This window comes from Sus scrofa, chromosome 2 (genome assembly GCF_000003025.6).
Source record: "Sus scrofa isolate TJ Tabasco breed Duroc chromosome 2, Sscrofa11.1, whole genome shotgun sequence".
NCBI classification, from domain to species: Eukaryota; Metazoa; Chordata; class Mammalia; order Artiodactyla; family Suidae; genus Sus; species Sus scrofa.
Window position 1 is genome coordinate 10,470,132 of NC_010444.4, and position 70,682 is coordinate 10,540,813.

At 47.3% G+C, this 70,682-nt stretch overlaps 4 protein-coding genes and 1 pseudogene across 4 annotated transcripts in view; 1 reads left to right on the plus strand and 4 right to left on the minus strand.

The window, feature by feature from the left end:
- On the minus strand, positions 4,735–12,812 carry PPAG3 (pregnancy-associated glycoprotein 3). The gene is given in 9 exon segments (NM_213809.1): positions 4,735–4,890; positions 6,119–6,217; positions 6,305–6,446; positions 7,942–8,058; positions 8,936–9,135; positions 10,305–10,423; positions 10,512–10,629; positions 11,431–11,596; positions 12,760–12,812. Coding segments are annotated over 9 exon segments (1,170 nt in total).
- On the plus strand, positions 17,463–17,822 carry LOC110259709 (annotated as a pseudogene).
- Positions 22,780–31,474, minus strand: LOC100523770 (pregnancy-associated glycoprotein 2). The gene is given in 10 exon segments (XM_003122656.2): positions 22,780–22,935; positions 24,152–24,250; positions 24,337–24,478; positions 25,964–26,080; positions 27,317–27,389; positions 27,392–27,515; positions 28,756–28,874; positions 28,965–29,082; positions 29,899–30,064; positions 31,422–31,474. Coding segments are annotated over 10 exon segments (1,167 nt in total).
- On the minus strand, positions 43,927–52,785 carry LOC100523945 (pregnancy-associated glycoprotein 2). The gene is made up of 9 exons (XM_005660830.3): positions 52,545–52,785; positions 51,087–51,252; positions 49,860–49,977; positions 49,649–49,767; positions 48,395–48,594; positions 47,353–47,469; positions 45,688–45,829; positions 45,502–45,600; positions 43,927–44,236 (listed from the first exon to the last, which is right to left on the minus strand). The coding sequence occupies exons 1-9, from the start codon at positions 52,643–52,645 to the stop codon at positions 44,084–44,086; spliced, it is 1,215 nt and encodes a 404-aa protein (XP_005660887.2). The 5' UTR covers positions 52,646–52,785; the 3' UTR covers positions 43,927–44,083.
- LOC100524130 (pregnancy-associated glycoprotein 2-like) overlaps positions 67,171–70,682 on the minus strand; it is a 9,964-nt gene continuing 6,452 nt past the window's right edge. Inside the window, exons 7-9 of the mRNA XM_005660829.3 lie at positions 69,590–69,731; positions 69,405–69,503; positions 67,171–68,171 (exon numbers count right to left, since the gene is read on the minus strand). Of these exons, the coding sequence (XP_005660886.2) occupies positions 68,019–68,171; positions 69,405–69,503; positions 69,590–69,731 (394 nt within the window). The 3' untranslated portion in view covers positions 67,171–68,018. The remainder of the gene's footprint in view (positions 68,172–69,404; positions 69,504–69,589; positions 69,732–70,682) is intronic.

A 70,682-nucleotide genomic window follows, 5' to 3' on the forward strand; every position in this document is an offset into this window, starting at 1 on the left:
GAACTCCCAGAAGAGAACATAGGCTAAACATTCTCTGACGTCAACCACACAAATGTTTTCTTAGGTCAGTCCCCTAAGGCAAGAGAAATAGGAACGAAAAGAAGCCAAAGGGACCCACTAAAACGGACAAGCTTTTGCACAGCAAAAGAAACCATAAAAACCACAAAAAGACAACCTATAGAACGGGAGAAAATAGTTAGAAACCATGCAACCAAGAAGGGTTTACTCTCAAAGTATACAAACACCTCCTGCAACTCAACAGCAAAAGCACAAAGAATGCAATTGAAAAGTGGGCAGAAGACCTAAAGAGACATTTCCCTAGGAAGACATATGGATGGCCAGCAGACACCTGAAAAAATGCTCAACATCACTAGTCATTAAAGAGATGCAAATCAAAACTACAATGAGGTACCCCCTCACACTTGTCAGAAAGACCATCATCAATACGTCCATAGATGAGATATGCTGGAGAGGCTGTGGAGACAAGGGAACCCTCCTACACTCTTGGTGGCAATGTACATTGGTACAACCCCTTTGGAAGACAGTTTGGAGGTACCTCAGAAAACTACGTATGGAACTGACATATGATCAAGCAATCCGACTCTGGGCATATATCCAGACCAAACTTTCATTCCAAAAGCTACATGCACCCCTATGATAAAAACTGCAGCACTCTCTGCAATAGCCCAGGCATGGAAACAACCTAAATATCCATTGACAGATGACTGGATTAAGAAGATGTAGTGCATAGACACCATGGAATATTACTCAGCCATAACAAAAGTCAAAAGAATGCCGTTTGTGTTAACATGGATGTGACTAGAGATTCTCATACTAAATGAGGTAATTCAGAAAGAGAGGAAAATATCATGTGATATCTCATACATGGAATCTGCATTGTGGCAAACGAACCTATCTCCAGAAGAGAAAGAAACTGAGGGACTTAGAGAACAGACTTGTGGCTGCCAAGTTGGAGGGGGAGGGAGTGGGATGGACTAAAAGTATCGGGTTATTAGATACAAACTATTACATTTAGAATGGATGAGCAAGGAGATCCTGCTGTATAGCACAGAGAATAATATCAATCACTTATGATAGAACATGATGTAGTATAAATGAGAAAGGGAATGTTTATTAATATATAGTTTTATGTATAACTTGGTTATTTTCCTATGCAGTAGAAATTGACAGAACAGTCTAAGTCATGTGTAATACATTTTTTAAATGGCAGAATTTCCTTCTTTTTTTAAAAATGTGAATAATATTTCATTGCATGTATCTACCATATTTTCATTATCCATTCAAATGTTGATGGATCTAAGTTTTTGCTACATCTTGGCTATTGTGAATAATGTTGCAATGAACAGGACAGTACAAATATCCCTTTGAGATCCTGCTTTTAATTTGGGGGGAATAACTACCCAGAAGTGGGATTCCAGAAGTGGGATTGCTGGATTAAATAGCAATTCTCTTTTCAAGTGTTGGAGGAACCTCCCTTCTGTTTTCCAGCAGCTGCATCCTTGTCCACTCACACCAACACAGGGTTCCACGTCCTCCTCAACACTTCTCATCTTTTTATTTTGTAATGACCACCCTAGTAGGTGTGAGGTGATATCTCATTGTCACTTAATGTGCATTTTCTTGAGGATTCGTGTGAGAGGAACTATCCTCATTCCAAAGTTACAGAAGAGAAAACTTCTGACCAGAGATGAACTTATCAAGGTCACATGACTTGTAGGTGTCAGAGGTGGGATGTGCACCCAGGCAGGAGAGCTCCAGGATGTACTTGCTTGGCCAGGATGCTGCAGTGTCTTCCATGTGCTTAGCAACCTGGGAATCATGCTGTTTTATATTCTATTCTTTTCTCTCAGAGTCATATTGGAAAAATATCTCCTAACACTGAATGCCCTCCCAAAACACAATTTTAAGTTGCTCAATGGCTGATCTGTGCTGTGTATACTTGAATGAGCCTTGGGATGTCCTAGATTTTCCCTTTTGTAAGAGGCCCTGAGGATTGCATCTTGCTTATTAATGTTTGTGGGCACTTCTGATCATTGTTTTAGCATAAATCTTAGAAGCAAGATTTCTGGGCAAGTGGCTATACTTATTTTAAGGACAAATCATCTCCAAATAGACTGCACTAATTTATACACTCACAGGAAATGTCAAAGATGTATCTTTTAAATTTTTTTTTTTTTTTGCTTTTTTAGGGCTGCACCTGGGACTCTTGGCTTGATGTTGAATCAGAGCCGCAGCTGCTGGCCTATGCCACAGCCACAGCAATTAGGGATCCAAGCCGTGTCTTCAATAGACCCCTCAGCTCATGGCAATGCTGGATCCTTAACCCACTGAGTGAGGCCATTTATCGAACCTGCATCCTCATGTGTACTAGTTGGGCTCTTTTCCACTGAGCCACCATGGGAACTCCAGATCTATCTTTTTCCTGTTTTTCCTACTTTTTCCCTCACTGAAGGCTACAAATCTCTCTGGTCTGCAACTAGTATAGGATAAGGATGGAGAGAACGACAAGATGTTTGCTTTGAAAATCAGAATTTATCCTCATGTTGGTGGCACATGCTGCCAACATAGAGACTGGAGAATAGCAGGCTTATTAACAGACACCTGCTTCAGCCCCTCCCTTAGGCTCATCTAGGGAGCCAAGCCTGATCTTTTCAGGTTGCTATTATGGAAATAAGCCATGCTGACAGCATGCATGGTCCCCGACATGGGTGCAGCAGTGTGTTCTAGTGAAAGCACTTACTGATCCATCCATTCATTTATTTAACATGGAGTAATTGAGGACCTACTGTGTGCCTATCACTGGTATGGAACCAGAAGATGGGAGGAGACTTCCCTCATCTGTACCATGGGGATCATGCCCTCAGGGCTCATGAGGAAACAGGGAGACTGCACGTGTCATCAACTGGGGCTGATTATTATGACTGCTATTGGTGGTTTCTCACCAGGAGAGGCATTACTTAATGTTCCATGAAGACCATGTGGAAAATTAATCTTTCAAACTCTTTGTTTGAGATTCCATGAAGCCAAAAACCCATTCTGATCTCAACACCTCTGTTATTTTCTCCATCTGGCCCTTGCCACTGGGGGTTGTCTGTTTATCTGTCTCCACGCCTGGGTGGTGGGTTCCTAACCCAGCCCTCTGTCTCTGGGATCCACCACAGTACCTGGCACATAGTTCAAGTGCTTGGTAAATTTGTATTGAATGAAAAGATGAAGGGAGGAAAACAGTCCTGTAGCTGACATTTTCTTGCCTGAGTGAAGTAGAGTCCAGATACTTTGGGTGAGATGGGTGTGTTTTCCATCTTATTTATTCCTCCCCGTTCCTTCTTCTATCAGGGGCTCCCTTTGCCTCTAGCCCCTGCTGTCCAGCCTGTGCATCTTCCTGTGTCTGCAAATGTGCCCAACCATGGCAGCTGGAGCCAGATGGTTTGTATCTCCACCCTCAGGAGGAAGCTCCAAAAGGCTGAAGTCTTTGTACACCCGGTGCCCCCCCCCCTTTACAGGACACACAGCCCTGTCAACAGCATGAGAGGCCAAGGTGCAGGCCAGGCTGGGCCCCCCAAATGGTGGGGATGGCTTGGGCATCCAAGTGGGTGTGTCACCCCAGAAGTGGGACTGGGAAGGATACTATAGAAGTGGGTGGCAGAGAGCTGATGACTGGGGTGGGGGGGATAAGGGGAACATTGTAGTTTTCAGGTCTTCAACCAAAGCCATTCTGGAGCAGAGGGCCACTGTCAAAGGTCCTCTGAGAGGGTAAGAATAGAATTTTTTTTTTTTGCCAGTCTTGTAGCACATCCAGGGGCCAGGGATTGTACCTGAGCCACAGCAGTGACACCAGCCACAAGGTGGTTCCTTAACCACTCAAGGATAAGGCACTGCCTAGCATCTATTTTTATTAACCTTTACCATCCCTCTGAGAATGTGGCACAGTTTGTGGGATAGTCACACAGAGTTCCTTAATCTGAACATCCCTCTGGCACTTATTTGGGGCCACTTCTCTCCAGCTCCAATAGGGGTTCTGGAAGACCTGTCAATCCTGGTCTCTGCAGGGAAGCACCACGTGACCAAGTAAAGCCAATCATATACCCCATGACCCTTTCCATGATGGTTGGTCCAGGGTTGGACACATGACCTCAGGTGGACCAATCAGAGTCCTTTTTATTACTCTGATATTTCCCACCCTTGATTACCTAGGGGTTCAATGCCATAGGGATAGAAAGACCTGGGGCAGCTATCTGCGGAGTTCTTCATTATGTTTAGAAGGCTGAGCCATGAAAGCTGTGAGGCCAGAGAATGAAAGACAAGAAGAGGGAAAGACCAGGCATGAAAAGCATGAGCTGATGGCTTCTGATGACTTGGGTCAAATCACTGAGCTCTTTGGATCTGCTCTGGTGTCTGCATCCCCGATCCCCGGTATCCTTCCAAGAGGTCTGCCCTTCTGTTGGAAATCTCGTGGAGATGTGCTCCTCTCACTTCTGGTTCAGACTAGGTTATCGAGTCCTTCGTGATTATGAGGCACCGCCCAGACTCAAGAGAAGTGCCCATTGGTATTAGCACCACTGACAAGGCAATCCTTTAATCTTTACCCAGAACTGGGCTTTGCAGAGCACGGAACCCCAGTCAAGCCACCCTCCCTGGGTGAGAACGCCCTAGGTGTGAGTGAATGTGTGATTGGGGAGTGGGCCTGGTTGCTTCTTGAAGCAGCTCCAGCATTTACACCGCGATAGCCAGGCCAATCCTGTTCTGTCCTCGATCAAAAACAGTGAAGTACAGCCTTAAGAAGACCTCACCCAGGATCCACGTCTCCTCCTTGCCCAAGCTTTCTGTGCCTCCACTAAAGTTGCTGTAGCAGCGGCGAGGAGTAGAACCCTGGGGAAGTGGGAAAGACATGGCCATGAGCATGGGCCCTCACCTGCCACTGCCCTCCCTCCATATCAAGAGCAGGCAGCTTCTGGGTTTCATCTCCCGCCTTAGGTGAGACCCACTTGGTTCTCTCTGAGCAGCTGCAGAAGCGGGGTGTCCATCCAAGAACCAGGTGGGCTGTAGCCCCCCTCCACCCCTCCCTGCTGTTTCGTTCCTTCTGCCCCAGGCTGGCTGTTCTCTCTGCACAGAAGGCCTTTTCTTGCCCCTTTCCCCACAACCTGTTCTTTAAGACTGTGCTCAGCGCCTCACCCCACCCCCACTCGGGTGGCCTTCCTGGACCCCGCTCATCCTCCTTGGCCACTCCAGGCTGGGTTGGGTGACTTGGCCCGGTGCTCCCCTATCTCTAGCCCTCGTTAGGCTGGATCTGCCCCTGGCATCCCTTGGCACAGCCCCCAGGGGTACCGTGGGCATGGAGCCCAGTGTCCATTTGCCTCCACCCCAGAGGATGGGGGTTTAGAATCATTGAAATTCCCTCTCTTCTTCACAGCCTTCTTTGAGCTCCTTCAGCCTCCTTTCAATTCCCATTGGGAGCTGATGTGTAATAAAGCTGAAGTCTGAGCCAGGGCTGTGCAGTCACTGTGTCCCCTTCATGCAGGAGGGCCTCCAAGCCCTGCACAGGGCTGGTCTGGTGTCCCAGCTCCCAGAGGGGGAACTGGGCCTTACGAAGGGCAGGTGCAGCCTAGGACTCGGGAAACCCTCTAATCATCATCCAAACCAGGGCACTTTGGAGATGGGCAGGGAGACTGTGAACCACTCTGGTGGGACAACACACTGGCAGTGTCCTCAGCCAACCCCCTTGTCCCTCAGCCTGATGATCACAGGGATTCTGTGTCATCCATCTGTGGGCCCTGGTTGACCAGAAGCTCCTTGAGGACAGAAGCCCTTAGTGGTCCCCTCTCCTTGTGGCTGTACTACACCTGCCTGGGGTGGAGTCTCCATCTTTATTTCAGGATGGTGGTTGTCCTAGTCTTCCCTTTGCCTTCAAGAGGCTGGTTTTGTGGGAAGCTCTGACCCCAGACACAGGAGGTGGGGTGGTTGAAGTGGTGGGTGGGGCTCAGCAGCATCTTCAGTGGTGCAGCTTGGCCTTTATGGTCCCCTCCTCTCAGCATCAAGCAGCCCTATGGTTCCTCCAAGTCCCTGATTTGAGCACCAGCCCCCAGGGTTGGCCCCTCACCTTTCGGATGTAGGCACGAGCTGGCACTGGGTATTGGACGTTGTTAATGGTGAAGATGAAGTCAGCCAGGGTCGTCCTGGCACAACATCGGACCTGGTACTATTAGAAAACGAGGGAGAGAGGTTGGCCCAGCTGATCCTTCCTGTGTATAGAGCCCCAGAGAGACCCTGTGGCATGATCTTTCACCTCGTTCTCAATGAACCTGGCCTGGATAATCTTCTGGATGCTGGAGATCTGTCTACTTGGGCCAAGCAGGAATGCGCTCCCACTATCCAAGATGGCCTGGCAGCCACGGGTACAACCAACAACCACCCCTCTCCAGGTGATCCTAAGAGACAGTGGACAAAGTGGTCACCAGGATCCCTCTGAAGTCTCTTCCCATTGCTGCCCACTCCTCCCCGCCTCCCCCAGAGCCTGTCTCCAGAACAGTCTCCAGATCATGCCCCCATTCTGTTTTCCTTTGCTCCAGTCATTTCATCTTCCATGACTTCCTTTCAGTTCTTGAATGCACCAGGCTCTTTCGGATCTCAGGGCCTTGGCATGTGCTGGTCACCCTGTCTAGAAGGCCTCCATCGCCTTTGGTTAATTTCTCCTCCTTATCCAGGCTGCAGCTTAATTGTCACATTTCAGGGAAGTCTCCCCACCCCTCCAGACTAGACCAAGCTTCACTCCTGGCCATTCTCTGTGTATACTTCCTCATGTCTAGCATGGTATGAAGTGGCTATTCATTCTTTTTCTGACTCCTTTGCTGTATGTCTCCCTCACTGTATACTAGGTCTGTAAGAACAAGTCCTATTGTCAAATGCCCAGGACACAGTGGATCCACACCTTGGGTTTGTGGAATGAATGAATGAAGACATGAATGGGGGACACCAGAGCCCTGTTTCTGGAGTCTGAGAAATAATGGGTCCACACCCAGAGAGACGGTGGAGGTTCTCTGGGGCAGCAGATGCTCAGAGTGGTGGGGAGGGGGACACTGGTGCCCTGGGAGAGCTTGTCCCCAGCCCTGCCCCCTGGGCTGGCTCAGACACTGAGGCCCCCGGGCAGCCAATGAGCGACATTGCCCAGGGGCCTCCAAGGGACATGGAAGCTCTTGTGTGAGGGGCTCAACTCCTGCCTCTTGTTCTGAGGCCACTCTTGGATCCCAGCTCCCTGGTGGTCTCTTGATAGTCCCTGTCCGCCTGTGTGCCTGGGATGGGGCTGGGTGGGTCAGGGTCAGGAGGTATCTCTCTGTCTGATGTGCTTTCCAGTCTCAAGAATGCAGCCAGCCTCTGTACACTGCTGGGTAGCTTCTCCCTAAGGAGACCCGTTTTCCCAGTTTGTCCAGGACGTGTCTTGTTTTCCCACTGGCGGTCCTGTGCACGAATCACCTGCTTGGGCCTGGGTAGCCGAGGACGGTTGGTCATCGTAGCACCAGCCTGCTCAGGCTCGTGGAAGTCTCCCTGATCCTCCTTTCAGGACCCTTTAGGGTCCTCAAACCACATTCCTCTCCCACCTCCCATAGAGGAAGCTGCAGCATCTGGGTTGCAGAAGAATCTCTGGGCCCTGGTCAGGACCCTGGTCAGGAGGCTTGGGTGATTATTGACCCATGGGTGGTGTGTGTTTCTGTGTACCTCTGTGTGTCTTGCTGTGTCTGTGTGACTATATGTGTCTGCCTGTGTGTTTCTTTGTGTGTCTTTCTATGTGGGTCTTTTTCTGTGGAGTGTGTGTGTATCTGTTTGTGTATGACCATGTTTCTGTGTGTGAATGTGTGTGTGCTTTCCTGTGTCTGTGTGCCCCTGTGTGGGCATCCCTCAGCGTGGTCCTCAGAGGGAGGGGCTTACCTGTCCAAGGTGATCTGCCAGTAGTTTCGCGCTGACAGGGGCACCCACTTGAGGTTTCCTGTGAAGAAGTTGTTGTCCACGCCGCCAATCATCAGCACGCTGCCCTTCTTTGTATTGCTGAGGAGCAGAGGGGGAGGGAGGGCTGAGTGTAGGAGAATAATGGGTGGCTTTTCTCAACATGGCCACACCAGGCACTGTTGTGGGGTGTGCTTATCCACCCATCACAGGCACTGCAATGATCCCATTTTACAGATGCAGAAATTGAAGCATGGAGGGCTGAGTACCTGACTGGCTAGTGAGTGGCCCAGAAGAGGTTTGAACCTGGGCATCCTGGCCAGGCTCTGACCACCCACCCTTCCTAGAGGGACTGGTCCCCTCCCGCAATCAGCCTGCTGAGAGAATCCCTCTGGGGACCCCAGCCTGGAGGGCTGTGGCTGCCACTGGGCCAGCCTGTCAATTTTCAGGAAAGCTGGGACCTTAGGGTGCCAAGGGCATGGATCAGGCTCACCCAAGGCCAGGTTCCTGGCCCCGTGCCGCTGCCATCTCTGTCTTGAAACTCAACGTTTTCCACAAAGGGGTCCCTCATGTTCCTTTTGCACTGGCCCCTGCCAGTGCTCCAGCTGCTCCTGGGCTCCTGGTCAAATGTGAGTGAGGAAGAAACAGTCCCCCCATCCCTGTCCTTTCCTTATCGAATCCGTCAGCGAATCCCATTCTCTTCTCTTCCCACCTGTATCCTGACCCCTCCACTGCTCCTCCTCCCCCCCCCACCTCCCTGGACCAAGCGCTGCCCTTTAACCCAAGCGGATGAATGTGTTACAATAAAACTTTATTTCCAAAAACCTGTGGCAGGGCCATATATGGCTCTGGAGCCTCAGTTAGTTGACCCTGGTCTAGACTACCATGGATCTTCTGGATCAGGTTGTCTAGACATTTTCATGCAATTGTCGCATGTTGCCGCATAAATATAGAGAGGGCTTGTCCCACTCAGACTTACGTGCTCAAGTAGAGGGCAAAGACAGGCTCCGGAATTTGCCCTTGCTTCCTTAAGTTGTCAAAGACGGGGGTGGTCCCTTGGATGGCGAGGCTGGGATAGCCCAGGCCCAGGACGCCATCAAAGAATGCATTTTCAAGTTCCTTTACAGGCTCTGACTGGCTCAAGCCAAATGCCTGGTTCTCGCTCTTGAATCTGCCAATCTGTGGGGGAAAGGATTGTTCCCTATGAAGGTTTGGGAAGCAGGGCTGGCACTGGGCTGGGGTGGAGATGGGCAGGGAGATGACATTAGCTTGCACTGAACAAACACCCTGATGGGCCCTGGGTTGACCACTGACCAAGCTGGGATGGGGATCTGGTTCCCCTTTGTGTGGGGCTGTGGATAACAACCCACAGCCACTCTTTTGGGGAACGCTGTCTGCAGTTAGTAGATTGGCCTTATGCCCTCATCCTCGTGCGGAAAGTGAGACCAGGACAGAACCAAATGATTCCCACCTGAGGAGAACATGAGGAGAGAGCAGGGTAACCTTCTCTTTGGCGTCCCTGGGATCTGATGGTAGAAAGGGATGAGTTCGTTGCAATGCATTGTGGATTCTGCATCCACACAGTAAGAAAGATGCCCATTATACAGTGAAGCTGCAAGGTCCTTAGGGAAATTTGTGTGTGTGTGTGTGTGTGTGTGTGTGTGTGTGTGTGTGTGTGTGTGTGTGGTGTGCATGAGAGAGAGAGAAAGGGGAAGAAAAAGAGAGTACTCCTTTCAGGGAGTCTGGCCTTAATTTTAATGAGATTCTCCAAGAGCCCCTAGAGTAGAATGCATTTAGCAGGTAGCTCCCAGATCTTTGGCCCCCTGCCTCCCCCACCTGTGTGCCTGAAGCCCTTGGCTGTCTCCCAGGGGCCCCAGATAAGTTTTATTCTCTCCCCCCAAAACCCCACACCTGCATGAGTCTTGACTGGCCATCTCAGTTTCACCGCTTACCAGATAGGTGACCTTGGCCAAGGCCCTTGCTCTCTGCATCTCAGTCTCCTAATCTGTATAAAGCAGATAATAATAGTATCTGCCAGGGGTGGGTGTGTGGGATGGGGGCTGCAGGATTAAACAATGATCACAATGGAAGTGCCAGGCCCAGTTGGGGAATAGAAAGGTGTGTGTTTTTCTCTCCCCTCTCCCTGCTGCTAGCAAATCCACCCCTCAAACTTCTCTCTGGGTTGGCTGATCTGAGAGTCTGCATGTCAGCAGGTGCACTTGCTCCACAGGGACAGAGTCCTGCAGGGCAGGTAGGAGGCGAGCCACTCAGGACTGTGGGAAAGCCAGGCCCTCCTAAGGGATCCCGTCCTTGGCCAGCCCTGCCTCAGCTCATGGTTTTCACATTACCTGAACGGTGTCATATCCCAGTAATCCAGACACTAGCCCAGAATGAGGGGCCAGTTTGACGGTCCGATTTGAACTCTGGAAGGTACTGGAAAGAGTTGGATTGAATGACCTGTGTGTAACTGCAGACAGAGGAGATGAGTGTCTGTGAGCTTGCCGTGGACTGAGAAGGGGGTGGGGGGAGCACAAGAGGGATGGGGGGGCACTCACCACAGGCTCTGCTGTGGCATTGGTTGGAGGGCACCCACAAGTCAGATGAGGCGGTGTCAAATATGACACTGAACAGCTGCGGGGGTGTGCCAATGGTGATGTTGCCCACGTAGACCATCTATAGGGGCCAGGAAGGGGTGGTCAGGGCAGGCCTGGCTGCCCTGGTCACCCTGGTTTCCCAATGTGCCACCAACCTCGAGCTGCCCCATGGCACCTAAAATCCCTTTCCCACCTCACAGCCTCTGCTCAGACCAGTGCCTCATTGGAGCAGCTCTCCAGTGTCCCCCTCAAGGCCCAGCTTGAGCATGTCCTTCTCCTTCCTTCGCCCAAACTCAAACCTTGTCCTTTCAACACCAGGCAGTTGGCCCTTTTATGTGATTCATGTATGAGTTGCTGTGTCTCAGGCCAGCCTCTGCATTCTTGCAGAATAGATAAGACCTTTTTTAAAATCAGTAGCCATAACCATATAGCATTAGATTTCTATAGTGTCACCCAAGGAAGGGGCTCAATAACTTTTTACTGGTATCATATTTGGGTCTTTGGAGGCTCCACTTCCATTGCCTGGGGTTTTAAACCTGCTTTGCAGTTGACTTTGTTTTATCAGACATGACTCACCCTTCCTCCGTAGCTCAGTGGCTCTCTTAGGTCTAAAAGAACAATCTTCCTCAAGACGATGACACATCTTTGGCACAGAAATGGATGTTTACCTGCCACCTGGTAATTGCTGGGCCCAGTCACTGCAGACCAAGAGTTGAGGGTGGGAGTGCCTTCTCCTCTGGGTATGAGGCGCCTGTTCCCCTGAGGTTGGGCTTCCTGCAGGACCCCCAGCCCCAGTATCCCTCCCGGACCTCCAGAGTATACCCAGTACTAGACCAGAGCACCAGGGGGCGCTGTGGGGCCATCCTTCCCAGGTACTCACATCCAGGTAGTTCCACAGGCGAAGACAAGAGATTTTTGGGGAACAGAGAGAACCCTTTAGCCCGAATTTCTGGATCATGTTGTAGGGATGTTCCTTCAGGAAATTTAGCAGCAAGTCTTTTTCCCTGAGGTTTTCTCGGATGGACTTGACCTTCGTGAGAGGGATTCTTCATGAAGCATGGGAAAAGGAAAAAAATAAGAGAGAGCCCTCTGCTGTTGGTGTTGTAGAATGACTGTCACACCTTGCATTGTAGTGGAGCTGTGTATTTTCCAAGTATTTTTATGAGCGTCATCTTGCAAAGACCATGGCAAAGACCGAGGTTTGAATACAGGTTCTTTTGTTTAATCTCATATAAGTCATATGACCATTTGGAGTCTCAGTCCCTCTATCAGGAAATAGTGGACTACAATAACCCCACACCCTACATAGAATGTTCTGGCTATTAGGTAAGAGGATGGATGTAATGTAGCTGATATATGGGAAGTCTCAACAATGACAGCCGTTACCATTGCTACTGTCACCCTGCTGTATCTGCCTCACAGTAGCTCTGGGAGGGAGGCCCAAGGGTCATCATGATCCTCTTTTTACAGAGAAGGACTTTGGAATGCAGGACAGGGAGTCTGTGACTTGGCTGTGGTCATACTGCTTGTTAGAGGTCAAAAGGCCTAGCAGTAGCCCTCCTGATCTTTCTCCAGGGCTCAATCAGAAGAAAGAGGTGAGAGAGGAAGCCAGGAGATGGGGATATATTATGAAAATTAAGAGCCTATAGAAACTAGAATGAGTCAAGTTGAAAAAGAAAAAAACAACAAAACCTTGGAGTGTTCTTCATGCAGAGAGACATCCAAAGTGATGGAGAGAAAAAAAAGACAGATACAGAGATGACACCCCAGGGACATATAGACACAGAAATGGAGAGAGAACCGAGAGGAGACCTAGGAGCAAATGCAGGAGAAATGGTGTTCCACAGGACTATGCTGACGTTTGCACAGGTTGTGCACTGAACAAATCCAAGGTGTGCCATTTTTTCACATAGGTCATGATGGGACTGTTGCCCTGCAGGCCTACCCCAAGACCCCTGGGCCCCACGGTGCCCATGGCAAGGTACTTATCAATCAGTGAGAGTTGAAGTTTAAGACTGTCAGGAATGATGACATTCCCTTCTAACCCTGATGGGTAGATGAATAAGAGGATGACAAGAAATATTCCAGAGAGAAAGAAAGAGAGAGATAAAAAGAGAGAGAGAGAGAGAGAGAGAGAGAGAGAGAGAGAGAGAGAGAGAGAGAGAGGGAGGGAGAGGAAGATGATCTCGCTTCCAGTCCCCGTACTTACATGACTAAGCACTCTGAGAGGGCCACCAGCCCAAGGATCACAAGCCACTTCATGCTTCTTTCCTGGGTCCAGGTACTCAGGAAAGAGCAAGTTCTTAGCATGTAGTAGTGGCCCAAAGGTTCTAGTTTTATATGCTCTGAAATGGCTCAATTGTCCCCTGTGGGCCACTAATGGACATGATAAGAAATACAGACCTCCTGATAAGATCTTAGCCTCCATCAGTGTCCTTGGGGAGTAGACGTGGAAAATTCTCAGAATACAGAGATTTTACTGCAATCTTTTCCTTGGGGCTTAGCTGCACAACGAAATCAAACTGCGGGAACTAACAAAGAGCTGGGAGGCTCTTGTGACATTGGAGATGAAACACTGCTAACAATGTGATAAAAATAAGTGCTGGGGGCCATGCTTGACATTTTATGAACTCATGTGGTCTTGGCAGCCACTTAGTGAGGTGTGCCTTGTTCTCTGTTGAAGAGGAGATTGCGAGGAGGAAAAGAGGTCAAATGGCAAAGTGAAGACTTTAGGAGCAGCCCGCTGACATACAAGTGGCTTTAGGTAGGGACCCATGGCACAGATCATGACACCTGGGGTGCCATTTGTCTTCCAAGACCTAGGCTAGAGGGAATTCCAATGGCACAGTCTTACTATTGGAAGAAATGGGATGCATGCCTCCAAAAGATGTCTTATTCATCCAATACATTAATGGAGGACCCTGTGTGCTGGGGTCCAGGTTAGATGCCAGGAAGTCAAACATGAGTAAAATGCAGGCAGTCCTTGTCTTCAGGGAGCTGGCAGTCTAGGGCAGTTCTCACAAATTCATGGCCCAGGTTGCAAGAGCAATGCATGGACTGGTTTTACAGGCATCCTGGGCTGGGGCAGTGTCTACTCAGCTCTAAACAGTGGCTGCCATGCTGGAAAGCAGGCTGGTTGGGCAAGTTTTCCAGAGAAGTCAGAAGTCTGGATATTTATGTAAAATCCCTTGATCTCAAATGTTAAGTACTAATTCTCTCTCTCTCTTTTTTTCCGCAAAGAAACATCGTGTGATCCAAACCTCAAGCAACTGTGTGCTGGATTCAGCCTGCAGGCTGTGCAGGTTTTTCTTTCTTACCTGGAGGTGGGAGTCAAGAGGGGACAGAGAGGAGGTTCCATTCACTCTGGGTGAATGAATAAGGGACTAAATACATTTTAACCATGTGAATTTTCCTTCCATTTGTCAAGAAGGACCACCAGGGGCATGGAAGCTAACATGTATAAAAATTTCCACTTACTATGCACTTGTTGTAATTCCCCAAGGGGATCCAAACCTTGAAACTTGTAGTGTGCCCAACCAAACATACAAAGTCAGAAATAAGTTTTAAGTGTCTTCTCAATCAAAGAAGACCTAAAAATCACCACTCTGAGCTTCTGCTCAGCCTGAGATGAACAGATACACTGGTTTACCTCCTATTGCCGCCAAAGCAAAGATGATGGCATTTTGCTGCTCCTTCAGGGTTCCCTGGACTTGGGTCTTCCTGTATGAGATCTGTCCAGACCTGTCTCTTGGTTAAATAGTGGAGGCTGCCCTGTTCCTCAGGATATCTGTCCAGGCTTGTCTCTTGGTGAAATAAAGGAGGCTGATGGTCACTGGCCGGGTGACAGAAGTTGTGGGGCATCTTCCTTCTCATTTTTGCACATTGATAAAACTTAGGTTTGATGGTTCAGTCCCTGTGGAGGGCACCTGACAGCATCTAGCACACAACACACACGTGTGCTCTTTAACTCAGCAACTCTCCTTCTAGGGACTGATTCCAAAGATACACTGGCAAAAATGCCACACGTCATATGTGCAAGCTGTTCATTGTAACTTTACTTGTAAAAGCAAAAGATTAGAAACCTACCTGGAGTGACCACCCATAGGGTTGTATCAGTTAAGATATATAGGGCAGGTGCACAACTTGGCAGAATGTGGATGGAGAGAGGAGTGGAATGGGTGAGTTCTCCCCCATATATTGTTTAGGGTTTTCTTTTTTGGTTATTATTGTTGTTATTAATACAATTGCATTTTTTCTCTTTTTAAAAAATTATTTTTTAAATGGAAGTTAGTTCATTTATAATGTTTGTTAGTTTTAGGTGTATAGAAAAGTGATTTAGTTGTACATACATGTATTTCTTTTTTTTCCAGCTTCTTTTCTCCTGTAGGTTATTATAAAATATTTGAGTTGGAGCTTCTTTTCTGGCTCACAGAGTTAAGAACCAGATATAGTGTCCCTGGGGATGCAGGTCTGATCCCCGGCCTGGCTCAGTGGGTTAAGGATCTGGCATTGTGGTAAGCTATGGAGCATGCTGCAGATGCAGTTCAGATCTGGCACTGCCATGGTTGGGGTGTAGGCTTGCAGGTGCAGCTCCAACTCAACCCCTAGCCTAGAAACTTCCACATGCTGCAGGTGTGGCCATAAGAAGGAAAAAAAAAAGTTGAGTAGAGTTCCCTCTGCTATATGGCAGGTCCTTGTTGGTTATCAAATTTTCATATAGTAACTGTTTAGGCCTTAAAAAGAGGGCCCAGAACAGTGCTTATAGTTTGTTTCTTTTACATACACACAAATTTACATATACATATATGTATGTATATTCTCAATAAGAAGCAGTGGAAGAATAAACCAAAATTGAATACAAAGTTAATTTTATGGGATGAAATTGAGATTTTTCTTGCTTTCTAGCTTGCTTTTGCAACCATGTCAATGTGTTACAGAATCAAAAAATAGATCAACTCATCTGTCAAGACTGAGAACCAACTAAGACAAATGAACCTAATTGCATCAAGTTGGTGACATAGCCCAAAAGAAAAAAACATTACTTAAGTGGCTTTAAAATGCAGAATTTTGACTCAACATTCAGAGTGAGATATTTTCTAAGGACAAAAACAAGCAAACAGTAACGCACCCCCAAACTCAAACCAAAACAACAACCACAAAAAAAGACTAATGAAATTTGAAAGTCTATGCAAAACTCTTATTGTTGGTGATATTGCCACTGTTCGCTGAAAGTATCATACTTAGGTTACACGTTAAAGCATGTAAGTAATTTTGCTAATGTTGTTATGAAGCAAGGTTTTCAGTGGAAGAGAGAAAAGAGGTTTAAGTATGAAATAAAAAAGCTCCAATAAAAATGCCAGGATGGCTGAATGGTCTAAGGCGCCAGACTCAAGGATTCTCCTACTTTGTGAAGCAAGTGAGAAAAAGGAAGACAAATACCATGTGACATTACTTATGTGTGGAATCTAAAGTATGGCTAAAGATCCTATCTGCAAACCAGAAAGAGATCATGGACATGGAGAGCAGACCTGTGGTTGCCCTGGGGGAGGAGGGAGAGGGGAGGGAGTGGGACGGATGGGGCGTTTGGGGTTGGTGGATGCAATATTCCCTTTAGAATTGTTAGCAATGGGGTTCTATTGTACAGCCCAGGGAGCTATGTCCAATCTCTTGGGGTGGAACATGATGGAAGAGAGTGTGAGAGAAAGAATGTGTGTGTATATATATATGACTGGATCACTCTGTTGTACAGCAGAAATGGACACAACAATATAAATCAACTATACTGCAATAAAAATAAAAACATATAATCACAGCAACAGTAAAATTACAGTAATAGTTTTTTGTTAGCTGTTCATGATTGATTTTCACTGTCATGCTGACAGTTCAGAACCAACATCACATGTAATTACAGTCACAGAATAACAGAAATCTTTTTGTTTGATCGAATGTAGGAGATCAACTATTGCAATACGGCTAGTCTCACGGAGGAAGATACTGAAGACTGGCAAGGCCATGCCACTTGCTTGGGGATGGAGGGCCCAGCTCTCTGCATCACTCAGCATTACCAGCTGGGCAACTCCTGCGCACTTACTAGGTCTAAGCAATGCACTAAAAGTACCACATGATTTCATGTAATTTTCACAGCGGTCTTATGATGTCTGCATATAGCTGCTACGATCTGTATTTCTATCCACGTGGAACCTGAGGTTTCTCTGCTCTGGGTAGCAGAGCCTGGGCATGAACATAGGTAATCTAACTCCAGAATCTGAATATGGAACCACGTTGCCATGTGAATGAGGTTGTATGTATGCCTGTCTCTGTGGGTGTTTAATTATACAAATGGAATGCATGAGTTCGAAACACATATGTGATGCAGTTCCTGTTGTGACTCAGCAGGTTAAGAACCTGCATCGTGTCTTTTAGGATACAGGTTTGACCCCTGCCCAGCTCAGTGGGTTAAGGATCTGGCATTGCTGCAGGTGTGGCTCGGATCCAGAGTTGCTGTTGCTGTGGTGTAGGCCTCAGCTGCAGCTCTGATTCCACCTCCAGCCTGGGAACTTCCATGTGCCACAGGGGTGGCACATATTTTTTTTCCCAAGTGCTTGATACAGTACTGTGAACTATCGGTGCTGAATTGTACAGCAAATCTCTAGACTTTACTCATCTTGCAGAACTGAAAGTTCATACTGGTTGTACAGCAACTCCCCATTTCCCCCCTCCCTGACCCCGGACAACCACCACTTTACCCTCTGCTTCTATAAGTGTGACTTTGGGTGTATTTTTTTTTTTTTTTTTTGGCTACCTCTGTGGCATGTGGAAAATCCAGGCCGGGACTTGGGTCTGGAGGCAGCTGGGGCAGCCCAGGTGGCTGGCGTGGACCAGTCCCTGCATGGGGCCAGGCATCCAGGCCGCATGGAGGAGCCGCGGGTGGGGGCCGTCTCCCAGAACAACTTCAGAACGAGTCTGTGGGAGCAGATTGTCCACTTCCATGTCACGCGGCTCATGGACTCGCTCTTCCTGTGGGTCAAGGCCACACGGAAGCTGAGCAACCTTGCCGTGGCCATGTGCACCTGCTATGAACCGTCACTATGTCCACGTCCCTCCTCGGGACACATCGGACACGATGTCCACCAGCCTCGCCCAGCACTTCACCAGGAAGGCCAACAAACAGGTATTTGTCAGCTTTAACCTTCATGGCAGGACGGCGGCTTTGCAGCACTTGTGGAAAACAGGATTGAGGAGGAAATGGAGGCTTTTTCGGAGCTGTTCTAGCCAGGGTGGCAGCAAGGACCCTGGACTCCTGCATAGCAGATGTTGGTTGAATAAATACAGATGATCTTGCCGTGTCCTCAGGTGGTCACCAGAGGTCAGCATGCATCCTTGTTCAAATAGCAGAGTGGCGGCTCTGGGATTTACAGGTGAAAGAGAATGGGCCAGGTTGCCTTCCTGTGCTTTAGGAGCTGAAAGCTTTCTATTGGGTTATATGTATTTTACAAGTGATGATATGTAACTTACTTTAAGGATAGATAGATAGGTATTCAGTTCTAAGGACTCTTTAGAAGGAGCAAGCTTGGAGCTCCTGTCATGGCTCAGCATAAACAAACCCTGCTAGTATCCTTGAGGATGCGTGTTCCATCCCTGACCTCCCTCAGTGGGTTAAGGATCTGGCATTGCCTCAAGCTGTGGTGAAACAGGTTGCAGATGTGGCTCGGACCCCAGGTTGCTGTGGCTGTGTCGAAGGCCGGCTGCTGCAGTTACAACTGGACCCCTAGCCTGGGAACCTTCTTATGCCAAAGATGTGGCCTTAAAAAGCCAAAATGAATGAATGAATGAATGAATGAATGAATGAATAAACGCGGAGTAAGCTTAAATTAAGAATTCTGGAATCTTCCAGTCATTCTTTTAAACATGTCAACACCTGTATCTTGAATCCAGAAAAGCACCTCCTGTGTTTCTCATCCTCCTTTATATCGCTTCATCTCTGAAGTCAAGGGTGAACAAATTTCTGCAAATTTTTGCAGAGAGAAATGTCACTGCCAAAAATCTTCAGGTGGGAATAAAGAATAATATCAACGGGTCATTTACTGAGTCGAGACCCTCTGCCTACACCCTGTCACCGCTCCCTCCATGACAAGGCCGTCATGACTGGTCTGGTTTTGGGGCAGAGATGAGCACAGCTGAAGGATGTGCCTGAGGCCACGCAAGATTGCAGCCTCCCCTCGAACCAAAGGTCAGAGTCTTAGGCTTCGGGAGGTGTCCCACCCGCTTTGGCTGTCCCGTGTCCTGTTTGGCCCTGTCCTGCTGTCTGATGGTGAGGACTGGGCCTCGGGTCACCCCCTGAGCATTTGTTGTAAACATACATATGTCTCTCAGGACATAAGTTTTGAAAGGGGTTCAACTGCTCGACAGGTCACATCACACACGGGCTCTCTCTGTCCCTGGTGCCCGTTCCTGAGGCAGGTTTTGAGCAGCGACAGAGGGTGGGTTCCATCCAGGGAGGAACAGAGAGAAGTCAGTCAGAGGAAGATCCCAGAGAAGACAAGTTCCTGGAAGGAAGATTCTAGGAGGAAGTGTCGGGGTGCCCAGGGGAGGGAAGAACTGGGATGGAGAAGTGGGTGACAGCCAGGCCTCAGGACAAAGAAAACCCAAGGGAACACAGCAAATGGGACCTAATTAAACTTAAAAGCTTTTGCACAGCAAAGGAAACTACTGACAAAACAAAAAGACAACCTACTGAATGGGAGAAGACTTTTGGAAATGATATGACTGATGAGGGGTTAATATCCAATACACACATACGTACCTACAGCTCAACATAAAGAAAAAAAGCAAACAACCACAACAGACAAAACCTGATTAAAACATTGGCAGAGGAACTGAGGAGGCATTTTTTTCCAAACAAGAAATGCAGATGGCTAACAGGTGCGTGAAAAGATGCTCAACATCACGAATTATGAGAGAAATGCCAATAAAACCCACAATGAGATAGCACCTCACACCAGTCAGAATGGTCATCATGAGTAAGTCTGCAGAGAGCAAGCGATGGAGAGGGTGTGGAGAAAACGGAGCCCTCCTTCACTGTTGAATGTAAATGGGTACAGCTACTACGGAAAACAGTCTGGAAGTCCAAGAAACCAGAGCTAGAGTTGCCATGTGCCACTGCTGGGTGTGTATCTGAAAAAAGACAAACACTAAATTGAAAAGATACACAGACTCCAAATGCCATCGCAGCATTGTTTATGATAGCCAAGATATGGAAGGAGCCTAAAAGTCTGCCAAAAGAGGAATGAGGAAGAAGGCATAGTACATATATACAGTGGAATACTACTCAGCCATAAAAAAGAATGAAATAGTGCCATTTGCAGCTACATGGATGGGCTTGGAGGGCAGGATACTAAATGAAAAAATCCAAAGAAAGATAAATACTCTTGGTATTTGTGTGGTACTAATATATGGAATCTAAAACAAACTCATGAGCATAACAAAAAAGACTCAGAGATACCGAGAACAGAGTGGTGGTTACCTGTGGGGAGAAGGGAGAGGTGAGGGGCAAGACAGATGTAGGGATGAAGGGGTACAGACTATTAGGTATAAAATAAGCTACAAGGATGTGTAGCCAATATTGAATAAAAACTGTACAGATTATCAAATATACCTTTTAAACATGTGAGTCACCATGTTGTACACCTGAAACTTATACAATGTTATGTATTAACTACATCTCAATAGATAAAGCAAAAAACCCCACAGCCAGGCCCCGGTGCTCAGAGTCGGAGGAGATGTGGGGAGGTGGAAGAAAAAAGAAAAGAAAAGAAAACCAGGGCCAGATCCACAGCAGTGACGACGCCAAATCCTTAAATGCTAAGATGCCAGGGAACTCCGAGTGAGACTGTCTTAGACCACTTAGATAGGTAGATCATACGTATTCACCTTTGTGTCTGGCTTATCTCACTCAGCAAAATGTGCTCTAGGTTCATCCATGTTGGCAGAAATGGGATGACGGGATCCAGATGGCGGAGGAGGAGGAGGACGTGGTGCTCGCCTTCTCCCACACACACGTCGGAAAGAATTTCCATGTAGAGTGATTTGCACAGAACATCTACTGAAGGCTGGCAGAAGACCTTCAACCTCCAAGGAGGGCAAGAAACCCTCCATGTAACTGGGTAAAACAAAAGGAGACAAAAGAGAGAGAGAGAAAGGAAAGAAAAAAAGAAAAAAAAAAAGGAATCAGGATGGGACCAGCCCCCCAGAGAGACAGCTGTGAAGGAGGAGAGGAATCCCCACCCTGGGAGGTCCCCTAACTGATGGGGAGACGAGCTGAGCAGAGGGAGCTCAAATCCTAGAGAAAAGGGCAGCAGCCGGACTAGGAGGGCAAAGCAGAGAGGGCTGCTCAGACCATCGGCACCACCACCCAGGACACCACAGCCTGAGACTCCCATCCCTGGGGTCCCCCCCAGTACCTGACGCAGAGTAGGTGCTCAGCAAATCTGTACTGAGTGAAAAGATGAAGGGATCGTCTTGCCTGCATGAAGTAAAGGCCGGAGCTGTGCATTGAATTGAGGTGTGTTTTCCATCTTATTTTTCTTCCCTGTTCCTTTTTCCACCTGGGCTCCCCTTGGCCTCTAACCCCTATTGTCCCCAGCCCGGGGCGCTGCCTGGGTCTCCAAAGGAGCTAAAAAGTGGCACCTAGAACCAGACTTTTTTTTTTTATCTCTGCCCCTGGAGGAAGCTCAGCAAGGCTGAAGGACTGTTCCCATCATGGCTCAGCAGTAAGGATTTGGATTAGTATCCATAATGATGCTGGTTTGATCCCTGGCCTTGCTCAGTGGGTTAAGGATCTGGCGTAGCCGTGAGCTGTGGCATAGGTTAGAGACCAGGCTCTAGTACGGCATGGCTGTGGGTGTGGTGTGGGTCTGCAGCTGCAGCTCGGATTTGACCCCTAGCCTGGGCACTTCCATATGCACAGGTTGGGCCCTAAAAACAAAAACCAACCAACCAACCAAAGTAACAAAAAAAAAAAAAAAAACCCAAAGGCTTTGTGCACCCTGCTACCCCTTTTAACATATAGGCAGTCCCTCCAACAGCCTTTGAGACCAAGGTAAGGGCCACACTGGGCTCAGGCATCCACATGGATCTGTCAACCCAGAGTGTCACTGGTAGGACACTGTAGGCATGTGGCTGGCAGAGAGCCGATGACTGGAGTCGGGAGAAGGGTTACATCTCTTTTCAGGGCTTTAATCAGAGTCCTTCTGGAGCAGAAGCCCACTGTCAAATTGAGATCAAAGGAAGATAAGACTTTTTTTCTTTTGGTCTGGTCTGTGGCACGTGGAGAGACCAGGCATTGTACTTGAGCCACAACAGTGACCCCAGCCACAACACCGATCTTCAACTTCCAGACACCAGGGAACTCCTAGCATCTATTTTTATTACCCCTTATCAGCCCTCTGAGAAAGTGGCACAGAGATTGCCGTAGTCACAAACTGTTCCTTGATCTTGAACATCCCTGTGCCACTACCATTCCGGCCTCTTTTCCCTGGGTCCAGTCACTCTGTTCGGGAGGAAACTCAATCAGATGCTGCCTGGCAAGGCCCTGTGACCAAGTGAAACCAATCAGAGTACCCAGGACCCCCTCTGCGATGGTTGGTCCAGGGTTGGACACGTGACCTCCGGTGGACCAATCAGAGCCCTCCCTGGTACCCCGATCTTTTCTGCGCTTGTTTCCCTTCTGGATATAAAACCCTGGGGCAGGCAGCTGTGGAGTCCTTCAGTATGTTTAGAAGCCTGAGGGAGGAAAGGTAAGAGAGAGGCCAAGAGAATCAAAAGATGAGAAGAGGGAAAGAGCAATGGAGAGAGAGTGAGCTGATGGCTTCTGATGACTTGGGTCCAGTGTCTGAGATCTTTGGATCTGCACTGATTCTTTGATCCCTGATCCCCAGTATCCTTCCAAGAGGTCTGCCCTTCCCTTGGAAATCCCTGGGCTCCTCTCACTTGTGGTTCAGACTAGGTCGTCAAGTCCTGCATGATCATGAGGCACCTCCCAGACCCAAAGAGAGGCACCAGTTGGTATTAGCACCATTGCAAAGGCAATCCTTTATTCTTTACTGAGAACAGGGCTTTTCAGTGCACCGAACCCCGTTCAAGCCACCCTCCCTGGGTGAGAATGCCCTAGGTGTGAGGGAATATGTGTTTGGCAGGTGGGCATGGCTGTTTCTGTAAGAAGAACCAGTATTTACACAGCGGGAGCCAGGCCAATCCTGTCCTGTCCTCTATCAAAAACAGTGAAGTACAGCCTTAAGAAGACATCACCCAGGATCCAGAACTCTTTGTCACTCAAGTCTTCCGTGCCTCCACTAAAGTTGCTGTAGCAGCGGCCAGTAGAAGAACCCTGAGGAAGAGGGAAAGACACAGCAGTGAGCCTGAGCTCTCACCTGCTGCTGCCCTCCATATCCAGAGCCAGCTGCTTCTGGGTTTCATTTCCTCCTTAGGCGAGAGCCATGTGGCTCTCTGAGCAGCTGAGGAAGCAGGGTGGCCATCCAAGAACCAGGGGGGTTGTAGTACCCCTCCACCCCTCCCTGCTGTTTCTTTCCTTCTGCCCCAGGCTGGCTGTTCTCTCTGCACAGAAGACCTTCTCTTGCCCCTTTCCCCACAACCTATTCTTTAAGGCTGCGCTCAGCGCCTCTCCCCCCACCCCCACTCGGGTGGCCTTCCTGGACCCCTGCTCACTCTCCTTGGCCACTCCAGGCTGGGTTGGGTAACTCTCTCTTGCCCATGTCATGCTGGATCTGCCCCTGGCATCCCTTGGCACAGTCCCCAGGGGTACCGTGGGCACGGAGCCCAGAGGGTTTTCTCACCCTTCCAAGAGGCTGGGGGTTTACAATCATTGAAATTCCCTCTCTTCCTCAAAGCCTTCTTTGAGCTCCTTCAGCCTCCTCTCAATTCCCATTGGGAGCTGACGTGTATTAACGCTCAAGTCTGAGCCAGGGGCTGTGCAGTCACTGTGTCCCCTTCATGCAGGAGGGCCTCCAAGCCCTGCACAGGGCTGGTCTGGTGTCCCAGCTCCCAGAGGGGGAACTGGGTCTTACGAAGGGCAGGTGCAGCCTAGGACTCGGGAAACCCTCTAATCATCATCCAAACCAGGGCACTTTGGAGATGGGCAGGGAGACTGTGAACCACTCTGGCGGGACAACACACTGGCAGTGTCCTCAGCCACCCCCTTGTCCCTCAGCCTGATGATCACAGGGATTCTGTGTCATCCATCTGTGGGCCCTGGTTGACCGGAAGCTCCTTGAGGGCTGAGGCCCTTAGTGGTCCCCTCTCCTTGTGCCTGGCACTGTGCCTGCCCGGGGCGGAGTCTCCGTATGGATTTCAGGATGGTGGTTGTCCTAGTCTTCCCTTTGCCTTCAAGAGGTTGCTTTTGTGAGAGGCGCTGGGCATCTCCCCCACCCCCCGGGGGTGGGAGGTGAGGGGAGTTGGGGGGAGGGTCTTAGCAGCATCTGCCGTGGTCATCTTGATCTGTAGAGGGCCCCATCCTCCTGACATCAACAGCCCAATGGTTCCTTCTAGTCCAGATATGAGACCAGCCCCCTGGGTTGGCCCCTCACCTTTTGGATGTAGGCTCGAGCTGGCACTGGGTATTGGACATTGTTAATGGTGAAGATGAAGTCAGGCAGGGTGTTCATGGTACTACACTGGATCAGGAACTGTTAGAGAACGAGGGAGAGAGGTTGGCCCAGCTGATCCTTCCTGAGTGAAGAGCCCCAGAGTGACCCTGTGGAAAGTTCCTCACCTCCTCCTGGAAGGGCTTAGCGTTGATGAGCTTCTGGATGTTGATGACTTCTTTAGTGGGGCCAATCAGCAGCGAGGACCCAGTATCTATGACGGCCTGGCAGCCACTCTTACAAGCAACAACATATCCTCTCCATGTGATCCTGAGAGACAGTGGGACAAAGTGGCACCACAATCACTCTGAAGTTTCCTCCCACTGCTGCCCACCCCTCCCCTCCCCAAGACTGTCTCCAGAACAGTCTCCAGATCATGCCCCACTCTCTTTTCCTTTGCTCTGGTCATTTCTCCTTCCTTGATTTCCTTTCAGTTCTTGAATGCACCAGGCTCTTTTGTGCCTCAGGGCCTTGGCATGTGCTGGTTACCCTTTCTAGAAGGCTTCCATCCCCTTTAGTTAATTTCTCCTTATCCAGGCTGCAGCTTAATTGTCCCATTTCAGGGACATGGATCAGGCTTCACTCCTGGCCATTCTCCTCAACACTTCCTCATGTCTAGCATGGTGCAAAGTGGCTATTCATTCTTTTTCTGACTCCTTTCTTGTATGTCTGCCTTACTCTATACTAGGTCTCTAAGAACAAGTCCTATCGTCAAGTGCCCAGCACACAGTAGTTCCACACCTTGGGTTTGTTGAATGAATGAATGAAGACACGAATGAGGGACAACCAGAGCCCTGTTTCTGGAACCTGAGCAATAATGTGTCAACACCCAGAGTGACGGTGGAGGTTCTCTGGGGCAGCAGATGCTCATTAGAGTGGTGGGGAGGGGGACACTGGTGCCCTGGGGGAGGTTTTCCCCCAGCCCTGCTCCCTGGGCTGGCTTAGACACTGAGGCCCCTGGGCACGTAATGACTGAGCTTGCCCAGGGACCTCCAAAGGACTTGGAAGCTCTTGTCTCAGGGCCTCAACTCCTGCCTCTCGTTCTGAGGCCACTCTTGGATCCCAGCTCCCTGGTGGTCTCTTCATAGTCCCTGTCCCCCTGTGTGCCTGGGATGGGGCTGGGTGGGTCAGGGTCAGGAGGTGTCTCTCTGTCTGATGTGCTTTCCAGTCTCAGGAATGCAGCCAACCTCTGTGCACTGCTGGGTAGCTTCTCCCTAAGGAGACCCATTTTCCCAGTTTGTCCAGGACGTGTCCTGTTTTCCCACTGGCGGTCCTGTGCCCTAATCACCTGCTTGGGCCTTGGTAGCCAAGGACGGTTGGTCATCTTAGCACCAGCCTGCTCAGGCTCGTGGAAGTCCCCCTGATCCTCCTTTCAGGACACTTCAGGGTCCTCAAACCATGCTTCCCTCTCCCCTCCCAGCGTGGAAGCTGCAGCCTCCTTGTGTTGCGCAAGCATCTCTGGTCCCTGGTCAGGACCCTCATCAGGAAGCCTGGGTGATTATAAACCTCTGGGAGGTGTGTGTGTGTGTATGTGTGTGTGTCTGTATATCTCTGTGTGTCTGTGTGACTGTATGTGTCTGCTCACGTGTTTCTGTGTGTGTTGTTGTATGTGCTTCTTTGTGTGTCTTGTCTGTGGAGGGTGTATATCTGTATGTGTGTGATGGTGCGTCTGTGAGTGCATGTGTGTGAGCCTGTCCATGTCTGTGTGCATGTGTGGGGACATCCCTCGGGGTGGCCCGCAGAGGGAGGGCTTACCTGTCCAAGGCGATCTGCCAGTAGTTGGGTTTTGTCAGGGGCACCCACTTGAGCTCTCCTTTATAGAAGCTTCTGTCCACGCCACCAAACATCACCACGCTGCCCTCCTCTTTGTTGCTAAGGGGAGAGGGAGAGGGAGAGCTGAGTGTAGGAGAATAATGGGTGGCTATTCTCAAGCTTGGCCACTCACTAGGCACTGTTGAGGGCTGCGTTTATCCACCCGTCACAGGCACTGCAATGATCCCATTTTACAGATGCAGGAATTGCGGCATGGAGGGCTGAGTACCTGACCAGCTAATGAGTGGCCCAGAAGAAGTTTGAACCTGGGCATCCTGGCCAGGCTCAGAGTATCCACCCTTCCTAGAGGGACTGGTCCCCTCCTGCAATCTGACTGCTGAGAGAATCCCTCAGGGAACCCCAGACAGGAGGGCTGGGGTGTCCACTGGGCCAGCCTGTCAATTTTCAGGAAAGCTGAGACCTGAGGGTGCCAAGGGCATGGATCAGGCTCACCCAGGGCCAGGTTCCTGGGCCCGTGATCTGTGCTGTCCATGGGCCCCCCCATTCAGCAGGGCCCCGTGCCTCTGCCATTTCTGTCCTGAAACTCAAGCTTTTTCCACAAGGGGTCCCACATGTTCCTTTCGCACTGGCCCCGCCAGTGCTCTAGCTGGTCCTGGGCTCCTGGTCAAATGTGAGTGAGGAAGAAACGGTACCCCCATCCCTGCCATTCTTTCCATATCGAATCCATCAGCGAATCCTGTTCTCTCGTCCTCCTGCCTGTATCCTGACCCCTCCACTGCTCCTCCTCCTCCCTCCACCTCCCTGGACCAAGAGCTTCCCTTAGCCCCAAGAAGATGGATGTGTTACAAGAAAACTTTAAGTATAAAAAACAGATATGGGAGTTTCCGTCGTGGCGCAGTGGTTAACGAATCCGACTAGGAACCATGAGGTTGCGGGTTCGATCCCTGCCCTTGCTCAGTGGGTTAACGATCCGGCGTTGCTGTGAGCTGTGGTGTAGGTTGCAGACGCGGCTCGGATCCCGCGTTGCTGTGGCTCTGGCGTAGGCCGGTGGCTACAGCTCCAATTCAACCCCTAGCCTGGGAACCCCATATGCCGCAGGAGCGGCCCAAGAAATAGCAACAATAACAACAACAACAACAACAACATAGACAAAAGACAAAAAAAAACCAAAAAACAAAAAAAAAAAAAAACAGATATGGTACTGGGATCATGTTGGTCGACCCTTGTCTAGACTCTTTCTCACGAAACTTTGGATTGTGTGGTCTAGACATTTTCATGCAAATGGAAGTATCGTACAGCCGATGTGGAGAGAGGGCTTGTCCCACTCAGACTCACGTGCTCAAGTAGAAGGCAAAGACAGGCTGAGCGATGAGGCCTCGTTTCCTTAGGTTGTCAAAGACGGGGTTGTGTCTTCAATGGCGAGGCCGGGGTAGCCCAGGCCCAGCATACCATCAAACATTGCATGGTCAAAGGCCTCATTTTCTTCCCACTGACTGTAGCCAAATTCCTGGCCCATGATGATAAGGTTTGAGATCTGTGGAAGTGGGGGACAGTTCCCATGAGAAGTTTTGGGAAAAAGGGCTGGGGCAGGGCTGGGGTGTAGGGGAGCAGGGAGATGCCGTTAGCTTGCAGAGAACTAAGGCCTGCCTGAGCCCTGGCTTGACCACAGGCCAAGCTGGGATGGGGATCCAGTTCAATTTTTGCTGGGCTGTGGATTTCAACCATGGCTGCTCCTTCTGCAAACGCTGTCTGCAGTTAATAGACTGGACTTATGCCCTCGTCCTGGGGGGAGAGTGAGACTTCAGGACAGGACCAAATGATTCCCACCTGAGGAGAACATAAGTAGAGGGCAGGGTAGCTTTCTCTTTGGCATCCTTGAGATCTGATGGCAGAAAGGGATGAGTTCCTTGCAATGCATTGTGGATCCTGCATCCACACAGTAAGAAAGATGCCCATTATACAGTGAAGCTGCAAAGTTCTTAGGAAAATTCAGCCTGAGAGACATGCAGTGTGTGTATGTGTGTGTGTCAGGGAGAGAGAGAGAGAGAGAGAGAGAGAGAGAGAGAGAGAGAAAGGAAAGAGGAAGAGATAGAGAATACCCAGGCCCTTTTGGGATGTCTGGCCTTGGTTTTAATTAGATTCTCCAAGACTGCCTAGAGTAAGAATGCATTTATCAGGTTGCTCCCACATCTGCGGCCCCATTCCTCCTCTGCCTGTGTGCCTGAATCCCTCCACTGCCCCCCAGGAACCCCAGATCTGTATTATTCTCTCTCCCCCAAAACTCTGCACCTGCTTATTCCTGACTGTCCAGCCCAGCTTCACTTCTTACCAGATAGGTGAACTTGGCCAAGGCCTTCGCTCTCTGCACCTCAGTTCCCTAATCTGTATAAAGGAGGTAATAATAGTACCTGCCAGGGGGTGGGGGTGGGACTGCAGGGTTAAACAATAATCACAATGGAAGTGCCTGGCACAGTGCCAGGCCCAGTTGGGGAATAGAAAGGTGCCTGTTTTATTCTCCCACCCCCTGCTGCCAGCAAAGTGGCACCTGAGCAGCAAATTCACCCCCCAGACCTCTCTCTGGGTTAGACTTCCTGAGAGTCTGTGTGTCAGCAGGTGTACTTGCTCCCCAGGGACAGAGTCCTGCAGGGTCAGTGACCGGAAAACCACTTGGGACTTTGGGAAAGGTGGGCCCTCCCAAGGGATCCTGTGTCTGTCTGGGAAGCAACAGTCCCATCCAGGACTGGCCCTGCCTGATCTTGTGGTGTCCACATTACCCGAACTGTGTCATAGCCAAGATATCCTGACATCATCCCAGAGGCATATTCCAGTTCAATGGGCACGCCTGAGTACCGGAAGGTAGTGGATTTAAAAGGGTCGAAGACCCGGTGTGTATCTGCAGACAGAGGAGATGAGTGTCCGTAAGCTTGCTGAGGATGGAGAAGGGGGTTGGGGGGAGCACATGGGTGGTTGAGGGGGCACTCACTACAGGCCCTGCTTTGGCAGTAGATGGAGGGCACCCACAAGTCAGATGAGCCGGTGTCAAAGATGACGCTGAACTGCTGTGGGGGTGTTCCGATGCTGATGTTGCCCACATACGCCATCTGTAGGGGCCAGGGAGGGGTGGTCAGGGCAGAACTGACTGCCCTGGTCACCCTGGTTTCTCAACATGCCACCAACCTTGAGATTGTCCCATGTCAACAAAGTCCCTTGCCCACGGCCCCGCCTCACAGCCTGTGCTCAGACCAGTGTCTCATTGGAGCAGCTCTCCAGTGTCCCCCTTAAGGCCCAGCCTGAGCACTTCCTTCTCCTTCCTTCGCCCAAACACAAAGCATGTCCTGTCAACAGCACACAGTTGGCCCTTTTATGTGACATTCATTTATTCTTTGCCTGTGTCTCAGGCTGGCCTATGTGTTCTTGAGGATGAGCTTACACCTTTTTTAAAATAGGTAGCCATAACCATAGAATATTAGATTTCTATAGTGTCACCCACCAGAGGGCTCAATAACTTTTTACTGATATCACTTTTGGTTCTTTGGAAGCTGAACCTCCTCTGCCTGGGATTTCCAACTTTCTTTGCAGTTGGCTTTATTGTTTGATCAGACATGGCTCACACTTTACCTGTAGCGCAGTGGCTTCCTTAGTTCGAAGAGAAGAATCTTCCTCATGCCAATGACATATCTCTGACACAGAAATGGAGGTTTACCTGCCACCTAGTCATTGCCGGGCCCGGTCACCGCAGACCAAGAGTTGAGGGTTGGGAGTGCCTTCTCCTCTGGGTATGAGGTGCCAGATCCCCCTGTGGTTCTGCTTCCTGCAGGGGACCCAGCCCCAGCATCCCTCCGGGCCCCTTCAGGGGAACCCCAGGCTTGACCAAAGCACCAGGGGGCGCTGTGGGGCCATCCTTCCTGGGTACTCACATCAAAGTAGTTCCTCAGAGGTTGACGAGAGACTTTCCCCTGAGGAGCAGGTTTCTGGTTCAGGCGGTTCTGGATCATGTTGAAAGGATGTTCCTTCAGGAAATTCTTCAGCAAGCCTTTTTCTCTGAGGTTTTCTCGGATGGACTTGACCTTTGTTAGAGGGATCCTTTCACCGTGCATTGGGAAAGGAAACAAATAAGAGATAGGCAACAGCTGTCCATTTTGTAGAATGACTGTCACAACACTGAATTTTCCAGGCATTGTTTCTTGCAAAGAAGATGGCAACAACCTAGGTTGGAATATAGGTTCTTCTTTTTTTTTTTTTTTTCTTTTGTCTTCTACGGCTGTACCCACGGCATATAGAGGTTCCCGGGCTAGGGGTCTAATGGGGCTGTTGCTGCCTGCCTACACCACAGCCACAGCAATGCCAGATCCAAGCTGTGTCTGCCACCTACATCACAGCTCACAGCAACGCTGGATCCTTAACCCCCTGAGCGAGGCCAGGGATCGAACCCTCAACCTCTTGGTTTCTAGTCGGATTCGTTTCCCCTGCGCCACAATGGGAACTCCTGAATACAGATTCTTTTGCTTAATCTCATATAAGCCATATGACCTTTTGGAGCCTCAGTTCAGTCATCTCTAAAAAGTGGACTAAAATGACCCCCACACCCTACATAGAGTGTTCTGGCTCTTAAGTAAAATGATGTAGGTAATGTTCCTGATATGTGGGGAGTCTCAACAATGGCAGCATTACCATCGCTATTGTCATCCCACTGTATCTGCCTCCTGGAAGTTCTGGGAGGAAGACAGAAGTGGGATAAATATCCCCTTTTCACAGAGGAGGAGTTTGAAATGCAGGACAGGGAGTTGGGGGTGTGGCTATGGTCACACTGCTTGTTAGAGGTCAAAAGGTCTAGCAGTAGTGCTTCTAATCTTTCTCCAGGGCTCAATCAGAAGAAAGGGATGAGAGAGGAAGCCAGGAGAGGGAAATATATTTCAGAAATCAAGATGCCAGAGAAGTGAGGAAGAATCAAAATTGAAAGAAAAAAAAAAGAAAGGAAAAAAAAACAAAACCTCAGAGTGCTCTGCATGCACAGAGACAGCCAAAGAGATGGAGAGAAAAAAAGAGAGATACAGAGATGAAGCCTCAGAAACACACAGACACAGAAGTGGAGAGAGAGCTGCAGCAAAACCTAGGAGCAAATGCAGGAGAAATGTTGTTCCACTGCACCACATTGACAGTTGCACAGGTTGTGCATTGAAGAAATCCAAGGAGTGCCATTTTTCACATAGGTCATGATGGGACTCTTGACCCAGAGTTGTGCAATCCTGCAGATCAATCCCAAGACCCTTGGGCCCCATGGTTTCCATGGCAAGGTACTTGCCAATCAGTGAGAGTTGAAGTTTAAGACTGTCAGGGAATGATGACATTCCCTTCTAACCCTGATGGGTAAATGAATAAGAGGATGACAAGAAATATTCCAGAGAGAGAGAGATGGTGTCACTTTAGTCCCCATACTTACATGACTAAACACTCTGAGAGGGTCACCAGCCCGAGGATCACAAGCCACTTCATACTCCTTTCCTGGGTCCAGGTATTCAGGAAATAGCAATACCTGAGCATGCAGTGGTGGCCAGAAGCTCCTTAGTATATATGCCCTAATTGTCCTCTGCCAGCCACTAATGGACCTGATAAGAAATACAGATCTCCTGATAAGATCTTTACCTCCATCAATGTCCTTGGGGAGTGGACTTAGAAAATTCTCAGCATACAGAGATTTCTGCTCTAATCTCTTCCTTGGAGCCTGGCTGCACAACCAAACAGAAGCGCGGACTAACAAAGAGTTGGGAGACTCTTGTGACATTGGAGATGAAACACTGCTAATAATGTGATAAAAATAAGTGCTGGGGGCTATGCTTGACATTTCACCATCTCATGTAGTCTTGGCGGCCACTTTGTGAGGGGTGCCTTTCTGTCCTCTGTTGGAGCGGAGATTTTGAGGAGGAAAAGAGTCAAATGGCAAAGTGAAGACTTGAGGGGCAGCCCACTGACATACAAGTGGCTTTAGGTCGGGACCCATGGCACAGATCATGGCCTCTGGGTGCCACTTGGCTTCCAAGACCTAGGCTAGAGGGAATTCCAATGGCACAGTCTTACTATTGGAAGAAATGGGATGCTGCCTCCAAAAGATGTTTTGCTCATCCGACACACATTAATGGAGGACCCTGTGTGCTGGGGTCCAGGTTAGATGCCAGGAAGTCAAACATGAGTCAAACAGGCAGTCCTTGTCTTCAGGGAGCTGGCAGTCTAGGGCAGTTCTCACAAACTCATGGCCCAGGTTGCAAGAGCAATGAATGGCCTGGTTAGATGGGCATCCTGGTCTGGGGCAGCCTCTCCTCAGCTCCAAGCTGAGTGGCTGCCATGCTGGAAAGCAGGCTGGTTGGGCAAGTTTTCCAGAGAAGTCAGAAGTCTGGATATTTATGTAAAATCTTCTTATTTCACATGTTAGCTAGTAATTCTCTCCCTCTCTCTTTTTTTCTTCCAGAAACACATAGTGTGATCTGTCGGGAGACATGTTTCTACAATCTTTTCTTAGCCTCCCTGCTTCTACTTTCTATGCTGAAAACTCCATCTTGTCCTGCTTTACTTTGCCCTGTATTCCTGCTTGATAAACAGTTGCAGCACTGGTAAATAACTTAAGCTTAAGAACAAAGACCAAAAGGCATAAGTTATTCATGCGGTCAGCTGAATGAGGACATAATGCCTTGGTCTAGGCATGTTGGACCTGTGCAGATAGACAGGCTGCTTGCACAGCATGAGATGTCCTGTTAAAATAAGAGAAAGAGGAGCCTCATGGTCCCAGGGGGTTTATGAGGGGTCGTTAACAGGATATGCATCAGCAAGGAGAACGAGGTGCAAACCCAGGCACCCTGGGTTGCTGCAGATAGGTGTGCATCTGTAGAAGCACAATGATGGTTCTCTAGATGCTGTGCATAGACAGCTGAAGCCAGGCTTCCTCACTGCTAATGATTGTTAAATGCCTAAAGGTCAGAATAAAAGCTTAACCAGCTACCAGCTATGTGACTTTTAAAATAATAGAAGAATTATATCCTGCACCTACAGCCCCCTCCTCATTTGCTGTAATCCTAAAGAGCACAATGAAAGCAGTGTGGTTTCTTGAGGCAGAGCTCTTGGTCCCGAGCCCTTGAGTCCCCCTCTTCTCGCCTTTAATTAAGATAAATGTCTTTGTTTTATGTTAACTTTTTCTTAAGTTTCACAGCACCCATTCCTCAGCCCTCACCTGCTGAGCTGGTCTTAGCAGTGATCCCAACCTCAAGCAACTGTGTGCTGGATTCAGCCTGCAGGCTGTGCAGGCTTTTCTTTCTGGCCTGGAGGTGGGAGTCAAGAAGAGACAGAGAGGAGGTTCCATTCATGTTGGTCAAATGAATAGAGACTGAATGCATCTTAACCATGTGAATTTTCATTCCATTTGCCGAAAGTCCACCAGGGGCAGATAAGCCAACAAGTTCAATATTTTATGCCTACCGTGCACTTGTAATTTCCCATTAGGTTCCATGCCTTGAAACATTTAGTGTGCCCAACAAAGCATACAAACAATTAATTTTTAAGAGTCTTATGAAGCAAAGAAGACCTAAAAACACCACTCTGAGCTTCGGCTCAGCCTGAGATGAACAGATATACTGGTTTACCTCCTATTGCAGCCAAAGCAAAGTTGATGGCATTTTTTAGCTCCTTCAGGCCTCCCTGGACTTGGGTGTTCCTGCACGAGCTCTGTCCAGATCTATTCCTTGGTCAGAACAGTGGGAGGCTGATCTGGTCACTAGCTGGGTGACAGAAGATGTGGGGGCCACTGGGTCTTTCTCTTCATTTTTCACATTGTTAAAATTTAGGTTTGGCGGTTCAACCCCTGTGGAGATACCTGATAGTATCTAGCAAATAACACACATTATGCTCTTTAACTCAGCAATTCTCCTTCTAGGGACTTATCCCAAAGATACGTTGGCAAAAGTGCCACACGTCATATGTGCAAGCTGTTCACGGCAACATTATTTGTAAAACAAAAGATTAGAAACCTACCTTAAGTAACTATATACAGGTGAGTGTCAAATCAGGTATAGGGCATCCACACAACTGTGTATAATGTGGATGCAGAGGGGAGTGGAATGGTTGAATCTCCATGGAATGTTATTTATTTTGTTTTAATTATTGTAATTAATACAATTGCAGTTTTCTCCTTTTCTTTTGTTAGCACAGTATTCTGTGTCTTTATTTTTTAAATTTTTATTATAGTTGATTATATGGTTCTGTCAAATTCTGCTGACAGGAAAGTGACCCAACCATACACCCATATACATTCTTCTTATATTATTTTCTATCATGTTCTATCAGTAGTGATTGGATATAATTCCCTGTGCTATATATTGGGACCCCATTGCTTATCTACTCTAAATGTAATATTTTGCATTTCCTAACCTCAAACTCCCAGTCCATCCCACTCCCTCCCTCTCCCTCTTGACAGCCAGAGGTCTGCTCTCTTTATCTGTGAGTCTGTTTCTGTTCTGTAGATAGGTTCATTTGTGACATATTTGAGAATCCACATGTAAGTGTTATAGTATTTGTCTTTCTTTTTCTGACTTGACTCTACTTAGTATGAGACTCTCCATTGTCATCTATGTTGTTGCAAAGGGCATTATTGTGTTTTTTATGGCCAAGTAGTATTCCATAGTGTATATGGACCCTGTCTTCTCAATCTATTCAGCTGTCAATGGACATTTAGTTTGTTTCTGTGCTGGCTATTGTGAATAGTGCTGTAATGAATATAGTCATGCATTTGTCTTTTTGCATAAAGATTTGTTGGAATATATGCCAGGAGTGGGATTGCCAGATCATATGGTAGTTCTATATTTAGTTTTCTGAGGAAACTCCATATAGTTTTCCATAGTGGTTTCACCAATTTACATTCCCACCAGCAGTGTAGGAGATTTCCCTTTTCCCACACCTTCTCCAGCACTTATTTGTAGATTTATTAATGACAGCCATTCTCACAGGTGTGAGGTGTTATCTCATAGTTTTTATTTGCATTTCTCTAATAATTGGTGATATTGAGCATTTTTCCATATGCCTATTGGTTATCTGTATGTCTTCTTTGGAGAAATGTCTGTTTAGGACTTCTGCCCATTTTTCAATTGGGTTGTTTGTTTATTTGCTGTTGAGTTGTATGAGTTATTTATATATTTTGGAGATTAACCCCTTGTCAGTTGCATCTTTTGCAACTGTTTTCTCCCATTGCATAGGTTGTCTTTTTGTGTTTTTTATGGTTTCTTTTGTTGTGCAAAAGCTTGTCCATCTGATTGTGTCTCACTGTCTTATTTTCATTTCTGTTACCTTGGGAGACAGATATATGAAAACATTTGCATGGTTGATATCAGAGAATGTATTGCTTATGTTCTCATCTAGGAGTCTGACGGTGTCTTGTCTTATGTTTAAATCTGTAAGCCATTTTGAGTTAATTTTTGTGCATGGTGTGAGGGAGTGTTCCTTTTTCATTGATTTGCATGCAGCTGTCCAGTTTTCCCAGAACCACTTGCTCAAGAGACTTTTTCCCATTTTATATTCTTGCCTCCTCTGTTGAAGATAAATTGCCTCTAGGTGTCTCGGTTTATTTCTGTGCTTTTTATTCTGTTTTTATACCAGTACAGCACTGTCTTGATTACTGTAGCTTTGTAATATTGTCTGAAGTTTGGGAGAGTTATGCCAGTTATTCCTCCTGCTTTGTTTTGCTCCTCAGGATTGCTTTGACAATTCTGGGTCCTTTATGGTTCCATATAAATTTTTGGATTGTTTGCTCTAGTTCTGAGAAAAATGTCATGGGTGATTTTATATGGATCACATTAAATCTGTAGATTGATTCAGGTAGTATGTCCATTTTAACGATATTAATTCTTCCTGTTCAAGAAAATATTATACCTTTCCATTCCTTTGAATCCTTTTAATTTCATTGACTATTGTTTTATAGTTCTCAGCATACAAGTTTTCACCTCCTTGGTCAGGTTTATTCTTAGGTATTTCATTTTTTGTGGTGTGATTTTAAACATTATTGTTTTTTGTTATCCTTTTCTAATATTTCATTGTTAGTATACAGAAATGCAACAAATTTCTGAGTGTTAATCTTGTATCCAGCTACTTTGCCGAACCCATTGATCAGTTTGAAAAGCTTTTGTGTGGAGTCCTTAGGGTTTTCTATATGTAGTATCATGTCATCTGCATAAAGTGACAGTTTTACCTCTTCTCTTCCCATTTGGATACCTTTTATTTCTTTGGTTTTTCTGATTGCTGTGGATAGGACTTCCAATACTATGTTGAATGTGTTGAATATAAGTGGTGAGATTGGGCATCCTTGCTTGTTTCAGATTTTAGCGGAAAGTCTTTCAGCTTTTCTCCTTTGATAATGATATTGGCTGTGGGTTTGTCATCAATGGCATTTATTGTGTTAAGATATGTTCTCTCTATACCCGCTTTGCTGAGAGTTTTCATCATGAATGGGTGTTGGATTTTGTCAAATGCCTTTTCTGCCTCTATTGAGATGATTTTGTTGTTTTTGACTTTTCTTTTGTTAACGTGGTGTACACTGTTGATTGATTTGCATATGTTGAACCATCCTTGTGAATTTGGGATGAATTCTGTTTGGTCATGATGAATGATCTTTTTTATGTGTTGATGGATTTGGTTGGCCAAAATTTTGAGAATTTTCGTGTCTGTATTTATTAAAGATACTGGCCTATAATTTACTTGTTTGATAGTATCTTTCGTTTTGGTATTAGGGTAATGGTGTCTTCGTAGAATGTCTTTGGGAGTATTCCTTCTTTAACCTTTTGGAAAATTTTAAGAAGAGTGGGTATAATTTCTTCTTTGCATATTTGGTGGAACTCTCCTGTGAAGCCATCTGGGTGTGAATGTTTGTTTGTAGGGAGTGTTTTTATTAGATATTCAATGTCATTTCTAGTGATCGGTCTGTTCAAAAGATCAGTTTCTTCTTGATTCAGTTTTGGTGGGCTGTGTGTCTCTAGAGAGTTGTCCATGTATTGCAGGTTGTCAAATTTGTTGGCATATGAAATTTCATAGTACTCTCTTATTTTTCTTTTCTTTTTTTTGTATTACTGTAATATCTTTTGAGATTTCTCTCTCCTTATTCATTGCTTCTTTTGTTTGCTGAGTTCTCTCTTTCTTCTTCTTGGTGTGTGCGGTTAGGTATTTGTCAATTTTGCTTACCCTTTCAAAGAACCAGCTCCTGGTTTTATTGATGTTTTTCTATTGTTTTTCAATCCCCATTTCATTGATTTCCTCTCTGATCTTTTTGATTTCCTCCCTTCTGCTGACATTTGGTTTTGCTTATTCTTCTTTTTCTAGTTCTTTTAGGTGGTAGGTTGAGTTGTTGGTTTGAGATTCTTCTTCCTTTTTGAGGAAGGCCTGTGTCGCCATGAAATTCCCTTAAAGAACTGCTTGTGCAACATCCCATGGATATTGAATGACTGTGTTTCCATTTGCCCTTGGACTCAAGGTACTTTTAAATTTCCCCTTTGATTTTATTCTTTGATCCATTGGTTTTTTTCAGTAGCATGGTGTTTAATCTACATGCAGTCACTTCTTGCTCATTTCTTTTCCTGTAGTGATTTCTAAGTTCATGCCCCTGTGGTCAGAGAATATGCTTGAAATAGTTTCTATACACTTGAAATTGTTGAGGTTAGTTTTGGGTCCCAGTATCTGGTAAGTCCTTGAGAATGTTCCATGTGCACTTGAAAAGAAAGTATATTCTGATTTTCTTGGATGTAATGCCCTGAAAATATCAATTAAATCTCACTGTTCTACTGTGTCATCTAGGATCTCTGGTGCTCTTGGATTTCCTGTCATGAGGGTCTGTCCTTTGATGTGAGCGGGGTGTTAAAATCTCCTACTATTGTTGCATTCCCATCCATTTCTCCTTTTATGTCTGTTAGTATTGGGGTGCTCCTGTTTTAGGGGCATAGACATTGGTGAGGGAAATATCCTCTTCTGGAATTGATCCTTTTTATCTTTAAATAGTGTGTTTCTTTGTCTTTCTTTAGGACCCTTGTTTTAAAGTCTTTTTTGCCTGATATGAGTATTATGACTCGTGCTATCCTGCCTTTTCCATTCTCAGGAAATACCACTTTCCATCCCATCACTTTCAATTTATATGTGTCCTTTGCCCTAAGGTGAGGTTTTTGTAGGTAGCGTAATGTAGGCTCCTGTTTTTCTTCCAGTCCTTCACTCTATGTGTTTTGATTGGAGCATTCAGTCCATGGACATTTAAGGCAATTATTGATAAATATGTATTGATTGCCGCTTTAAATTTGTTTTCCTGATGATTCGATGTTTCTCCTTTGTTCTTTTTTTTTTTTTTTTTTGGTTGGATAATTTCCTTTTATTTTATGCTTGTGTCCTCTTCTTTTAAGTTTTTGTAAATGTATTGTTTGGTTTTGAATTGTGGTTGTCCTGTTTTTCAAGTCTGTTACCCCCTTGCTATATCTGCTTGCTTTAGCCTGATAGTCACAGAAGTTCAAACGCATTCTAAACAAAAAGAGTCTACTGTTTCTTTCTTTTCTTCCCCACATTTTATGATTTTGATGTCCTTTTTTTACATCTTCATGTTTATCCTTTTGCTGATCTTTGCGTTTGTTGTTGCTCTTACAAACAGGTTTTTCCCCCCTTTTAGATCTGTATTCTGCCTATAAGTGATTACTTTCCAATTGGATTTCCTCCATCCTGTATCTCTATTTAGAGGAGATCTTTCAGTATTTCTTTTAGAATGGCTTTAGTATTGCTATATTCTTTTACTTTTCGTTTGTGGGAGAAATCCTTTATTTCTCTTTCTAGTATAAATGGTAATCTTGCTGGGGAGAGTATTATAGGCTGTAAATTTTTCCCTCTTAGAACTTTGAATAAATCTTGCCACTCTCTTCTGGACTGTAGTGTTTCTGTAGAGAAATCAGTGGATAACCTTATGGGGGTTCCCTTATAATTAACTCTTTGTTTTTCTCTTGCTGCCTTTGGAATTCTCCTTACCTTTAACTTTTGCCATTTTTATTACAATATGTCTTGGTGTGGGTTTGTTTTGCTTCAACTTGTTTGGAGCCCTCTGTGCTTCCTGTATCTTGATATCTGTTTCCTTTAGATTTGGAAAGATTTCAGCCATAATTTCTTTCCAATATATTTTCTTTTCTTTTTAATTTTTATTTGATTATGGTTGACTTACAGTGTTGTATTAGTTTCAGGTGTGCAGCAAAATGAATCAGTTATACATATATCCATTATTTTTTCCCATATGGGTTATAGAATATTGAGTAAATTGCTGTTCAATAGGTCCTTGTTAATTATCTATTGTATATACAGTAGTGTATGCATATCTTACCCAGCCTCCCAATTTATCCCTTCCCCCCAGGTTTTTCTCATGGTAACCAGAAGTTTGATTTTGAAATCTCTGAGTCCAATATATTTTCAATCCCCTTTCCTTTTTCTTCTCCATCTGGAATCCCCATGATGCATTGCTTGGCCCGCTATATATTAGCCCATAGATCTCTTACATTGCTTTCATGTTTTTTTTTTTTTTAATCTGGTTTTCTGTCCATTGCCCTGATTGGGTGATTTCCATTATTCTATCTTCTAAGTCACTTATTCATTTCTCTGCCTTATTCTTTCTGCTCTTCAATGCCTTTAACTCAGTTTTGTCTCTGCAAATATATTTTTCTAATTTTTCTTGACTCCTACTTATAGTTTATAATTCTTTCTAAAGTAATCTGCATTACTGCTCATATCTGCTCTTAATTCCTTTAGTATTTTCCCTATCTCCTTTTTGACTTGGTGTCTGTTAGACTGAAGATGTCTGTTTCATTTTTTGTTCCTTCAAGGGAATTCTCCTGTTCTTATAACTTGGAATGTTTCCTGATCCTCCTCATTTTGGCTTTATTTGTCTTATTCTGTGAGTTTAGGAAAAGTAAGTATCTACTGTAGACTTGTGAAGGGTGATTTATATGGAGAGTGCCCCTGGGTAGCTTGTGAGAGCTTACCACACACACACACCACACACACACACACACACACACACAGTGTGAGGGCTGCTTTTTGTTCAGATGCCTGCTGTCTCTTTCCTTGGTGTGTGCAGAGTATTATGTCCTTGATAGTGGATGTGCTGGTTTATGGCCTGTGTGTGATTCATGGGAAATGGAGGCAATGGGCAGGAACTGTAGCCAGGGCCTGTTTGCTGAGCCCTCGACAGTGGACGAGAAACCTCAGGGAGGTGGCACAGACTGCTCCTGGTTGTAGGGCCCTGGGAAGTGGCAGAGACCCTCTGTGAGGTGTGGGCACTACTTAGAGACTTTGGCAGCAGCAGCATCAGGGCATGTGCATTCCCAGGGGAGTAAGGGAATGGGTGGTTCTGATTTTCAATGCCCTCCTCTGCAGCAAACCCTGAGGTGACTGGGCCCTCAGGTGGTACCTGTTCACAGACCCCTAGTGGTGGCAGTCCCTGCCCACCTCTGGAGTCTGAGATGGTTATGGTGCTTTGCTCCTGCCACCCATAGCCCATGCAAGAGGTGCCTGCCACCCAAAAGCCAGTATACCCATCCATAGAGAAATATATTTCTATGGCAGTCCTGCCCCTTCTCCTCTGACCCTCCCTAACAATGGCAACATGCTTTTCCTGAGAGCCCATTTCTCCTCCTTTTCTTTCTCAGCCGTGTAACTCCATTAGCCAGCCTGTGGCACACCACTCCTTAGCCCCTCAGGCTGTGGCCACACAATTAACCCTAGTCCTCTCCCAAGATACCACCAACCCCATTGCACCACAGTTAGAACTCCTATTTGAAATATTTGGAGGAACTTCCATTCTGTTTTCTGGTGGCTGCATCCTTGTCCTTTGCACCAGCACAGGGTTCCACATCCTCATCAACACTTGTTATCTTTTGTTTTTTTCGAAGGATTATCCTAGTGGGTGTAAGGTGATATCTCAGTGTCACTTGATTTGCATTTTCCTGATAATTAGTGCCAGAGGGACTATCCTTATACAAAATTTACAGAAGAGAAAACCGATGTCCAGAGATGAACTTATCAAGGTAGGTGTCAGAAGTGGGTAGGTGTCAGAAGTGGGATTTGAACCCAGGCAGGAATGCTCCAGGATGTACTTTCCTGGCCAGGATTCTGCAGTATCTTCCATGTGCTTAGCTAACCTGTTTTATATTCTGTTCTTTTCTCTCAGTGTCATATTGGAACAGTTTCTCATAATACTGAATAGTCTCCTAAAACACAATTTTTTTTTCATTCTTTTTCTTCTCCTTCTTTTTTAATGGCCTCACCTGTGGTATATGGATGTTCAGGGCTAGGGGTTGAATCGGAGCTGCAGGTGCAGGCCTATACTATGGCTTTGGCAACACCAGATTTGAACCCCATCTGAGACCCATGCCACAGCTTGTGTTAAGGCAGGATGCTTGACTGACTGAGTAAGGCCAGGGATCAAACCAGCCTCCTCATGGATACTGGTTGGTTTCTTAACATGCTGAGCCACAATAGGAACTCCCTAAAACACAATTTTAAATCAGTTGCATGAGGGTCTGCCTATGCTGTGGACACCTTAGTTTTAATGAGGCTCAGAATGTCTCAAAATTTTCCCTTTTGTAAGAGACTTTGAGGATTGCATCCTACTTATTTATGTTTGTGGGTGCTTCTGATCATTGCTTTAGCATAAAACTTAGAAGCAAAATTGCTGGGAGAGAGGCCATACATTTTTTTAAGGACAAATCATCTCCAAAAATATGGCACCAATTTATACTCTTACAAGAAGGGTTCTAGATCTATCTTTTTTCCTGTTTTTCCAACTTTTTCTCTCAATGAAGTCTATAAATCTCTCTGGTCTGCAATTAGTAAAGGGCTAAATGTAGAGGGTGGGGCAAGATTTTGCTCTGAAAAATCAGAATTTATCCTCAGGTTGGTGGCACAGGCTGCCAGTGTATAGACTCAAGAATAGCAGAGTTATTAATAGTCACCAGGCTCAGCCCCACCATTAGGCTCATCTAGGGAGAAAAACCTGACACTTTCAGGTTGTTATTATCAAAATAATCCATGGTGACATCATGCATGGTCCCAGACATGGGTGCAGTGGCATGTTTTAGTGAAAGCACTTACTGATCCATCCATTCATTTAATTAATTGAGGACCTACTGTGTGCCTATCACTGGTACTAGAACCAGAAGATGGAGGAGACTTCCCTCATCTGTACCATGGGGATCATGCCCTGCAGGGGCTCATGAGGAAACAGGGAGACTGCACGTGTCATCAACTGGGATTGGTTATTATGACTGTTATTGGTGGTTTCTCACCAGGAGAGGCATTACTTATGGTCCCATGAAGACCACTTGGAAAGTGAGTCTCACAAACTCTTTGCTTGAGTCTCCATTTAGCCAAAAACCAGTTCTGATCTCATCACCTCTGTTGTTTTCTCCATCTGGCCCTTGCCACTGGGGGTTTTCTGTTTATCTGTCTCCATGCCTGGGTGGTGGGTTCCTAACCCAGCCCTCTGTCTCTGGGATCCACCACAGTACCTGGCACATAGTTCAAGTGCTTGGTAAATTTGTATTGAATGAAAAGATGAAGGGAGGAAGACAGTCCTGTAGCTGACATTTTCTTGCCTGAGTGAAGTAGAGTCCAGATACTTTGGGTGAGATGGGTGTGTTTTCCATCTTATTTATTCCTCCCTGTTCCTTCTTCCATCAGGGGCTCCTTTGCCTCTATCCCCTGCTGTCCAGCCTGTGCATCTTCCTGTGTCTGCAAACGTGCCCAACCATGGCAGCTGGAGCCAGATGGTTTGCATCTCCACCCTCAGGAGGAAGCTCCAAAAGGCTGAAGTCTTTGTACACCCGGTGCCCCCCCCCTTTACAGGACACACAGCCCTGTCAACAGCATGAGAGGCCAAGGTGCAGGCCAGGCTGGGCCCCCCAAATGGTGGGGATGGCTCAGGAATCCACACAGGTCTGTCAACCTGGAAGTGGGGCTAGAGAGAACACTGCCAGTGTTGGTGGCAGAGAGGTGGTAAATGGGGATGGGTGACAAGGAGAACATCCTAGTTTGCAGGGTCTCAATAAGAGCCCTTCTGAGGCAGTAAGCCACCCTCATTATCCTCTGAGATGGGAAGAATATAATCTTTGTTTCTATTATTTTCTTTGCCTGGCCTGTGGCATGTATAGGGGCCATGGACTGAATGCAAATCACACCAGTGACTCCAGCCACAGGAGCAATCCTTAACTACTACACCCAGGGAACTCCTAGCATCTATTTTTCTTACCCCTTATCATCCCTCTGAGAAAGCAGCACAGTTGTTGCAGTAGACACAAACTATTCCTTAATTTGGAACATCCCTCTGCCACGTCCTTTGCAGCCACTTCTCCCCAGCTCAAGTCACATGGTTCTGGAAGGAACTGTCAATCAGATGCTGGCTGGCAGGGCCACATGACCAAGTAAAACCGATCATAGTATCCCATGACCCCCTCTATGATTGTTGGTCCAGGGTTGGACACATCATCTAAGGTGGAACAATCAGAGCCTTCCCTGGTACTCTGATAGTTTCTCCGCTTGTTTCGCTAGGGATTAGATGCCTTAGAGATATAAAACCCTTGGGCAGGCCTCTGTAGAGTTCTTCCTAGTGTTTAGAAGCCTGAGCAATGAAAGCTGTGAGGCTAGAGAATGAAAGATGAGAAGAGGGAAAGAGTGAGTGAGAGAAAGAGTGAGCTGACGGCTTCTGATGACTTGGGTCCAATCACTGAGATCTTTGGATCTGCTCTGGTTTCTGCATCCCCAATTCCCAGTATCCTTCCATCCCCGATTCCCAGTATCCTTCTCTTGGAAATCTCATGGAGATGGGCTCCTCTCACTTGTGGTTCAGACTAGGTCGTCCAGTCCTACACGATTATGAAGCATCGCCCAGACTCAAAGAGAGGCGCTGGTTGGTTGCAAAGGCAATCCTTTATTCTTTACAGAGACAGGGCTTTACAGAGCATGGAACCCCATTCAAGTGGCTCTCCCTGGGCGAGAATGCCCTAGGTGTGAACGAACGTGTGTTTGGAGGGTGGGCCTGATTGTTTCTGGAAGCAGCCCCAGCATTTATACAGCGGGAGCCAGGCCAATCCTGTTCTGTCCTCGATCAAAAACGGTGAAGTACATCCTTAAGAAGACGTCCCCCAGGATCCAGGCCGTCTTGGGGGGGAAAGTGTCTGTGCGTGCTCTAAGGCCACTCAGACAGAAGCCATTAAAACTCTGGGGGAGAAGGAAAGACAGAGCCGTCAGCCTGAGCCCTCACCTGCCACTGCCCACCCCACCCCGTATCAAGATCTGCAGATTCTGGGTTTCATCTCCTGCCTTAGGTGAGAGCCACGTGGCTCTCTCAGCAGCTGCAGAAGTGGCGTGTCCATCCAAAAACCAGGCAGACTGTAGCTCCCCCATGCTGTTTCTTTCCTTCTGCCCCAGGCTGGCTGTTCTCTCTGCACAGAAGCCTTTTCTTGCCCCTTTCCCCACAACCTGTTCTTTAAGGCTGCGCTCAGTGCCTCTCCCCCCTCCCCACCTCTACTTGGGTGGACTTCCTGGACCCCTGCTCACCCTCCTTGGCCACTCCAGGCTGGGTTGGATGACTTAGCCCAGTGCTCCCCTCTCTCTTGCCCCTCTCTCTTGCTCCCCTCTCTCCTGACCCTGGCATCCTTTGGCAGAGCCCCCAGGGGTGCTGTGGGCACGGAGCCCAGTGTTGATTTGCCTCCACCCCAGAGGGGCTTCTCACCCCTCCATGAGGCTGGGGGTTTACAATCATTGAAATTCCCTCTCTTCTTCACAGCCTTCTTTGAGCTCCTTCAGCCTCCTCTCAATTCCCATCGGGAGCTGACGTGCATTAACGCTCAAGTCTGAGCCAGGGGCTGTGCAGTCACTGTGTCCCCTTCATGCAGGAGGGCCTCCAACCCCTGCACAGGGCTGGTCTGGTGTCCCAGCTCCCAGAGGGGGACCTGGGGCTTACGAAGGGCAGGTGCAGCCTAGGACTCGGGAAACCCTCTAATCATCATCCAAACCAGGGCACTTTGGAGATGGGCAGGGAGACTGTGAACCACTCTGGTGGGACAACACACTGGCAGTGTCCTCAGCCACCCCCTTGTCCCTCAGCCTGATGATCACAGGGATTCTGTGTCATCCATCTGTGGGCCCTGGTTGCCCGGAAGCTCCTTGAGGGCTGAGGCCCTTAGTGGTCCCCTCTCCTTGTGCCTGATACTGTGCCTGCCCGGGGTGGAGTCTCCATCTTTATTTCAGGATGGTGGTTGTCCTAGTCTTCCCTTTGCCTTCAAGAGGTTTCTTTTGTGGGAGGCGCTGGGCATCTCCCCCACCCCCAGGTGGTGGGAGGTGAGGGGAGTTGGGGGGAGGGTCTTAGCAGCATCTGCCGTGGTCATCTTGATCTGTAGAGGGCCCCATCCTCCTGACATCAACAGCCCAATGGTTCCTGCGAGTCCAGATATGAGGACCAGCCCCCGGGGTTGGCCCCTCACCTTTTGGACGTAGACTCGAGCAGGCACTGGGTAGTCGGTGCCGTTAATGGTGAAGGTGATGTCGGGCAGGGAGTTGATGTCTTGACATTGGATCAGGTACTGTTAGAGAAAGAGGGAGAGAGGTCGGTACACCTTAAACTTCTCTCGAGAAGAGCCCCAGAGTGACCCTGTGGCCTGATCCTTCACCACATTCCGTAGGTAAATGCCGGGGAGGCGCTTATGGAGCTTGTAGACTTGATTCTTTGGGCCCATCAGCAACGAGGTCCCGGTATCCAGGATGCCCTGGCAGCCGTTTTTACAAGCAGCAGAACTCCCTCTGATGGTGATCCTGAGAGACAGTGGGACCAAATTCACACCAGGATCACTCTGAAGTCCCCCCCACCCCACTGCCACCCCCCGCCTCACTGCAACGATCTCCAGAACAATCCCCCAGCTCAGACCCCACTCTGGTTTCATTTGCTTGGTCATTTCACCTTCGTTGATTTCCTTCAACTATTGAATGCACTGGGCTCATTTGTGCCTCAGGGCCTTGGCACAAGCTGGTCACCCTGTCTAGAAGGCCTCCATCCCCTTTGGTTGATTTCTCCTCATCATCTGGGTTGCAGCTTCATTGTCACATTTCAGGGAATTCTCCCGCCACCCCCTCCCATCTCCCGACTAGATCATTCTCCACTCTTGGCCTTTCTCTGTACACACTTCCTCATGTCTAGCCTGGAGCAAAGTGGTAATTCATTCTTTGTGGGACTTGTTTCCTGAATGTCCACCTTCCTAGATGCTAGGTCTGTAAGAACAAGGGGTATCCTCAGGGCCCAGCACAGAGCAGATCCACGCCATGGGTTTGTTGAATGAATGAATGAAGACACGAATGAGGGACAACCAGAGCACTGTTTCTGGTGTCTGAGAAATAATGGGTCCACACCCAGAGTGACGGTGGAGATTCTCTGGGGCAGCAGATGCTCATTAGAGTGGTGGGGAGGGGGACACAGGATACCATGGGAGAGGTTGTCCCCCAGCCCTGCCCCCTGGGCTGGCTCAGACACTGAGGCCCCCAGGCAGGCAATGCCCGAGCTTGCCCAGGGACCTCCAAAGGACATGGAAGCTCTTGTCCAAGGGGCTCAACTCCTGCCTCTCGTTCTGAGGCCACTCTTGGATTCCATCACCCTGGTGGTCTCTGCCATAGCCCCTGTCCCCCTGTGTGCCTGGGATGGGGCTGGGTGGGTCAGGGTCAGGAGGTATCTCTCTGTCTGATGTGCTTTCCAGTCTCAGGAATGCAGCCAACCTCTGTGCACTGCTGGGTAGCTTCTCCCTAAGGAGACCCGTTTTCCCAGTTTGTCCAGGACGTGTCCTGTTTTCCCACTGGCGATCCTGTGCCCTAATCACCTGCTTGGGCCTGGGTAGCCGAGGACGGTTGGTCATCGTAGCACCAGCCTGCTCAGGCTCATGGCAGTCTCCCTGATCCTCCTTTCAGGACACTTTAGGGTCCTCAAACCATGCTCCCCGCCTTCCTCCCATCATGGTAGCTGCAGCGTCCTTGGGTTGCACAAGCATCTCTGGGCCCTGGTCAGGAACCTGGTTAGGACCCTGGTCAGGAGGCCTGGGGGATTTTAAACCTCTGGGAAGTGTGTGTGTCTGTCTGTATATGTCTGTGTCTGTGTGTCTTGGTGTGTCTGTGTGCTTGTGTGTGTCTCTATGTGTGTCTCTGTGTGTGTTTCTAAGTGTGTCATTGTCTGTGGTGTGTATGTGTGTATCTGTGTGTCACCGTATGTCTGTGCATGCATGTGTTTGTGCCTACCTGTGTCCTGTTCACCTGTGGGACAACCCTTGGGGTGGTTCTCAGAGGGAGAAGCTTACTTGTCCAAAGGTATCTGCCAGTAGTGGGGTTGCGACAGGGGCACCCACTTGAGGTCTCCTTTGTAGTATTTCTTGTCCACGCCACCAAACATCACCACGCTGCCCTCCTGTGCGTTGCTGAGGAGAGGAGGGAGAGGGAGGGCTGAGTGTAGGACAGTAAGAGGTGGCTTTTCTCAACTTGGCCACACAGCAGGCACTGTTGAGGGCTGTGCTTATCTACCCATCAGAGGCACTGCTATGATCCCATTAACAGATGCAGAAATGGAGGCACAGAGGGTTGAGTACCTGACCAGGTAATGAGTGGCTAGAAGAGGTTTGAGCCTAAGCATCTTGGCTGGGGTCTGACCACCCAGCCTTTCTAGAAGGACTGGTCCCCTCTCGCAATCAGACTGCTAAGAGAGGCGCTCAGGGAACACCAGTCTGGAGGGCTGGGGTGTCCACTGGGCCAGCCTGTCAATTTTCAGGAAAGCTGAGACCTGAGGGTGCCAAGGGCATGGATCAGGCTCACCCAGGGCCAGGTTCCTGGGCCCGTGACCTGTGCTGTCCATGGGCCCCCTGTTCAGCAGGGCCCCGTGCCTCTGCCATCTCTGTCCTGAAACTCAAGCTTTTTCCACAAGGGGTCCCACATGTTCCTTTTGCACTGGCCCCTGCCAGTGCTCTAGCTGGTCCTGGGCTCCTGGTCAAATGTGAGTGAGGAAGAAAGAGTCCCCCCATCCCTGTCCTTCCTTCCTTATCGAATCCGTCAGCGAATCCCGTTCTCTCCTCCTCCTGCCTGAATCCTGACCCCTCCACTGCTCCTCCTCCTCCCTCCACCTCCCTGGACCAAGTGCTGCCCTTGGCCCAGGAGTATGGTTGTGTTCCAATAAAAGTGTATTTATAGAATCCAGCTGGCAGGGCCAAATGTGGCCCTGCAGTGCAGTTGGTTACCCTGGTCTAGACTATCTCTCAGGAAACTTCTGGTTCACGTAGGCTACAAATTTTTATGCAACTGAAAGTGTCGTACAGCTGATGTGGAGAGAGGGCTTGTCCCACTCAGACTCACCTGCTCAAGTAGAAGGCAAAGACAGTCTGAGCGATGAGGCTTTGATTCATTAAACTGTCGAAGATGGGGGTGGTCCCTTCGATGGCCATGCTGGGAAAACTTAGGCCCACGATGCCATCAAAGGCTGCATTTTCAAAGACCACGTCATCCTCCGACTGGCTTATAGCAAATGCCTGGTCCTTGATGATAAGGTCCCCCACCTGTGAGAGAAAGGTATGTTCTGATGTGAAAGTTTGGGAAGCAGAGCTGGGGATGGGCTGGGGTGTGGGGGCCAGGGACATGCCATTAGCTTGCAGAGAACTAAGGCCTGCCTGAGCCCTGGCTTGATCATCAACCAAACTGGTACGGGGATCCCGTCTCCGTTTGTGAGGGGCTGTGGATTTCATTCCATGGCCGCTCCTTTGGCAAATGCTGTCTACAGTTAGTAGATTGGCCTTATGCCCTTGTCCTGGGTGGAGAGTGAGACTCAGGGCAGGACCAAATGGTTCCCACCTGAGGAGAACATGAGTAGAGAGCAGGGTAGCCTTCTCTTTGGCGTCCCTGAGATCCGATGACAGAAAGGGATGAGTTCATTGCAATGCATTGTGGATTCTGCATCCACACAGTAAGAAAGATGTCCATTATACAGTGAAGCTGCAAGGTTGTAATGAAAATCTTTTTTGGTGTATGTTTGTGTGTGTGTGTATATTTGTGTGTGAGCTAGTGACAGAGGCAGAAAGGGAAAGAGAGAGAAAGAGAGAGAGATAGGGAAAGATAATACTACTCAGGCAACTTTGGGGAGTCTGGCCTTAGTTTAGTTAGATTCTCTAAGACCCCCTAGAGTAAGAATGCATTTAGCAGGTTGCTCCCACATCTGCGGCCCCCTGCCTCCTCCGCCTGAGTGCCTGATGCTCTTGGCTGCCCCCCAGGGTTCCCAGATCAGTTTTATTCTCTCCACCCAAAACCCCACACTTGCACGAGTCCTGACTGGTCAGCCCAGCTCCACTGCTTACCAGATGGGTGACCTTTGCCAGAGTCCTGCTCTCTACACCTCAGTTCCCTAATTTATGCAAGAGATAATCCTAGTACCTGCTTGGGGACAGGACAGGGCTGCAGGATTAAACAATGATCACAATGGAAGTGCCTGGCACGGTGCCAGGCCCAGTCAGGGGAAATAGAAAGGTGTGTGTTTTATCCCCTCCCTTCCTGCTGCCAGCAAAGTGTCACCTGAGCAGAAAATCCACTCCCTGCCTCACCCTGTGGTGTCCACATTACCTGAATGGTGTCATAGCCAAGGAATCCTGTTACTGCCCCAGTAGCATATTGTAGCTCAACGATGAAGCCTGGGAACCGGAAGGTGGTGGATTGAAAAGGGTCGAAGGTGTTGTGTGTAACTGCAGACAGAGGAGATGAGTGTCCATCAGCTTGCCCAGGACAGAGAAGGGGGTTGGGGGGAGCACAACAGGGGCAGATTGGGGGCACTCACCACAGGCCATGCTTTGGCAGTAGATGGAGGGCACCCATGTGTCAGATGAGCCCGTGTCAAAGACCACGCTGAACTGCTGGGGCGGTGTTCCAATGCTGATGTTGCCCACATAGACTTTCTATAGGGGTCGGGGAGGGGTGGTCAGGGTAGAACCGACTGCCCTGGTCACCTTGGTTTCCTGAGGTGCCAGCAACCTCGAGCTGTCCCATGGCATCTTAAATCCCTTTCTCACAGCCCCAGCTCATGGCCTCTACTCAGGCCAGTGCCTCATTGGAGCAGCTCTCCAGTGTCCCCTCAAGGCCCAGCCTGAGCACTTCCTTCTCCTTCTTTTGCCCAAACCCAAAGCATGTCCTGTCAACAGCACACAGCTGGCCCTTTTATGTGACATTCATTTATTCTTTGCCTGGGTCTCAGGCTGGGCTCTGCATTCTTGAGGAAGATAAAAGACCTTTCTAAAAATCAGTACCCATGGGATTTCACATTGTGTATCAGCGAAAGTGAATCGGGTTAGAATCCATGAAGATGCAGGTTTGATCCCTGGGTTTGTGCAGTGGCTTAAGGATCCAGTGTTGCTGTGAGCTGTGGTGTAGGTCATAAACACAGCTCAGATCCACATTATTCTGGCTATGGCTCTGGCCGGAGGCTGTAATTCTGATTCAACCCCTACTCTGGAACTTCCATATGCTGCAGGTTTAGCCCTAAGAAGCAAAACAAAACAAAATAAAATAAAATACATAAAATAAAATCAGTAGCTATAACCATATAGTATTAGATTTCTATAGTGTCACCCACCAAAGGGGCTCAATAACTTTTTACTAGTATCATTTTTGGGACTTTGGAGGCTGCCCTTCTGTTGCCTGTGGCTTCAAACTTGCTTTGGAGTTGGCTTATTGTTTGATCAGACATGGTTCGCCCTTGATCTGAAGCTCAGTAGCTTCCTTAGGTCTAAAAGAAAAATTTTCCTCAAGGCGATGACATATCTTTGGCACAGAAATGGATGTTTACCTGCCACCTGGTCATTGCTGGGCCCAGTAATCACATACCAAGAGTTAAGGGTGGGAACGCATTCTCTTCTGGGTATGAGGCCCCTGTCCGCCCCCCCCAGGGGCTCTTGCTTTCTGCAGGAGCCCCCCCAGCCCTACCACCCTTCTGGCACCTCCAGAGTAGACCCAGAGCTAGACCAGAGCACCAGGGGGCGCTGTGGGGCCATCCTCCCCTGCCACTTACATCCAAGTAGTTTCTCAGGGGCAGTGTAGTGTTTTTCTTCTGTGGGGCAGAATTTTCGGTCAGGCGGCTCCGGATCATGTCATGAGGATGTTCATCCAAGAAATTTTTCAGAAACCCTTTTTCCCTGAGGTTTTCTCGAATGGACTTGACCTTCCTTAGAGGGATTCTTGCAAGGTGCATTGGGAGAAGGAAAAAAATAAGAGACATCCAACAGCTGTCCATGTTGTAGAATGACTGTCACATTTTGCATTGCAATGACCCTGTATTTTCCAAGCAATGTTATGAGTGTCGTCTTGCAAAGACCATGGCGAATCCCAGGTTCAAATACAGGTTCTTTTGTCTCATGTTGCATAAGCTATATGAGCTCTTGGATCCTCAGTCTTTTCATTGGCAGAAAAGTTGAAAACAATAACCCCACACCCTAAGTAGAATGTGCTGGCTCGTAAGTAAGAGGATGGATGTAGTGCACCTTCTACATGGGAAGTCTCAACAATGAAGCCGTTACCATTGCTATTGCCACCCTGCTGCATCTGCCTCAAAGCAGCTCTGGGAGGGAGGCCCAAGGGTCATCATGATCCTCTTTTTGCAGAGGAGGAAGTTGAAATGCAGGACAGGGGAGTTTGTGCCTTTGCTGTGGTCAGCCAGGAGATGGGGAATAAATTATGGAAATTAAGAGGCTAGGGGAAATTGCTGCTGTGGCTCAGTGGTAATGAGCCCAACTAATATCCATGAAGATGTGGGTTAGATCCTGGGCCTGGCTCACTGGGTTATGGATCCAGTGTTGCCATGAGCTGTGGTGTAGGTCCCAGACTTGTCTTGGATCCAGTGTTGCTGTTGCTAGGGCATAGGCCAGCCGGTGTAGCTCTGATTCCACCCCAGCCAGAGAAACTCCATTTGTTGCAGGTGTGGCACTAAAAAGAAAACAAACACACAAACAAACAAAAAGAAGTAGAAAAGCAAGGAGAAAGCAAAATTAAGAAAGAAAAAACAAACAAACAAAAAAACCCTTAGAGAATTCTACATGTACGGGGATAGCCAAAGAGATGGAGAGAAAAAAAGAGAAATACAGAGATGAAGCCCCAGAAATATATACACACAGAAATGGAGGGAGAGCCGAGAGAAAACCTAGGAGCAAATGTAGGAGAAATGCTGTTCCACCAGACTACACTGACCGTTGCACAGATTGTGCACTGAAGAAATACAAGGAGTGCCATTTTTTCACGTAGGTCATTGTGTGACTCTTGACCCAGAGTTGTGCAATCCTGGAGACCAACCCCAAGATGCTTAGACTCCAAAGTCCCATGGCAAGGTACTTGCCAATCAGTGAGAGTTGAAGTTTAAGACTGTCAGGGAATGATGACATTCCCTTCTAACCATGATGGGTAGATGAATAAGAGGATGACAAGAAATACTCCAGAGAGAGAGAGAGATGATGTCACTTCTGGTCCCCATACTTACGTGACTAAGCACTCTGAGAGGGTCACCAGCCCGAGGATCACAAGCCACTTCATGCTTCTTTCCTGGGTCCAGGTACTCAGGAAATAGCAATTCCTGGGCATGCAGTGGTGGCCAGAAGCTCCTAGTTATATATGCTCTGACATGCCCGAATTGTCCTCTGTCGGCCACTAATGGACCTGATAAGAAATACAGATCTCCTGATAAGATCTTTACCTCCATCAGTGTCCTTGGGGAGTGGACTTAGAAAATTCTCAGCATACAGAGATTTCTACTACAATTTCTTCCTTGGGGCTTGGCTGCACAACCAAACAGAAGTGCGGACTAACAAAGAGTTGGGAGACTCTTGTGATGTTGGAGAAGAACCATCGCTAATAGCATGATAAAAATAAGTGCTAGAGGCTATGCTTGACATTTCAAGGTCTCATGTGCTCCTTGAAATCACTTCATGAGGTGTGCCTTGCTGCCTCTGTTGGAGAGGAGCTTGGAAGGAGGAACAGAGATCAAATGTCAAAGTGAAGGCTTGAGGGGCAGCCCACTGACATACCAGTGGCTTTCGGTCGGGACCCATGGCACAGATCATGGCCTCTGGGATGCCCATCAGCTTCAGAAACCAAGGCTGGAGCAGAATTCCAATGGCACAGTCTTACTATTGGAAGAAATGGGATGCATGCCTCCAAAAGATGTTTTGCTCATCCGACACACATTAATGGAGGACCCTGTGTGCTGGGGTCCAGGTCAGATGCCAGAAAGCCAAACATGAGTCAGACACAGGCAGTCCTTGTCTTCAGGGAGCTGGCAGTCTAGGGCAGTTCTCACAAACTCATGGGTGAGGATGCAAGAGCAAAGAATGGTCTGGTTGGATGGGCATCCTGGGCTGGGGCAGCCTCTCCTCAGCTCCAAGCTGAGTGGCTGCCATGCTGGAAAGCAGGCTGGTTGGGCATGTTTTCCAGAGAAGTCAGAAATCTGGATGTTTATGTAAAATCCCCTGATTTCAAATGTTAGCTCCTAATTTTTTTCCTCTCTCTCTCTGTCTTCCTCTTTACTTTTTCAAAAATCATAGTGTGATCTCAACCTCAAGCAAGTATGAGCTGGATTCATCCTGCAGGCTACACATGCTTTTACTTCTGGCCAAGAGGTGGGAGTCAAGAGGGATAGAAGCAGGGGTTCCACTCACTTTGGCTGAATGAATAAGAGCCTGAATGCCTCTTAGAGCCTGAATGCTTCTTAGAGACCTGTGAATTTTCCATCCCTCTGTAAAGATCCCCTGGGGGCAAATAACCCAAGGATTAGAAAAGTTTCTGCTTGTCGCGCACCTGATATAATTCCCCCAATATTGTCCATGCCTTGAAACATTTAGTCTGCCAAATCAATCATACAAGGAGGAACTAATTTTTTTGAATTTATGTTTTATTTTTTGCTTTTTAGGGCCACACCCTCGGCATTTGGAGGTTCCCAGGCTAGGGGTCGAATTGGAGCTACAGCTGCTGGCCTAAGTCACAACCACAGCAATGCAGGATTTGAGCCTCATCTCCGGGACCTACACCACAGCTCACAGCAGCGCCAGATCCTTAATCCACGTAACAAGCCCACAGATCAATCCCACATGCTCATTGTTCCTAGGCGGATTTGTTTCTGCTGCACGACCATGGGAACTCCAAGAGCAACAAATTCTTAAGTGTCTTATCAATCAAAGAAGACCAAAAATGTCTATTCTGAGCTTCTGCTCAGCCTGAGATGAATGGGGCTACTGGGTAAAGTGCTATTGTGGCCAAAGCAAAGATGACATTGTTTTGCAGCTCCTTCAGGGCTCCCTGGTCTTGAGTGTTCCTTCTTGCCTGAGATCTGTCCAGGCCTATCCTTTAGGCAGAAAATTGGGAGGCTGACCTGGTCACTAGTTGGGTGACAAATGATGTGGGGGCCACTGCATCTTACTCTTCATTTTTTCACATTGTTAAAATTTAGGTTTGGTGGTTCAGTCCATGTGCAGGGGGCCTGAAAGTATCTAGCAAACAACACACACATGTTCTTTAACTCAGCAATTCTCCTGCTAGTGGCTTATCCCAAAGATACTCTGGCAAATTGCAAAACATCATATGGGCAAGCTGTTCACTGTAAACTTCTTTGTAAAAGACAAAGATCAGAAACCTACCTGAAGTGGCATTCCACAGGGGAGTATCAAATTGGTTATATGGGGCAGCTGTACCCTGGTTATAATGCAGATGGAGAGAGGAATAGAATGAGTGAGGTCTCCCCAGAATATTGTTTAGATTTGGGGGGTCATTTTTATTATTAGTAGTGAAATTGAGTTTTTTTTTTTGTTTTAAAAATTTATTCTTTTAAATGGAAGCATAGTTCGTTTATAATGTTTTGCTTATTTTAGGTGTATAACAAAGTGATTCAGTTATACATACATGTATATCCTTTTTTTTTCTGACACTTTTCCCCTAAAGTTACTATAAAATATTGAGTTGGAGCTCCCGTTCTGGCTCAGAGAGTTAAGAACTAGACACAGTTTCCTTGAGGATGTGGATTTGATCCTTGGCCTGGCTCAGTGGGTTAGGATCTGGCATTGCCATAAGCTGTGGCTTAGGTTGCAGATGCAGCTCACATCTGGCATTGCTGTGACTGTGGTGTTGGCAGCCCTGCTCCAATTTGCCCTCCAGCCTGGGTACCTCCATATGACTCACGAATGGCCATAAGAAGAAAATAAAAATTGAGTAGAGTTCCTTCCACTATATGTACAGTATATTGTTTAGACTTTAGAACAGAGGGCCCAGAACAGTGCTTATAGTTTGTTGCTTTTCCATACACATGTATGTATATTTAAAATAAGAAATAGTGGAAGAATAAACCAAAATCAAAAAAAAATTAATTTTATGGGGGAGTGGAAGGGATGGAAGTGAGATTTTTCTTGCTTTCTGTTTGGATTTGCAACCAAGTCAAAATGTTACAGAATCATATAATAGATAAACTCATCTGTCAAAATTGAGAAGAAATTGAGTCAAATGAGACTAAATGCATCAAGTTGGTGACATAGCCAAAAAGAAAAAAACATTACTTAAGTGGCTTTAAAATCAGAATTTTGACTCTACATTCAGAGTGAGGTATTGTCTAAAGACAAAAAACAAACAATAACACATCCCCAAACTCAAAACAAAACAAAACAAAAGCATAAGGAACTTTGAAACTATATTCAACAGTCTTATTGTTGGTGATATTGCTACAGTTCCCCTGAAAGTATCATATTTAGGTTATACTTTAAAGCATGTAAGTAATTTTGCTAATGTTGTTATGAAACAAGGTTTTCAGTGAAAGAGAGAAAAGAGGTTTAAGTGCAAAATCAAAAAGCTCTAATAAAAATGCCAGGATGGCTGAATGGTCTAAGGCGCCAGACACAAGGATTCTCCTACTAAGTGAAGCAAATCAGAAAGGGAAAGACAAATACCATATGATATCACTTATGTGTGGAATCTAAAGTATGGCACAAATGATCCTATCTGAAAAAGAGAAACAGATCATGGACATGGAGAACAGATTTGTGGTTGCCCTGGGGAAGTGGGGATGGGGGAGTGGGGAGGGGTTGGAATGGATGGGGAGTTTGGGGCTGGCAGATGCTAATATTCCACGTAGAACTGTTAACAATGCAGTCCTACTGTACAGCCCAGGGAACCATGTCCAATCTCTTGGGATGAACTATGTCCATCTTCTCACGATGGAAGACAGTATGAGAGAAAGACTGTTTATATATGAATGACTGCATCACTATGCTGTGGAGTAGAAATTAACACAACAATGTAAATCAACTATACTGTAATAAAAAATAAAAACATATAATCACAACAATAATAAAACTACACTAATAGTTTTTTGTTAGCTGTTCCTGATTAAATTTTACTGTCATGCTGACATTTCAGAATGAACATGACATATAATTATAGTCACAGAATAACAGAATCTTGGCATTTGATTGAACATAGGAGATCAAATATTTTAACACTGCTAGTCTCATGGAGGAAGACACTGAAGTCTGGCAGGGCCATGCTGCTTGCTTGTTAGGGGTGGAGGGCCCAGCTCTCTGCATCACTCAGCATTAACCAGTATAGCCGGACAACTCCTGAGCACTTACTAGGACTAAGCAATGCACTAAAGGTACCACATGATTTCATGTAATTTTCACAGCGGTCTTATGACGTCTGCATGTAACTGCTATGATCTCTATTTCTATCCACGTGGAACCTGAGGTTTCTCTGCTCTGGGTAACAGAGCCTGGGCAAGAACGTAGGTACCCTAACTCCCGAACCCGAATATGGAACCACGTTGCCATGTGAATGCCTCTGTAGGGGTTTAAATATGTAAATGGATTGTATGAGTTAAAAACACGTATGTGGTGGAGTTCCCATTATGGCTCAGGGGGTTAAGAATCTGATATAGTGTGTGTGAGAATACAGGTTCGATCCCTGACCTTGCTCAGTGGGTTAAGGATCTGATGTTGCATCAAGGTGCAGAATAAGTCACAGTGGTGCCTTGGATCCAGAGTTGCTGTGGCTGTGGTGTACGCCTCATCTGCAGCTCTGATTTGACCTCCAACCTGGGAACTTCCATATGCCACAAGTGTGGCTGTAAAAAGAAAAAAAATTATGTGCATGATACAGTATTGTTAACTATTGGTGCTATGTTGTACAGCAAATCTCTAGAACCTACTCATTTTCGTAACTGAAACTTCATGCTGATTGAAAGCAAGTCATCTTTTCCTTGCCTCCTTGACCCAGACAACCATCTTTTTTTCTCTGCTTCTATATATGTGAATCTTTTTCTTGTGGCCACACTTGCGGCATGCGGAAAACCTGGGCCAGAGCCACAGCAGTGAAAAATGCCAATCCTCCACTGCTAAGTGCCAAAAAACTCTGAGTGTGACTATCTTAGAGGACTTGCATAGGTAGAATTGTACAGTATTTGTCCTTCGGTGACTGGCTTATCTCATTTAGCATAATGTCATCAAGGTTCATCCATGTTGCCAGAAATGGGATGGTGGGATTGAGACGGCTGAGGAGAAAGATGTGACACTCACCTTTTCCACAAACACATACAAAATTTTACATGTAGAATGATTGGCACAGAACATCTACTGAAGCCTGGCCGAAGACCTTAAAACTCCAAAAAGGACAAGAAATACTCCACACAACTGGGTAAAACAAAAGGAAACAAAGAGAGACAGAGAGAGAGAGATGGAGAGCAAACAAAACAAAACAAATAAGAAAGGAATCAACCAACATTCCTGAGAGGGAGGTGTGAAAGAGGAAATGATTCCTCACACTGGGAGCTCACCTAATTTATGGAGGGACCTCAACATCTTGCAGAAAAATGCAGCGATGGGACTAAGAGGGTAAAGCAGAGAGAGAGCTAACTAGACCATTGATGCACTGCCCCAGGATAGCATGGCCTGAGATGCTTATGTCGGGGTTGGGCACTGAGACTCAGGCTTCAGAGGTCAATTCCTGGGAGAGGACTAGGAACTGTGTGGAGACAGCCTCAGGGAATAGAGAGAAGTGCACCCTAAACTGGGTAGCAGAGTGAGGGAGCAGACCTGGACCCACAGGAGACAAGGTGCTATTTTTGGGGAGGGCTAGAGGAGGAGGGGAGGGATTGCCATAGCAATATCTTTCTCTGCCCATGTGTGAGCTCTTGGGTGGCAGAGTGCCTCTTGCATGGGCTCTGGGTGGGAGCACATCTTGAGCAGACTATGGGTGGCCTGGGAAAACCACCTTAACCATCTCAGCCTCCAGAGGTAGACGTGGCTTGCCCCCAGTAGGCATCTGTGAACAGGCACCACATTGTAGCACCATATACCTCAGGGGTAACCACAGAGGAGCACCACTCATTGTTGCTCTCAGTCCCCTGGGAAGACACACACCCTGCTGTTGCTGCTGCCAGAGGCTTTGGGCACTGTCTAATCCTGCTTGAGTTTCACTGCCCCTTCCCAGGACCCTGCAACCAGGTGCAGAGCAGCTTGGCCCATCTCCCCATGGTTCCTCTTCATTGCCAAAGGCCCAGCAACCAGGCACTGGCTACGGGCCCTGCCCATTGCATTCATCTCAGTGGAAGCATGTGCTGGCCATACAGGAGCACACACTCTACCAAGGGGATGACAGCCTGCACACAAAGGAAAGAGACAGTGATCCTCTGAAATAAAACCATTCTCATACAAAAAAAAAAAAAAAAAAAAAGTGAGCCTTCCCAAACTACTCAGTGGTGTTTGCATATAAATAGCCTTCCAAAATCAGATTGGTTGTTTTCTCTAAACTCACAGAATAATAAATAGAACAAAAATGAAGAAGTTAGGGACCGTTCCCTGTTATAAGAACTGGAGAATTCCCAGAAGGAACAAACAATGAAGGAGGACTCTGCAGTCTAAAAGACACTGAGTTCCAAAAGGAGATAGTGATAATTCTGAAGGAATTAAGAGTGGATATGAAGGAATAAAGCATGGATGTGAACAGTAGTGGAGATTAATTTAGAAAGAAATTAGAAAATATGAGGAGGAGTAAAGAAAAATAAAATATATTGAAGAGACACAGGGGACTGAGTTGAAGGTATTGAAGAGTACATTTACAATGCAGAGGAATGAATATAATAAGTGACTTGGAAGACAGAATAATGGAAATCACACAATCAGGACAGCAGACAGAAAACCAATGATAAAAACAATGAAAGAGACATAAGAGGTATATGGGTTAACATAAAACAGGAAAATACATGCATCATGGGGATTCCAGATGGAGAAGAAAAAGGAAAGGGGATTGAAAATATATTTGAAGAAAGTATGGCTAAATCTTTCCAAAACCAAAGGAAACAGATATCAAGATACAGGAAGCACAGAGGGTCCCCCAAAAGCGGAACCAAAACAGGCCCACAACAAGACATATTACAACAACAATGGCAAAAGTTAAAGATAAGGAAAGGATTCAAAAGGCAGCAAGAGAAAAACAAAGAGTTAATTATAAGGGAACCCCCATAAGGTTATCTGCAGATTTCTCTACAGAAATACTACAGTCCAGAAGAGAGTGGCAAGATTTATTCAGAGTTCTAAAAGGTAAGATTTTGCCACCTAGAACACCCTACTCAGCGAAATTACCTTTTACAATAGAAGAAGTGAAGAATTTCTCCAACAAACAAAAAGTGAAAGAATATAGCAATACTAAAGCCATTCTAAAAGAAATACTGAAAGATCTCTTCTAAATAGAGATACAGGATGGAGGAAATCCAATTGGAAAGTAATCACTTATAGGCAGAATACAGATCTAAAAGGGGGGAAAAACCTGTTTGTAAGAGCAACAACAAACGCAAAGATCAGCAAAAGGATAAACATGAAGATGTAAAAAAGGACATCAAAATCATTAAATGTGGGGAAGGAAAGTAAGAAACAGTAGACTCTTTTTGTTTAGAATGCGTTTGAACTTCTGTGACTATCAGGCTAAAGCAAGCAGATATAGCAAGGGGGTAACAGACTTGAAAAACAGGGCAACCACAATTCAAAACCAAACAATACATTTACAAAAACTTAAAAGAAGAGGACACAAGCATAAAATAAAAGGAAATTATCCAACCAAAAAAAAAAAAAAAAGAACAAAGGAGAAACATAGAATCATCAGGAAAACAAATTTAAAGCGTCAATCAATACATATTTATCAATAATTGCCTTAAATGTCCATGGACTGAATGCTCCAATCAAAACACATAGAGTGAAGGACTGGAAATAAAAACAGGAGCCTACATTATGCTACCTACAAAAACCTCACCTTAGGGCAAAGGACACATATAAATTGAAAGTGATGGGATGGAAAGTGATATTTCCTGAGAATGGAAAAGGCAGGATAGCACGAGTCATAATACTCATATCAGGCAAAAAAGACTTTAAAACAAGGGTCCTAAAGAAAGACAAAGAAACACACTATTTAAAGATAAAAAGGATCAATTCCAGAAGAGGATATTTCCCTCACCAATGTCTATGCCCCTAAAACAGGAGCACCCCAGTACTAACAGACATAAAAGGAGAAATGGATGGGAATGCAACAATAGTAGGAGATTTTAACACCCCACTCACATCAAAGGACAGACCCTCATGACAGAAAATCCAAGAGCACCAGAGATCCTAGATGACACAGTAGAACAGTGAGATTTAATTGATATTTTCAGGGCATTACATCCAAGAAAATCAGAATATACTTTCTTTTCAAGTGCACATGGAACATTCTCAAGGACTTACCAGATACTGGGACCCAAAACTAACCTCAACAATTTCAAGTGTATAGAAACTATTTCAAGCATATTCTCTGACCACAGGGGCATGAACTTAGAAATCAACTACAGGAAAAGAAATGAGCAAGAAGTGACTGCATGTAGATTAAACACCATGCTACTGAAAAAAGCCAACGGGTCAAAGAATAAAATCAAAGGGGAAATTTAAAAGTACCTTGAGTCCAAGGGCAAATGGAAACACAGTCATTCAATATCCATGGGATGTTGCACAAGCAGTTCTTTAAGGGAATTTCATGGCGATACAGGCCTTCCTCAAAAAGGAAGAAAAATCTCAAACCAACAACTCAACCTACCACCTAAAAGAATTAGAAAAAGAAGAATAAGCCAAACCAAATGTCAGCAGAAGGGAGGAAATCAAAAAGATCAGAGAGGAAATCAATGAAATAGAGATTTGAAACAAAAAGGAAAAAAGGTAGTAAAACCAAGAGCTAGTTCCTTGAAAGCATGAATAAAATTGAGAAACATCTGACCATGTGCACCAAAAAGAAGAGAGAGAGAACTCAAATAAATAAAAGGAGCAATGAAAAGGGAAATCTCAGATAGTGCAGAAATAAAAAAAGAGAGAATACTATGAACAATTCTATGCCAACAAATTTACAACCTAGAAGTAATATACCCCTCTCTAAAAACATACTGCCCACCAAAATGAATCAAAAAAGAACTTGATCATTTGAACAGATTGATCACTAGAAATGACATTGAATATGTAATAAAAACACTCCTTACAAACCAAATTCCAGGACCAGATGGCTTCACAGGCAAATTCTACCAAACATACAAAGAAGACCTTATACCCATCCTTCTTAAACTTTTAAAAAAGGGCAAAGAAGGGAGTTCCAATTGTGATGAAGCAAAAATGAATCAGGTTAGTATCCACGTGAGTGGGGGTTCAATCCCTGGCCTTGCAGAGTGGGTTTGGAATCTGGCCCTGCCTTGAGCTGTGGTGTAGGTTGTAGATGCAGCTCAGATCCTACATTGCTAAGACCATGGTATAGGCAGGCAGCTGTAGTTCTGAATCAAACCCTACCCTGGGAGTCATGGGTATGGCTGTAAAAAGCACAGACACGAACACAAAAAAACCTTGGGGAAGAAGGAAGACTGCCAATGACAGTCTATGGAGCCACCATCCCCCATTACCAAAACCAGACTAAGATGCTATCAAAAAGGAAAACTGCAGGCCAGTATCATTGATGGATATAGACAAAAAATTCTCTACAAAGGTTTAGCCAAGCAAATCCAACAACACAAAAAATAATCATATAACACGACCAAATGGGATTCATTCCAAGTTCACAGACATGGTCCTCCCTATGCAACTAAATCAGCTGCATACACCACATTAACAAAAGAAAAGTCAAAAACCACACGGCCATCTCAATAGAGGCAGAAAAGGCATCGGACACAATCCAACATCCTTTCAAGAAATGAACTCTTACCAAAGTGGGTATGGCGGGAACATATCTTCACACAATAAAAGCCATGGATGGCAACCCCACAGCTGATATAATACTCGACAGAGAAGAGCCAAGAGCATTCCCATTAAAATCTGACACAAGAGAAGGATGTCCAATCTCTCCGCGTTACTCAACCTAGCATCGGGAAACCTAGGCAACAGCGATCCGAAAAAGAAAAGAAATAAATGGCATCCAAATGGCAAGAGAAGAGGTAAAGCTGTCCCTCTATGCAGATGACACGGTGCTATATACAGAAAACCCTGAGGACTCCACACAAAAACTACTTGCCCTGAACAACGAAGTCAGCAAAGTAGCACGATACAAGACTAACATTCGAAATTGCTTGCATTTCTGTATACTAACAACGAAGGGTTAGAAGAGGAACACAAAAAGACAATGCCTTTGAAAACCAAAACAAAATTAACATCCAGGCATCAACCTGACCAAGGAGGTGAAAGACTTCCACGCTGAGAACTATAAAACATTAATCAAATGAATTAAAGAGGGTTCGGAGAAATGGGAAGAGGTCCCGATGCTCTTGGACTGGAGGGATTAATACCATTGAAACGCCACCCACTCAAAGCAATCGACACACTGGATGAGATCCCTGCCACATTACTGATGACATGTTGCTCAGACCTAGAACAAACCATCCAAAAATGTATAGGGAACCATAAAAGACCCTGAATTGCCAGAGCAATCCTGAGGAGCACAGACCAAGCAGGAGGCATAACTCCTCCTGTTGTCTTGATGTCCGACACTATGGCAAAGCAGCAGTAATCCGGACAGTGTGGGACTGGTACAAACTCAGACATCCTGACCAATGGAACGGAACAGAGAGCCCAGAAAGAAACCCAGACACCTGCAGTCAACTGGTATTCGACAAAGGTGGTAAGAATAGACAACAGGGAGAAGACAGTCTCTTCAGCAAGCGGTGCTGGGAAAACTGGACACCTGCACGTGAATCGATGAAACTGGAATGCTCCTCACACCACGCACACAAAGAAACTCAAGATGGCTTAAACCTTAACCATTAGACAAAACACCCCCCAACTCCCAGGGGAGAACCGAGGCTCACCCTTCTCTGACATCAACCGTACAGATGTTTTCTTAGGTCATTCTCCCAAGGCAATAGGAATAAACCCCAGAACAAACCAATGGCACTAGTCAACGGGCACGCTTTGGCATGGCAAAGGAAGCCATACAAACAGGGAAAGACAGAGCTTGGAATGGGAGAAAGCAGCAGCAAACAAGGGCTGCACCCGACAAGGGCTTCGTCTCCCAAACAGGAAAACGTCTCCTGCAACTGAACAGCCAAAAACAAACACCCCAAGTGAGAAATGGGCCGTAGTCCTAAACAGACGTTTCTCCAAAGAAGACATGGATGGCCAACAGACACAAGAAAAAGTGCTCCACATCAGTACTTATTAACGAAGTGCAAATCCTCACTTCCATGAGTCACCACCTCACACCGGTCAGAATGGCTGTCATTAAGCAGCCCACGAATGCCACATGCTGGAAAGGCTGTGGAGGCAAGGGAACCCTCCTGTTCACTGGGAATGTCGATTGGTATAAGCACGATGGAAAACAGTATGGGGCTACCTCAGAAAACTAGGTATAGAGCTACCACATGACCCAGCAATCCTACTCTTGGGCATATCAGCAGAAGAGCCTTTCATTCAAAAAGATACATGCCACCCCTATGCTCATTGCAGCACCATTCACAACAGCCCAGACATGGAAACAGTCCAAATGTCCATCGACAGGTGAGTGGATTAAGATGTGGCCCATGTACACAGTGGAATACCCCTCAGACACAGAAGAGAACAAAGTCAGGCCATTTGTGGTAACACGGGTGGAACTGGAGAGTCTCATACGAAATGAAGTAAGTCAGAGGGAGAGAGAGAGACAAATTCCATATGATGTCTCATATATGGAATCTAAACTATGCCAAAATGCACCTATCTACAGAACAAAGAACAAACATAGGGACATGGAGAAGAGACATGTGGTTGCCAATGGGGAGGGGGCGGGCGTGGGATGGTCTGAAAGCATGGGGTTAGAAGATGCAAACGACTACATGTAGAGTGGATAAGCCCCAAAGTTCTGCTGTATGGCCCAGGGAAATATGTCCAGTCACTTGTGATGGGACATGATGGAAGATAATATGAAAAAAAGAATGTGTAGATATGTATGACTGGAACTTTTGCTATTCAGCAGAAATGCAGAGAACAGTGGAAATCAACTATAATGTAAATGTAAAGAAACGGCAGTATTTTCTTCTTTTTAAAGGCTGGATACTATTCCCTGGTATGTCTCTACCATGTTTTCTTTATCCGTGCAACTGCAGATGGATCAGAAATGTTTCCCCATCTTGGCTATTGCGAATATGCTGCAATGAACAGGACAGTGCAAATATCCCTTTCATAGCCTGCTTCTAAGTTTTCGGAATAAATGCCCAGAAATGGGAATGCTCAATCAGATAGCAATTACTCTTTGCAGTTTTTGGAGCAACCTCCATTCTGTTTTGCGGTGGCTGCCTCCTTGTCCCTTCCACCAGCACACGGGTCCACATCGTCATCAACACGTTCTATCTCTGTTCCTTGTTAACACCATCCCAGTAAGTGTGAGGGGATATCTCATTGTCACCTGGTTTGCCTTTTCCTGAGGATTCGTGTGAAACAAACCATCCTCATCCTAAATTTACGGAAGAGGAATCTGCTGTCCAGAGAGGAACTTGTCAAGATCACATGACTTGTGGGTGTCAGAAGTGGGATTTGAAGCCAGGCAGAAAAGCTCCCGGTGGCACTTGTCTGGCCAGATGCCTGCAGTATCCTCCATGTGCTTAGCAACACTGGGATCACGCCCCTTCAATATTTACTTTAAATTTTTTTTTAAATTTTTTTTTGGTTTTTAGGGCTACAGTTGTGGCATATGGAAGTTCCCAGGCTAGGGGTCGAATCAGAGCTACAGCTGCCAGTCTACACCACAGCCACAGGAACGCAGGTCTGAGCCGTGTCTGTGACCTATAACACAGCTCATGGAAGCACAGGATCCTTAACCCACTGAGCGACACCAGGGATCTAACCTGCATCCTCAGGGATACTAGTCAGATTCCTTTTCTCTGAACCACGACGGGAAGTCTCAGGATCATGCTGTTCTATATTCTGTTCTTTTCCCTCAGTGTCATATTGGAACGCTATCTCCCAACACCGAATACACTCCCCCAAAAAAAACAATTTGAAGGCAGTTGCTCAATGGCCTCTCTGTGCTGTGTGTACCCTTTGTGCAATGAGTCTCAGGATGTCCTAGAATTTCCCCTTTTGTAAGCGACCCCAGGCGTGCATCCTTGCTCATTGATGTTTGCGGGGTTTCTGATCATTGCTTTAGCATAAAACTTAGAGGCAACATTGCTGGGAGAGAGGCCATACTCATTTTAAGGACACATCACCTCCCAAAAGACGGCACCAATTTATACTCCTACGAGAAGGGCTCTAGATCTATCTTTTTCCTGTTTTTCCGACTTTTCCTCTCAAGGAAGCCTACAAATGTCTCTGGTCTGCAGTTAGCAAAGGATAACTGTGGAGGGTAGGACAAGGTGTTTGCTTTGAACATCAGAATTTATTCTCACGTTGGTGGCACAGGCTGCCAACAGAGAAACACAAAACAGCACGGGCTTATGAGCAGACACCAGGTTCAGCCCTGCCCGTAGGCTCAAGTAGGGAGTAAAGCCTGACCTTTCCAGGTTGCTAGTATGGAAATAAGCCAGGCTGACATCATGCATGATCCCCGACATGGGTGCCGCAGGGTGTTCTAGTGGAAGCACTTACTGATTCACCCACTCGACATGGAGTAATTGAGGACCTACTGTGTGCCTGTCACTGGTACTAGAGCCAGGAGCTGGGAGGAGACTTCCCTCATCTGTACCATGGGGATCACGCCCTGCAGGGGCTCATGAGGAAACAGGGAGACTGCACGTGTCATCAACTGGGGCTGGTTATTCTGACTGTTATTGGTGGTTTCTCACCAGGAGAGGCATTGCTTATGGCTCCACAAGGACCACTTGGAAAACGAGTCTCACAAACTCTTTGCTTGAGTCTCCATTTAGCCAAAAACCAGTTCTGATCTCAACGCCTCTGCCGTTTTCTCCATCTGGCCCTTGCCACTGGGGGTTTGTCTGTTTATCTGTCTGCATGTCTGGGTGTGGTGGGCTCTGTGTGGGGTCCAGCACAGTACCAGGCACACAGTACCAGGCTCAGGAAATTTGCACTGAATGAAGAGTTGAGACATTCCTTTAGGTGACATTGCCTTGCCTGAATGAAGTAAAAGCTGGAACTCTGTATTGAGTTGGGTGTGTTTTTTATCTTTTTTATTCTCCCCTGCTCCTCTTTCCACATGGACCTCCCTTTTCCTCTAAGCAGCCAGTTGTCCCCAGTCTGGGCCTATGCCAGGGGTCTGAAAATGTGTCGAACGCTGGCAGCTGGAACCAGCTGGTATCTCGGACCTTGGAGGGAGCTGGAAAGCTGAAGCCTTTGTGCACCCAGTAGCCCCCCTTTCCATGAAGGACAGTCCCTGCACCAGCCTTGGAGGCCAAGGCGAGGGCCACGCTGGGCCCCCATATGGGTGGGGATGGCTCAGGCATCCACATGGGTCTCTCAGCCCGGAAAGGGTGCTGGAAAGAACACTGCAGGTGTGGGCAAAAGAGAGTTGGTGCCTGTGGCATGGGGACAAGGGGAACATCCTAGTTTGCACGGCTTCAACCGGAGCCCTTCTGGAGAAAAAGCCCACTGTCAATGGTCCTCTGAGGTGGGATGAAGAAAAAAGAAATTTTTATTTTGGCCTGTCCTATGCGGAGGGCCAGGGAGTCAGCCCGAGCCATCTCAGTGGCCCCAGCTACAATCCCGTTCCCTAACTGCCAGGCCACCCAGGAACTCCTTGCTTCGCCTTTTCTTACCCCTTACCACCCCTCTGAGAAAGTGACAGAATTGCTGCAGTAGTCCCAAACTCTTCCTTGAAATAGAACATCCCTCTGCCACACGACCTTTGAGGCCATTCTCCCCCGTCCAGTCACATGGTTCTGGAGAACCCTGTCAGTCAGACGCTGCCCTGCGAGGCCATGTGACCCAGTTAAGCCAATCATGGTACCCCATGACCTCCTCCACGATGGTTGGTCTGGGGTTGGACCCATGACCTCAGGTGGGCCAGTCAGAGCATCCCTTGTCTCCTGGATCTTTTCCGTGCTTGTTTCCCTAGGGCTTAGATATACCTTAGGGAGAGAAAACCCTTGGGCAGCCCTCTCTGGAGTTCTTCCATATGATTAGAAGCCTGAGCAATGAAAGCGGTGAGGCTAGATGACTTGGGTCCAGTCACTGAGATCTTTGGATCTGCTCTGGTTCCTGCATCCCCAATCCCCAGTATCCTTCCAAGAAGTCTGCCCTTCCTTTGGAAATCTCGTGGAGGTGGGCTCCTCTCACTTGTGGTTCAGACTATGTCATCAAGTCCTGCGCAATCATGAAGCATCACCCTGACTCAGAGAGCGGCCCCAGTTGGTTGCAAAGGCAATCCTTTATTCTTCACTGAGAACATTGCTTTGCTGAGCAGCAAAGGCTGTTCAAGACGCGCTCCCTGGGCGAGAATGCCCTAGGTGTGAGTGAATGTGTGTTTGGGGGTTGGGCCTGATTGTTTCTGGAAGCAGCCCCAGCATTTATACAGCGGGAGCCAGGCCAATCCTGTTCTGTCCTCGATCAAAAACGGTGAAGTACAGCCTTAAGAAGACGTCACCCAGGATCCAAATTGGGTTGCCTGAGGGCTTGCCTTTGATTCCTTTAAAGGCACTCAGGCAGATGCCTCCAAGAGTCTGGAGAAGAGGGAAAGTCACAGCCGTGAGCCTGTGCCCTCACCTGTTGCTGCCCAACCTCCATATCCAGATCCACAGTTTCTGGGTTTCATCTCCCTCCTTAGGTGAGAGCCACTTGGTTCTCTCAGCAGCTGCAGAAGGCGGGGGTGTCCACCCAAGAACCAGGCAATCTGTAGCTCCCCTCCCCCTTCCTGCTCTATCTTTCCTTCTGCCCCAGGCTGGCTGTTCTCTCTGCACAGAAGGCCTTTTCTTGCCCCTTTCCCCACAACCTGTTCTTTAAGGCTGCGCTCAGCGCCTCTTCCCCCACTCCCACTTGAGTGGTCTTCCTGGATCCCTGCTCACCCTCCTTGGCCACTCCAGGCTGGGTTGGGTAACTTGCCCCAGTGCTCCCCTGTCTCTAGATCTGCCCCTGGATCTGCCCCTGGCATCCCTTGGCATAGCCCCCAGGGGTCCAGGGGCACAGAGCCCAGTGTCGATTTGCCTCCACCCCAGAGGGGCTTCTCACCCCTCCATGAGGCTGGGGGTTTACAATCATTGAAATTCCCTCTCTTCCTCAAAGCCTTATTTGAGCTCCTTCAGCCTCCTCTCAATTCTCATCGCAGCTGATGTGTCTGAGGCAGGGGCTGTGCAGTCACTGTGTCCCCTTCATGCAGAAGGGCCTCCAACCCCTGCACAGGGCTGGTCTGGTGTCCCAGCTTCCAGAGCGGGACCTGGGTCTTACGAAGGGCAGGTGCAGCCTAGGACTCGGCAAACCCTCTAATCATCATCCAAACCAGGGCACTTTGGAGATGGGCAGGGAGACTGTGAACCACTCTGGCGGGACAACACACTGGCAGTGTCCTAAGCCAACCCCCCTTGTCCCTCAGCCTGATGATCACAGGGATTCTTGAACATCCACCTGTGGGCCCTGGTTGAAGTCATGCTTCATGAGGGCAGATGCCCTTAGTGGTCCCCTCTCCTTGTGGCTGGTACTACACCTGCCCATGGTGGAGTCTCCATCTTTATTTCAGGATGGTGGTTGTCCTAGTCTTCCCTTTGCCTTCAAGAGGTTGCTTTTGTGGGAGGGACTGGGCAGCCCCCAGGGGTCTGTGGTGCATGCTGGTGGGGCTGGCGCTTAGGCGCATTTGCAGTGGTGCAGCTTGACCTGTAGAAGGACCTGTCCTCCTAGTATCATCAGCCCATTGGTTCCAGCAATCCGGATATGGGAACCAGCCCCCAGGGTTGGCCTCTCACCTTTTGGACATAGGCTTGAGCCGGCACTGGGTAGTCGACGCCCTTAATGGTGAAGACGATGTCAGGGAGGGTGCTGCTGGCATTACAGTAGATCACATACTGTCAGGAAAGAGGGAACGAGGTTGGCACACCTTATCCTGTTTTTGTGAAGAGCCCCTGAATGACCCTGTGGCCTGATCCTTCACCAGGTCCTGGAGGTAATAGCCAGGGATGAGCTTATGGATGTTGTAGACTTGTCTCCTTGGGCCCGTCAGCGATGAGGTCCCGGTATCCAGGATGGCCTGACAACGGCGCTTACAAGCAACAAACTTCGGTTTGATGGTGATCCTACGAGACAGTGGGACAAAGTGGGCACCAGGATCACTCTGACGTCTCCCCCCACTGCCACCCCCCACCCTTACTGCAACTATTTTCAGAATAATCCTCCAACTCAGGCCTCTACTCTGGTTTCCTTTACTATGGTCATTTCATCTTCGTTGATTTCCTTTCAAGTCTTGAATGTACTGGGCTTTCATGCCTCAGGGCCTTGGCACATGCTGGTCACCCTGTCTAGAAGGCCTCCATCCCCTTTGGTTGATTTCTCCTCATCATCCGGGTTGCAGCTTAATTGTCACATTTCATTGTTACAATTCAGGAAATTCTTTCTCCCCCTCAAGCCTCCCCACTCCCCTGACTAGATCAGGCTCCACTCTTGGCCATTCTCTGTATAAATGTCCTCATGTCTAGCCTGCTACAAAGAGGTAATGCATTCTTTGTGTGACTCTTTTCTTCTGTGTCCACGTTCCTACATGCTAGGTCTGTAAGAGCTGCAGTGCCCAGCCCATAGCAGATCCACACCGTGGGTTTGTTGAATGAATGAATGAAGACATGAATGAGGGACAACCAGAGACCTGTTTCTAGTGTCTGAGAAATAATGGGTCCACACCCAGAGTCATGTTGGGTGTTCTCTGGGGCAAGAGATGCTCATAGGGGTGGGGAGGGGACACTGGTGCCCTGGGAGAGCTTGTCCCCCAGCCCTGCCCCCTGGGCTGGCTCAGACACTAATGCCCCCGGGCAGCCAATGCCCGAGCTTGCCCAGGGGCCTCCAAAGGACATGGAAGCTCTTGTCTCAGGGCCTCAACTCCTGCCTCTTGTTCTGAGGCCACTCTTGGATCCCAGCACCCTGGTGGTCCCTGTCATAGCCCCTGTCCCCCTGTGTGCCTGGGATGGGGCTGGGTGGGTCAGGGTCAGGAGGTATCTCTCTGTCTGATGTGCTTTCCAGTCTCAGGAATGCAGCCA

Coding starts and splice junctions, on each gene's coding strand:
- LOC100523945 (XM_005660830.3), bottom strand. CDS start 52,645: ATGCCCAGGAATTGCTATTTCCTGAGTACCTGGACCCAGGAAAGAAGC. Junction 51,253..52,544: donor CTCTCAGAGTGCTTAGTCAC/GTAAGTATGGGG, acceptor GCACCTTGCAAG/AATCCCTCTAAGGAAGGTCA. Junction 47,470..48,394: donor TTTGCCTTCTACTTGAGCAG/GTGAGTCTGAGT, acceptor TCCTCTCCTCAG/CAACGCACAGGAGGGCAGCG.